Source organism: Gobio gobio (assembly GCF_949357685.1).
Source record: "Gobio gobio genome assembly, chromosome: 5".
Classification (NCBI taxonomy): Eukaryota; Metazoa; Chordata; class Actinopteri; order Cypriniformes; family Gobionidae; genus Gobio; species Gobio gobio.
This window is the reverse complement of record NC_137101.1, coordinates 53,023,453-53,083,603: the sequence shown is the minus strand read 5'-3', so window position 1 is coordinate 53,083,603 and position 60,151 is coordinate 53,023,453. Positions and strand designations below refer to the sequence as shown.

The window sequence follows — 60,151 nt, the reverse complement described above, 5'->3', positions numbered from 1 at the left end:
GGAATCGAGTTCTGACGAAAGCGACACAGGGCCTTTGCGAGAGATACAACCCCTTTTCAACGAGAGAGATCTACAGAGGCTGTCTCACGATACGCTACGCCGTGCGAATCGTAATTTTGAACTCATACTAGACCTGGTGGGGAGGCCTCTATCTTACCAAGAAGTTGAGGGGATTGTGCGTGATTCGCAAAGCGATATTATTGCTAATCTGCAATCTATAATCGCTATTCAACAGCAGCATACAATCGCTTTGCAACACGCGGCGGAGTTTTGGAGAAACAGCCACGAACAGATCATTTTGGAAAATCATCGATTGTACAACGAGTTGACCGCTGTCTCAGGCGCTCTACATGAAGTAAGAGATCAGCAGCAACTTTCAGTAATTACTCTGTCCTTATTTAGCGAAAGAATGAATATTATTCAAAGAGTGTTGACTGATTTGTATGATGTTATAATGAGTGAGAGAAGAAGAAGGTGATTATTTTGTGTTACCCTGACTAATTTCATCAGCGGTTATCACGAATATGTTGTATTCATTTATTTTATTTTATCATTGTAATTGACCGGTATTCAATGATTTGTTATTGATTATTTTTACTGATATTTCTATGCTATGCGATTCAACATTCGCCCTTGCATCATCTGTTTTGTGACGACTTGTTATTTTTGTTGTGTGAAAAAACTTTGTGGAGCACCCGCTTGTTATAAGATACATTTGTCTTTTTTCAAACATAAATAAAAACTACAAAAAGCAAAACAATGGTATCTAAAAGATGTCACGGTGATTTACATAGTCAAACCGGGGGTGATGAAGATGAACCCGTACCGTCAAGATCTAGAAATCAGTTGGTTGATCTGATTAATCACCAGCTGCGCATGATAGCACCAAATTTCATTAACGGAACTGAGACGTTACAAAACCTCGTAAACGATCAACAACAATGGTTAGAAATGACTGCACAACCAGGTAATAACGATAATATAGCACATGATGATGATGGTAATGGTAATAATGAACAGATCGGTGGTGCGGCCCCACCAATTTATGATCCGTTAGCACCTAATATGGGTCTGACTGACGACGTAATTATTAATTTAAGACAAGGGGGGAGCATTGGACCATTTACAATAGTGGCACGTCCAAGATTCAACGGTCTAGAAATTCACAGAACTTTGGACTTCAGTGAAATAGCTACTTCAGACTTAGCAGTGTACAATATTCAGCTTAATTCCCTGTTAGACGAAATTGTCACATTCTCCAGATTGATAGCAGGTGATACAGGATATATCAATATCTCGCTAACAGGTGAAGATCTTCCCACGGCCATTAATGCAGTTTTAACTCCTGAAAATAACCACAACGCCGATTTATTCATAGATCAGATTGAGCGGACAATACAAAGTAATAAAGAGCTTTCAAATGATACTCAAATGAATCTGAGGGTGTCGGTCGCTATGGATAAGCAAGGTGGAGGACACAGGCGGCTGTTAACAGATCTAGCAATCAGTGAGACAATCAAAAGGAATAAAATGAATTTATTCTGCCCCGTAAATGTCGAAGACAATATGTGTTTCAGCTACTGTCTAGCCCATTTTATGAACCCTGATTTTAGCGATTATGATCTGAAGAAAACCGCTAGAGATATACACACCAGAGCCGGCTATGCACCACAAACCAGAATAGGCTTTAACGATCTCTGTGTTTTTGAGACACAACTCGGTCTGAAAATAGTGGTTTTTCATAGAGAGTGTTCAGGAAAATTGGAAGTATATAAAAATACCGATGAGATACATCCAAAAACAGTTCATCTTTTTATCCACGAGTCACACTACTATCTGATCAAAAACCTCAAAGCGTTTATTGGTACTAGCTACGTATGTGAGTTCTGCTACAAAGGTTTTAACGACCGTAGGATCCATAAATGCAAATACGCATGTAACGTCTGTCTAGACTCGGCATGTCACACACATCCAAAAAACAGCTTTCTATGCAATGATTGCAAGAGATTCTGCAGATCGCAGTATTGTTATGATAGCCATAAACAGTCAAGGATTCCAGGCGAAAGACCACAGTGCGATGTGATAAAATATTGTGACAAATGCAGTATGAATTACAGAATGACAGGGGTCGGGAATAAAAGCAGGACTCATAAGTGCCCAGCGGTGCGCTGCGTACACTGTTCAGTAGTTTTGATGGGTGAGGGGGAACACACCTGTTACATACAGCCAGACAGGCACAGCGAAACTGACGACAAATACATCTATTATGATTTTGAAACGATGTACGCGGGGGGCAAACATGTGGCTAATTATGTATGCGCTATAACACATAGCGGTTACGAATTCACAGCTGAAGGTACGGATTGTGTGGAGTGTCTGATCAAACACTTCAGACGCCCAAAATACGCTAATTACACATTTCTAGCCCACAACGCTTCAGGGTTTGACTCGTACATACTGCTGGAGTATTTCATAACTGAAGGTTTACCACCGAAAATCACAATGCAGGGCTGTAGAATAATTTATATGTATGACACAGCGTTTCAGCAGAGATACATAGACACGTTCAGTTATCTCCCCATGTCTCTCAGCAAAATCCCCACAGCGCTGAATTTATCGGTGTGCGGAAAAGGATTTTTTCCACATCACTTCAACAGACCGGAAAACATTGATTATGTAGGACCATACCCCTCTAAAGAGCTGTATGGTTATGCCAGGATGAGCACGGTAGAGAGATCCAAATTTGACAAATGGTTTCAAAGCGTGCAGGGGGGCGTATTCGACTTCAAAAAAGAAATAGCCTTTTATGGTCGCAATGACGTAATCATTCTGCGTCAGGCCTGTATGCGATTTCGCGAGGAGTTCATTGAGTGTGCAAAAATCGATCCGTTTAAATGCGTGACGTTGGCTGGCACATGCATGAAAGTATTCAAGACAAATTTTCTGACCCGAGACACTCTAGCATTAACTCATAATAATGCATACGTCAATCAGTTCAAGACATTCTCCAACGCATCAATACAATGGCTGGAGTATGTTAAAGGGTAACTAAACCCCTGCTCAGAGCTTAACTCCACCCACTGGCAATTTTCAAAAAATGCTGGAAAAGTGGGCAGAGCCCGGCGGACACAGAGGGGACGAACCGAGGGCGGGGCTGAGCGGAGGGTGTGCACCTGAGACCCGCAGGGACGGGTTGATTGACAGCTGTCAGACTCGCGAGTCGCAAAGATGGATAATGACTGGAGTGACGCCAGCTTTGCAACAGAGCGGTCATTTCTCCTACCTTCACCTGAAGTGGAGGAGGGTGGATTGTCTGTAGACATAAACCCGGAGCCTTATCAATGCGAGCCGCTGCTCAAACTGCGTTAACTCCCGATGCCGACGATGCTAGTGAAGCAGCCGCGCAAGAGAACCGACCTAATCTATCTGCGTCCGCGGCAACCACTTGCGTGTCAGGGTTTGAAAGCGCGTCTCATGTATGAAAATTATCTGTACACAAGCCTGACGTGTACTGACAACTTCATTATTTAACCGTATTTTCTTCAATACAATGTTAAAGCATGTGTCAAGTGAGTTTCATTCATAATGTTTCCACTTCATGTAATATGACAGTTCATACTGGAGTAAAGCCGTTCTCATCATGTGATTGGGGGAAACATTTCTGAGGGCGTGGTGAGCTCGTGCCAGGGGCGCGGATAGTGAGCCGTTGGAGGTACCATCCTACGTCACGATGTACCACAACGTCCAATAGGAAAATTCAACTGCAGTAGCCACCGTTCAACCTTAAGAGGGCAGCACTTTGGCGGTTTTACACCATATTTTATAGAATTAAAACACTTTATACTCAAATGTCAAAACATTTACTCGAATCAATTAACAGCATTAATAAAGCCCCAGTATTACAGATCATTAACTAAAAAAAGTTGGTTTAGGGTTTAGTTACCCTTTAAAGAACGTGAAAATGTAGATGTGCATCATGCCCTTAACTACGGGGAGGCTAAGTTCGGCCCTTACCATGTTGACGGATATTACGAGAATCCGAATGGCGAGAAAATAGCTTTAGAATACCTCGGTTGTGTCTTTCATGGTCACGATTGCCGTTATGATTCTAACGACATAAATCCTATCTCAAAACTGCCTTTTGGGGTTCTCAGGATACAGTCTGATAACAAGCTCGAGGCTCTGCGTGATGTTTATTCATTACGTGTGATCTCTATGTGGGAGTGTGAGTGGGAGCGTGCGAAAAAATGTGACCCTGACGTCATGACATTTATGACCACATACAAAACACCTGAGAGGCTGAAGCCTAGAGATGCCCTTTATGGAGGTCGCACGAATGCTATTAAACTTTATCACAAAACCGCAGACGGAGAACGCGTCGATTATTACGACTTCACTTCTCTGTATCCTTATGTGCAGTCACATAAAACATACCCAATCGGACACCCTAAGATTATATTCAGGGATTTTGAGCCGTTGGAGAATTATTTCGGCCTGATCAGTGCAAAAGTGCTTCCGCCGCGAAAGCTTTTTCACCCCGTGTTGCCCTACAGATGCTCGAAAAAATTAATGTTTCCACTCTGTCGAACATGTGCAGAGGGAGAGATTCAGGACACACAATGCCATCACACTGATGAGCAAAGAACTTTGAGCGGGTGCTGGGTTAGTGTCGAGTTGGCGCGGGCTATTAAGCATGGCTATGTGATTGTGAAAATAGACGAGGTCTGGCATTTCCCCGAGACGTCAGACAATTTATTCACTGGCTATGTAAAGACATTTCTTAAATCCAAGCAGGAAGCGTCAGGATTCCCCTCGCACGTAGTCACAGACGATGAAAAGCAAACGTACATCACGGATTATCTTGATAAAGAGGGGATTGAACTTGACATCAATAAAATAACTCACAATCCGGCAAAAAGAACGATAACAAAATTAATCTTAAATTCTTTGTGGGGTCGCTTCTCCTTAAGAGAAAATTTACCCTCAACAGTGTTCCTGACAGAACCCGAAGAGTTTGCTCGATACATTTTCGGACCCGGCCGTGTAATAAAGCACTTCTCGTTTGTTTCAGATTCTGTGGCGTTGATTCAGTGGTCATACCCTGAACAGGACGAGTGTCCGACGCGAGACGTTAACGTGTTCATCGGTGCATTCACGACCGCGTACGCTCGTTTGGAACTTTATGAACTGATGGATAAATTAGGCGAACGCGTCATTTACACAGATACGGATTCTGTCGTCTTTATATCCAAAAATGGCGACTGGGTTCCTGAAACCGGACCGTATCTGGGTCAGCTCACGAGTGAATTAGACCCTCATGACTCAATCGTTGAGTTCTGTTCAAGCGGGCCAAAATCGTACGGATATCGAACTGCAAAAGGTAATGTCTGCCTCAAAGCTAAAGGCATCACCCTCAATGCAGAGAACGCTCAAATTGTCACTCTGCATAGTCTGATAACACTAGTCCGGGGGTATGTGAAATCACGTGACACCTCACACCTGCTAGTACATACGGAGGCCATAGTGAGGAATAAGAGAAATCTCACACTTCACAATAGAACACTTGTGAAAAGCTTCAGAGTCGTGTACAATAAGCGGGTGCTCCTCTCTGATTATTCCACAATTCCTTATGGCTTCTAACAATATTTTGAATCATTGTGACATGTGTGAAACAGATGATTTTGACTTTAGATTGGTCCATCCTTTTTCAGCGGTCGTCTCGGGCCCCAGTAACAGTGGGAAAACATATTTTGTAAAAACTTTGATGTATAATTCAGAAAAAATGTGTTCTGTAAAATTTGACAATTTTGTCTTCATCTACAGCTGCTGGCAGCCGCTTTATGATGAATTGATGCAAGTGTTTGACATTAAATTTATTGAAGGTATACCCAAATCCCTGAATGATGAGTTTTTATTTCCTCGTCATAAGAATTTGCTATTACTCCTTGACGACGTAATGGATCACGCCTCTTCTAACACAGAGGTTCAACGAGCTTTTACGCAGTACACCCATCACAATGCGATAAGTACAATATTAATAATTCAAAACCTCTTCTTCCAGGGGAAATCTACCAGGACTATCAGCCTCAATACAAATTATTTAATTATTTTTAAAAACCCTAGAGATAAGCAGCAAATTTGTGTTTTGGGGAGGCAAATGTTCCCCGGGGAGACGAGATTCTTCATAGAAGCGTACCAGGATGCGACCAGTCGTCCTTACGGTTACCTGCTGGTAGATTATAAAGCAAACACACCAGAAAGATTACGGCTCAGAACAGATCTGCTCTCAGATCATCCAGTGGTGTATATGCAGAAAAGGAGGTAGGGACCATGAGTTTGAGACTGTCCAGAAATGTACCTCTTTTAAAGTTATTATACAAAGGCACGCCGAAGCAAAGGCGTCTTATTTTACAGTCCGCCTCTGACGAGTTCATACTGGCTCTATGTGAATTATCTCTTAATGTCCTTCATGGCATAATTCCACTAACTGCGAATCAGCACAGAAGATTAAAAAAGAGAAAGACTGAGATCAAATACGTGGCTAATAAAAAGATTAACGTTAAGAGAAAGAGACGCATGATTAATCAAAGAGGTGGATTTCTCCTACCCCTCTTAAGCGTAGCTATACCATTTATTACCAGCCTGATAACGTCTAGACAGTAACAAGTATGGAGTATGCAGAAAAAATTTATCTCGTACCGAAACATCAATTGGATAGATTGAGAACGACACACCCCCGTGAAAATATTCATAAAGTTGTTGAGGATAACCTGGATGCAACAATAAGGGATATATTACAGAGGAATGATCTTGACTCGCACGGAAAAGCTAAGCTTTACACTAACGCATTGCAAAGGTTTCTAGCCGTGGTGAAGCAAGGCGATGCAGAGAGCAACACCTTAACCCTTACATTGCCTCAACACGATCCACGCTATGGGGATGCATCTACCACTGGGTCAGATGTCACTAATAGGGTCAGTGATAATGACGGGTCCGAGAAGGAGGATGAAATCGTAAACGAGGTGTTAAACAATGTCCCTCAGAGGAGTTTAAAAAATATCAAATACATTCTGGATAAGATGTCTAAAGCTAAACAGGTGTCTTCATGGACAGACTCTGGAGAATTTGTTTTTAAAGGTAGGCCCATTGAGGGATCACACATGCTTGATCTGCTGAAAAGCATAACGAGACCTCAGATGGTGCGTGACGATCGTAGGCCCGTAGGATGGTCAGAGTTTCTGGAGGCCTTTGCCGGCTTAAACATTCCTTTCTCGACTATAAGTAATCAACATGTCAGACGTATGATCGAATCTTTTAAAAGAAAGCCATCTATGGATAGCAACGCTGCTGTTTCATCTGCACAGGCGAAAAAACACAAGTCTCAAAAGCAGACGTACACCCCTACACCCCCAGCATCGCGGTCTGACATTTCAGATGACAATGTATTTAATTCACCTATGTTGGACACGAGTCAGTGGTTAACTTTTTAAGTTTGGATGTATGTTCATCTATATTTGTGTTTATTACTTCTTTGTTTTTAAATGATGTATACCATGATTACTGTCTTAAATGTGTATCATATTTTTCTGTCAATAAAAAACAAACAAACAAAAAAGTCGTATCTGTTTATGTATTCTTTATTCGTTACACACACACACACATACACATGAATTAACATCACACGCTAGATTACATTTACCTAAACACTTTATTTATTTATCCGCGTACACATAAATTGACATGTCTGAAACATTTTGCCAGTCTGTACACACTGAACACACTTAAATGTTTTACCGCTGCATGGATTAGGCTTAATTTTTTTCACAAAAAGAGATACCATGAAGTCATTTTTAATTAGGTCATCATGATACATTTTCACAACATCTTCATAATTACAACCTCTCGATATGTGGTACAGAAAAAACACACAATGCTGTCCACAAGTATCCGATGAATAATCTTGGACCTGCTTGTTAGAGTACTGAACACTGTGAGAGTTGGTTAGTAGAAAGTCTTGAAAAGATGCTGGAAAAGGAGCCGCATCTGGTTTGTTGCCGAAACTATCAAAAAAGCAGCTGACGCCGTTTTCGCGTATGTATATGCAAACCCAGTGCTCACCCGGACTGTTCGCAGGGTCCGTGTTAGCTATACAATAGCATGGTAAGTCCTTTAACGGGGCTTTGGGTAGATGATCGCATGGCAGCACGCCTAAAAAATTAATGCTACATGAAATTTTATCCATGACATCTGTCAACTGTATTGTATTCATTTCACGTCACTCAGTAGTCCGCAAGCACCTGTCGTCTGTTAGAAATTTCGAGAACAGAGTCAAAAATCGCGTATATTAAAATACTGACGGTGTGCGCGAGAGGCTCCCTGAAGCGTGCTTCTAATCTGATGTTTCCTGTCCTGATTAGGGACACATGTTGAGAACACTCGTCATCCGGCGAGAGGTTAAATGCGTACATGGAGTATCCGTTAAGGAAATCTTCACGATCAATAATCAGTGACTGGTTTTTCAGATGTTTACCGGTAGCTAATACTAGCTGGTAAAATTCTCTCACGGCAGAGCCGTTATTATAGTCAGGCTGCAGCGGACGAGAGGGTATCATAAGACCATTGTCAATTAATGTTAAATATTCGAGATTAAAGTGTTTAAAGGCAAAAGGATTTTTGTCATAAGCCCCTGTAAATGCAGAGTTATCTGTGAATGCTAAAATGATGGACTTTGGCAGAACCCCAAGAAAAAGATTATCCTGATTAGATACGCGCGCGCCTGCAGGGATTGAGAAATTCTTCACACACACGCGCTCTATAGGATACTTAGCCGTAGCTGATAAGAGGGCCTGTGCGTGGCCCAGTCGAACTGCTGGTGAGACCACCACTTTTTTCACAAAAAGAGAAGCTGTTAAAAGTTTGAGTTTATAAGCCACAGCATCAGACCTCATCAAACAAAATTCATCCTTTGCTCTGGTCATACGGATTTTTATATCAACACCGTTTAACATTAATTTCTCCTGAAAGAAAATATCACTATGAATAGGAGCCAGTAATTCTACGACGGCTCCAGCATTGGTGAACGCTGCTCTCTTTGTTAATCCAGCGTTTGAGCCCCCCGGATCTGTGCTGTCCATATGCCCCGCCGTATCTTTGTAAAAAAGACCTGCCGAAAAGTTACTCTCCAGAGTATCTTTTCCATAATTCGTGAGAGCCTCTATTATGCACCTGTAAGGGTATGTATTGGAGCTTTGCGAAACTAGACGATCTCCTAAAGTAATGTCAACCTGTGAAAATATACAGGCTCCAGGGTAATTAATGAGTCCGACAGGCGCCCCGTCAGCGATTGCCGACCCGTCAGGATTGGTAATCTTGAGTCGTATATATAATAATGTATTATTCAGATCTGTGTAATCTTCCCCAGTCCCCGCGATGAAAAACTCTATCGGGGAGCTATCAGTTATAGCCGATATAGAGGGTACTTCCACGTAGGTGCTTTTTTCAATAGCCGTCTGCGTCATGGGTACTGTGAAAATATCTAGCTCCGATTTGACACATTCTTCCGACATGCTGTGTAACAGAGCCATACTTTAGAAAATAGTATTTGTGCGTCTTTTAGTTCTTGTAGTTTTTTTCACACGTTTCGCAGGAGTTCTTCTCCGAGTGGGCTTTGCAACTGGACGCTTCTTAGCTGTGCGTCTAGTTTTCTTTACAGGATGACCACTCCCCCTCCTCATCCTAATCCCTGGAGGTTTAAAGCTTTTACGGCGCATGACCATAAGCCCGTTACCGTCCTGAGTGTTATTATTACCGTTATAAGATTTTGTTAGGGCTGTGGTAACAACGTCGCTGAATATATTTTTCGCAGCCGTTTTTAGATGGGGCTTGGCCATATTGAATCCCCTTCTTAAGAACGGTAAGGCCGCGCGAAAGAGTCCCTTAAAAATTCCGCCAATCCCTCGGCCATACATAACATTGGATCCGACAAAACCGGGCAAACCGTTCCCGGCCTGGTTTTGATAATATTCCACGTATCGTGCGGGGTCAATTCTGTACGGGGCTAAATGCGCCATTTAAAACAAATGCTGTTTCACAGGTCTGAAGTGAAGCTTGGCAGTGACTTTACCGTAAGTGAATCGCACGTCTTGGTTCTGATCGTCTTTCACCTCGATGGTAATTTCTGTGATACTACCCTTATTAACACGCACGTAATGAGACTTGTCGTATCTAACACTGATAATTTCGTTAGATTCCCCTTCTATATGTACTGTGGTTAATAAGGGCACGTATACGTCACCAACTGATTGGTAATCGATTACGTCAGTGTACACGAATAACGTGTAAAATCCTTATCTCTTATATCCGATTGGAATGGTGCATACGTTGTGGTTCTGTGCTCCTGATCTTCATGGGTGTGATTTAAAGTTTCTATAGAAACACCCGGCCGTAACCCCAGGATGATGGCCAACTTCCCATAAAACGTTAATGACGTCCTCTGAGGAGCCTTTAGAAAAACCTTATTCTTTATATGATCGTAACCGAGGAGCACTCGTGGGGGGAGGGATGCGTTTATTTCCCTGAGGAGGAATGGCACGTCCTCATAATACCCCGGCTTTAATGTATTACGTAGCACCGGTATTGTCTGAGCCTTATTATCGATGTGTATATTAATAACACCCCCCACGTTATAATGCTCGTCAGCAGGTTGCAACAGATGTTGGTCGCAGTTGATAATAAAAGAGGCATCCTCTTCATTAAAAGCGTACCAAGAAATTGGATATTCAAATTCAACCAGCGCCACCTCCCAAGGACCCTTCAAATGTATAGTTTTCCCCAGCCTGGTTCTGTAATTAGATATACTGTTCTCGGGATAGACGGCCCTGGAGGCATTGCATGGCAACGTGATGTAGAAGCCTTCCTCGGTCATGATGACGATTTCAGAAATGACAAGCGCCTTACAAACTCGGAGCCTTTAAAGGTGACTGTAGATCCACCACCTGTTTTTCCGGGACCCAAGAATTAAATTTTGGACCCCACCCCCACCACTTAACGAGTGCGTACATAGTTTTCCCCCTACGACGTCTATCTAAAATCTTTTCTATTTTGAATGATTTATCATCACTCACAATAATTTTCTGCAGCTCTTCGCCATAAAAACATCCATCAATAATCTCCCCATCGTAGTCTTGTATCTTGTATACTGGGGGGTGACGTGGTATACACGCAGCTATAGTGAAGTATTCTTCTGTGTAGTTCTGCTCGTACCCCTTAGAGAATATACTCCGGACTTTAGACACTCTGACGACATCACCTATCTTATAAGTAAAGACGGGTGTCTCTTTACGTAGATCCCCGTACAGGTTGTTAAACACAATCGTCTCATTTTCTTTATGAACGTCAATCGGCCTCATTCGTATGGACTTGTGATGGCTACTGTTATAACCGTCTGTTAGATTTTGCAGAATAGGGTAGTAACACTTGGAATTGACGGCCGTTAAATACCTCCACATACGTCCTTTAAGAGTTCTGTTAAACCACTCAACTACACATGCTTTTAAATCACTGGCCGTGGTAAAATGATGTATGCTGTACTTTTCCATCAATTGTTGAAAATGTTTATTGAGAAATTCTTTGCCCTTATCAGTCTGCAGCTTCTGTGGGACGCGCCCCTCCTTCAAGATTGATTCAAACGCTTTGGTTACCTCCTGTCCTGTCTTATTCTTTAACACCCGTGTCCATGCATATTTACTAAATACATCTATACACGTTAGTAGGAATTTTATGTTATCATTCTCCTTTGAATAAGCAGACATATCGACCAGGTCCGCTTGAAACTGTACATCTTTCCCATACACTACTACTTTATTTCGCTTATATTTTATAGGAGCGGTTCGATGTAATGTATATGTATCTTGACTAGCTAACCAGTCGGTCACTTCGTTATCTCTCAGACGTACACCATATTCCTGTAACACTGCTTGTTTTAATCTGTTTTTACCACCCAAAGCCCCAGGGCTTGACGGATCATAATATATTTTTTTCATGAGCTCTGACATGTTGTCTCTACGCCTTTTCACAAAGTAATGACCAGTAGTAGTGACATACAGATTTTTTATTTCCAGAATATAAAAGCACACGTTTACAAACAGACAAATCATATATCGTCCAGATAACAAAGAAATTTGACACACATTACAAAATTTTTCTCCAGCATGTATTCAGACAATGTATCAATAATTTCACAAACATAAGTAGATTCATTTCTTGACAAAAGTGTTACACATACATCAGTTACATAAGTACAGAGGCATAATATGTTACCTATTTTTAAGGTTTCTCTACATTCAGGCATTATCTCAAGAACTTTCTTAATAGTTGTATATGGCGTATCGTTACAGACAATAGTTGTGTTTATCATATCTTTCCATTCGCTTGACAATCTCCTTACAGCATTCATTTGAATCTTTAGCTTCGCTATGCGTATACCGTCGGAGGTATCAGTGTCTATTACATCGTCAACAACAATCTTGTGCAACAAATTTGATATTTCACATCTGATCCTTTGTTTAAAGAAATATTTAGACAGACAGGTGAAGCAGAGGAGATTCCCCATGTTAGACGGCAGCAGAGTCGGTAGCAGCAGCAGTGAGCTTCCAGCTGTCAACAGCGTCGTAAACGACCTTTTCACAGCTTTCATCCGCAAGTTTCTGTCTGATAGAAGCCAGCTCTTCCACTATGTAAAGTTCATCTCTCAGGTCGCACAAGACAGTTTCAACAGTCCCCTGGATTCTCTGCAGATGTGGCGTTAGACCGAATTGTTTAAGAGCGTTTGCTAAAATGTTTTTTAGCCCAGGCTTGAGCACCTCCTGACTGATCTCATCGAAATATCCGTAAAAATAATAGGGACTAGGTTCAAACAGGCACGAGTGTCTCGTTTGTGACGGATGATCGACTGCGCAACCGTCACAATCCTTTTTCATCCTTTTATCAATCAGGTGTTGCAGGATGATGGTGACGACCGATTTAATGATCTTGTGACCCGTCACGCCAATACAGCCGTCCACATCATCACCGGCGCTGTCAGAAATCTTGGTGATGACTCCTGGAGATCCGTAGTTTGCGAGGAACTCGAGGTTATGATACCCCAGCTCTGTGCAGAACGTGGTCAGCCATGCATTGCATCTTTGGTAACACTCGACCGTTGGCTTTGATGATGATGATGATGATGATGATGATGATGGTGATGATGGTATAGTGTTGAGAGAGGTAGCTTCGCTTTCCTGAGACATGGTGCGTGAATGGTGTAAGTACTCTTCTGCGGTGGGTATTTAATGATTGTAGAATGTGGGTGGGGCTATATGAACACCACGCCTACTAGTGACACACCATTCAGGGTGAAAAAGTTTGACTTTGATGTGTTTGTATCGGTCACGCGCCTCACACCACTTAAACATCTTGTCTATTTTATAAAATATATCCTCCATAACCTGCAAATCACGCCACTTAAATATGAACTTTATGTCATAAAGCTTAAGATGATCCTCCTCAGAAATAGGCCATGAACGCTCTGGCTGCCCCTTTCCGAAATCGCTGCAGAGAATGTACACGTAATCTTCCGGATGTTTGTTAATGTGATCGGCTAACATTCTGTATCTTCCCGTCACTAACCCATTCCACTCTGCTATGAACAGCGGATCGTCTCCTCCGTCTTTCAAATCACGCCACACACGCGTGTAAAACAGACTCCATTCTTTTTCTGAGAAAACCAGATCTGGATCATCCGTTGTTTTCGTTGTAAATCTTTCGTCGTTGTCCACATTGACCAGTCTGACCTCTCTTGCTTCTTTGTCAAAATTGTATGCACACACTCGAGAGCCTGACAAGTGAAACTCATATCTGATATCCTCCAACGGCTCGTGGATGAATTTGGTCAGACAAGGCCCGTGCATCTTCCTAGGAGCTAGAGCCAGATTTTCCATTGCCGCCTCGACGGTTCTCTCAGGAGTTTTAGGTGAAGTCGCGGCCATCGTAGCAGATTAGCTTCTTTGCGTGTGTGTGTGTTAAATCACAAGTTGCGTTCTGCTGTTTTTTTCTCCCTTTTAACAGTTTACCGCAAAGGCCTGTGAGTGCAGGTGTGTTTTCCGCACAGAGTATGGGTGTTAGGGGCGGAGCTGAGGGAGGGGGCTTCGCGCGAGCCTCCGGGTACATTCTTGTTTCTGTCGTCAACCTGAAAGGACGTGTTCGCACTGATGTCCGTAAGAGAGAATTATTTTAACTAAAACTAAAGAAAAACTTGATATGTTTAATGCCTATACTTGTTTGAAAACAGTGTTTACTCTATCTTTACAAACCGTAAGTCAAAGATATTCTCTAACTTGTTTTTATATTTATGAAAAAACATTTTAACGGCTCAAAGTTCAAATGTATGTGAAATACTATCTTTGTTTAATAAATACTATTCCCTGATCTTGTCACTGTTATCCAAACACAATGTCTGACATTTTAAAACGTTTCAAGCACATTCGTTTTTAAACATTCTTTGATCGTTTTCTAACTTTTTAGAAAAACACACAAAGTTACAAACAGTCGTAAATACCTTTGAATGGGGAGGAGTAGCAGGGGGGAGGATAATAAAACAGGGGGTCAAAACAGATGGCCAAAACAGGTGTCCAGAACAGGTGTCCAGAACAGGTGTCCAGAACAGGTGTCCAGAACAGGTGTCCAGTCCGGTGGGAGGGAGGGGGGTGGAATATTAATTAGGGGGGCCATAAATCAATCAAAAGTGACACAATGTGCCCTTTATAACTCAACCTGGCTTGACTAGACATAAGGACACAGAGAGAGTATTACAATTAATATGTTGAGTTATTAAAAGTACACTTAGTAAGGATCCATTTTGGTTGTATAGTCTTGTATTCTTGAGTAGGATTTTTAGATGGACAATGTGCTCCATGTTATAAAAGCTAGTTAACCCTTAGAAACCAATAGAATGTGAATGTAGTATACAGATAATTCTAAAAATATTTTTTTCCCCAACAAACTACAATTTACAATTACAAATATACTTTGTTTTAACGAGCACAAACCCCTCTTTAAGTGTCAAACATTTACCTCTCATTGTTCAGATACTCCCCATCAAAAAATAAAACACAAACTATACTACCAATTACTCACAGAAAAATGGCCTATTAATATGATATTCATATTATTCACTTGCCATAAACAACCAAGTGTTCATACCAGATTAATAGGGTACAAAAACATAACTTTTTATGAGGCCTGTCTTTTAAATCTAGATAGATTCATCATGACATAGGCAAAAATAAACACATCAGTAATAATATAACATTATAATACATTTTTAAAAAATCAAATGGCATCATTTATGGTTTTTCTAGTTAATGAGAAGGGCCGTCGATGCCACGGCTGTTTTGGGCTAATTCTAAAGGGTTAACATTAGAAGTTGCAACACAAGTGAACTGAGCGCTACAAAAACAGTGCAAAATAGCTTATGCTGTGCTATTTGACTTTAGCTGACTGAGTGACCAGTGCATTAGGTGACAGTCTGACTTTATAATAACGACGACGACGATTATGTTGTCTTATAATATTAATTTTAGGCAATTCATCATCATCATCATCATCATCATCATCATCATCATCATCATCATCATCATCATCATCATCATCGTCGTCATCATATGGCCCACCACCACACACACTATCCTCCTGCATCCGCCCTGTGAGTCCCTATCTGTAAATCATGTAGCTACCCTGCTTACCGCTTCAACTACATCCTCCTGCTCACTCTGTCCCTCCTTGGCTTCACTGTGAGACACTTGCTCATCTGCCTGACCGGTACCATGGCCAGTCACCTCTCCTCCATGTTCTATGTTTACCCGTTTTTGCATGTCGTCAGGTAACGTTAACTGAAGCTACAGCACTAAACATGTCTGTTATTTTTGCACATGTTGAGGCATCAGCCTCTAGATTTTTTTATTTTTTTGCCCGCAACTTGCACTTGCGCTTTTGTTTCTCCATCCTCCTAATCCAGGGGTCGGCAACCCAAAATGTTCAAAGAGCCATATTGGACCAAAAAAACAAAAAACAAATCTGTCTGGAGCCGCAAAAAATTAAAAGCCTTATATGAAGGCAACACAGGCTGTAAGTGTATATTAGCTATATTAGCCTACTATCAAAATGACTAAGTAGGCTACAAATACATAATGAGCATTCATGATTAAATGTTTATTTTCCCTGCAGCGCATCAATGACGCACCACGTGACTACTCTGCTGTGCGATATTTGGTGCTTTAAGTTTAACTTCCATTACAATATTAATTATGTTTTTTTGTATTGATGAAATTATAGAAATGCAATAAAGAAATCAGATTTTTGGTGTTATTTTTATTTTGAGGATTCGAAAAAAACGGAATGTGGAACGGAAAAATGGAATGTGCATAGACCTCCTGTAATTTCCCCCATGGAAATAAAATGCAGTCCTCTTCAAACCTCATTAACAATAACAATCCTCTTCTCTTTCCCTCCTTATCTGGGCAACAGAGTGCAATACAACGCAGTTAAAACGCAGCCTGCAATTATAAAAAATAAAACAGCAGCCTTTTGAAAAGGTAGGCTATATAAAACGAAAATAAGCCAGTTTAATTTCGATTTCAGTGCATTTCTGTGCATTATCCTCCTCTCTTTAGTTTTCTGCACATGCCAAGTAAGTCAGTGTAAGGGTAAAACGCAGCAGCATCCTCTTCTCTTTTCCCCCTCTTATCTCAGCAACACGCAATATACAACGCAGCAATCCTCGGACCTGAGCAATAAAACACAATAATATCCCTATAAGTGTCATTCCAAATATATTCTGACAAAAATCAGAAATCACTTAATAAAAACAGCCACTTTGTTACTAAATATGCGCCTGACAGGATTGTGTTCTCACCCGTTTAATGTGACTTCTGTTTTTGGACATCACTGGACAGCTTCTCAACATCGGGCATGTAAGATGAAACTTTAATCTTCACGCAGGACTGCAAGTTCTCATCTGTGAGGCGGGTGCGGTATTTGGATTTGATGTACTTCATGTTTGAGAATATCTGCTCGCACAGGTATGTTGATCCAAAGATGGATAATACTCCAAATGCATATTTCTTCATGTTCCTATAACTGTCAGGAAGAGCATTCCATGTTTCAAACACAAGTTTCTCAGGTGTTGGGAGGCTTTCAATTTCGCTCCATTTGTGGCTTTGGGCAGCATAGGCTTTCTGACGAGTGACGTCTTCAAGCTTGGCTGTCAGACTTTTGAACTTGGACACCCACAAATCTTTGTCAGCTATATCGGCCATTTCCATTTCAAGGTCAGCTTGATTTACTCCTGGGAATGTGTTCAATAAGGACGGGTCAATCTCCAGGGGTGTGACAGGGAAAGATAGTGTCATTTTTTCCTTTCGGAACTCGCTAAATCTGCTCCCAAATGCAGCTTGCATATTAACGATCGCACCTTGTAAATAATCACCGTTGAGAGTGTGATCGAGATGGGCAGCTTTGAACTCTCTCAGGGAGGGGAAGTGAGAGAGCACGCCTCGCTGTACATCTCTGGCTAATACAGTCAGCTTGCGCTCGAATGACAAAACAGCTTCCAGCATTTGCAGTGCAGTGTTTCCCCGCCCCTGGAGACTTTTATTGAGCATGTTTAGGTGACTTGTCATATCCACCATAAAGTGCAGTTTTTCCAGCCACTCGGTGTCTTCCAGTTGTGGGTAGTTCAGTTCTTTGCTTTTCAGGAATGTTTTCACGTGTTCTAAACAAGCAACAAAGCGACGCAAAACCTCACCCCTGGATAGCCAGCGGACTTTGTTGTGTAGCAGGAGATCAGAATATTCACTGTCAACTTCATCTAGCAATTCACGGAACTGACGGTGGTTTAATGGTTTTGCAATTATCTTGTTCACCATCTGGATGACAAGGTTCATCACCTCCATACACTCCGGTGGGAATGTTTGTGCACACAGTGCTTCTTGGTGCAAGATGCAGTGAAATGCAAGCAGATTTCGATCCAACGCTTTCTGTAGTAAAGTCACAAACCCCTTTTGCGACCCTCTCATACTGGGTGCCCCATCTGTAGCCACTGAAATCAGGTGGTTGGTGTTTATTCCTTTGTCATTTAAACACTTCAGCACAGCCTCACATATGTCCTCCCCCCGTGTTTGGCCTTTCAGTGGTATTAATTTGATAATTTTTTCTTGCGGCCCATCAGAGTTCACATACCTGCATAACAACGCTGTCTGTTCGATATCGATCACATCACACGACTCATCACAGGCAATTGAGTATGCTGGAGCTGAATTAATGTCCTTGATTTGCCGATTGGTGATGTTGCCTGCCATTTTAATGGCCCTTTCCTTCACTGTCTTTGCGGAGAGAGGCATGTCTTTAATTTTCTGTATTATCTCCGTTTTGTTTTTAAAGTCTGAAAATAGGTGCTCTGATATTTTGATGAATGAATCCTTCATGTAATCACCATCTGTGAACGGTTTTCCACGCTTTATTATCTCCCGGGCTGCAACAAAACTAGCAGCAGTAGTGGAGTTTGGAGATGCAATCCACTTCTTAAATCTATCTTTGCGATCCTCTAATTTCCCCAGAAGTGCTGCAATCGCACTTTTTCTCTCACTCCCAACTGGGTGGTCGGATGCAAATTTAGCATGTCTTCCCTGGAAATGTCTTTCCAAATTACTCTTTTTGTTATTTGACAACTTCTCATTACAAAGCAATCATACAGGCAACCCTTTCGCATTGGCAATGAAAGCAAATGATTCGGTCCATTCTTCGTTGAATATCTCCCATGACATACCATACCATGATATACCCCCCCCTCCCCCCCCCATCTTTTTCCATTTTCATACATTTTTGAAAAAGCTCCAGGGAGCCACTAGGGGGGCGCTAAAGAGCCGCATGCGGCTCTAGAGCCGCGGGTTGCCGACCTCCGTCCTAATCAAATCCACAGATTTTTGGCTCTGAGCCACTGCATGATCTGACACAAGAAACAGAAGGGGAGGAGTGGAGCCTGTTAAGAGATCTGATTGGGCCAGCTTAGTGTCAGTATGGAAAATGAACCAATGGGCCGCTGTCTGCCTCTGCTTTATGGGCCGGTCGTTGGCCAATTTTACGTTTATTAAAAAAATCATATCGCAGTGACGCGGCGGCGGCACCAAGTGCGTCGGCCCACCGGGCATTTGCCCGGTATGCCAGATTACCAGTCCAGGCCTGCTGATGAGACAAAAATACTCAAAACTAACACAAAAAATTAATAAAAGAATGCAAATTATACAAATCCTTAATATACTCAGCATTGTAGCTATTTAATGATTTGTAGCTATTGAATGATTTATTTAACTTGTTCTCCCGTCTTGATTCAAATAATGACTTTATGTTCGTTATAGCAGATTTCATAATGAAATCGAGATAGAGATAGAAATAGAGCGCTTCGAGTCACTGAATCATTTGTTGTGAATCAATCGGTTCAATTGACTCGGAGAGTCTAAAGCTCCGGTTCTCTCTCCAGAGACTGAACTCATGTTTGAACTGATTCACGATAAAGAGCGAAATGAGCCGCTCCTTCTGTTACTCATGAGTTTATTCTGTTACTTTACTCACACAACGCTGATACGTGTAGATAAAACAATATTATATAATAATATATCACTCATTCTGTTTTGCTTTAAACACTTTAAAAGCTTAAAACACAAACCTTTCTTCAGCAGAATCACAACAGATGCAGCAGAGCGGCGCGACCTTATGACGTCACCCGTAGATACCAAAATAAAAGTCCCGTTTACTGTCTAAAAGCACAGAAGTGCATAAAAAAATTCAGAGTTGAATGTATCATTGAAATATATTTAATAGCACAATGGTAATTTACATTTCTGTAACATTGTAAGGACACATGGTAACTTGATAAAAAACATAAATATGTTTCTACAATGTGAAAAAAACTCATACACTTAAACAAACATGTTTGTTTTTATCACATTTGTTTTCATTTTAATATATGGGGATAATCTGGTGAAAATAGTAGACAGACATTTATCTTGGTGTGGTGATGTGACGTCATAAAGAAATCATTACTTAGTAATGAGGAATATGACAAACAAAATCAACTTTTTGCACCGGACTGGATTATATTCAATTTCAATTAAATTCAAATTTATTTGTATAGCGCTTTTCACAATACACATTGTTTCAAAGCAGCTTTACAGAAAGTGCATTTCATAAATGTACATTAAAAAATGTTAGAAAGACAATGTTAAAGAAAAATGTTCGAAAAAGTTAATCAATCGTGTATTAATTTAGGCCATAACAACGCTGGCGTTGAGTCGTCTCTTCACAGGCGTTGAGTCGTCTCATCACAGGTGTCGGGGCATCCGAAGTCTCCATGAGAGGCTGGATACAAACTGGAGCTGACGAACTATTTACCTCGGGACTAGTGTCCCGAGATAACAACAGAAAAGCAGATGGGAAATGATTAGCGTAGCTGCTGTTCAGAATATTATATTAATGCTTTTGATCCGATTTAACTGTAGTATAAAAGGTAATGTGAATGCTTGGCTAAAGAGATGCGTCTTTAATCTAGTTTTAAACTGGGACAGCGAGTCTGAACCTCGAACAATATCAGGAAGACTATTCCAGAGTTTAGGAGCTAAATGTGAAAATGCCCTCCCTCCTTTAGTGGACTTAGACATCCTAGGAATGACCAGAAGCCTCGAGTTTAGTGATCTTAAAGAGCGCGATGGATTGTAGGGCGATAAAAGATCCGTTAGATACACTGGAGCTAAACCATTTAGGGCTTTATAGGTTAGTAGCAATACTTTGTAATTGATACGGAACTTGATAGGTAACCAGTGAAGAGATGATAAAATTGGTGTTATATGATCATATTTTACACGTCATCCAGTATTTAATATCTTCAACACACGCTGTCAGTTTAGATAATTTAGCGTTTTCATCCGGTCGTGATGAAATATATAATTGAGTGTCATCAGCATAACAGTGGAAATTAATTCCATGTTTTCTTATAATATTACCAAGTGGCAGCATATATATTGAGAATAGCAGAGGGCCTAGCACGGATCCTTGCGGCACCCCATAGTCTACTGACGTCATCTTTGATTTTTCCCCATTTAGACAGACAAAATGGTAGCGGTCTGATAAGTACGATCTAAACCAGTTTAATGCCTGTCCCTGGACACCAGTATAATTTTGAAGTCGATCTAAGAGTATTTTATGATCTATAGTATCAAACGCAGCACTAAGATCGAGTAGAACTAGTATTGAGATACAGCCTTGGTCATAAGCTAGCAGTAAATAATTTGTGATTTTAACGAGTGCAGTTTCTGTGCTATGATGCGGCCTGAATCCTGATTGAAATTTTTCATAGATATCATTTTCTTGCAAGAAAGAGCATAATTGAGCGGACACAACTTTTTCTAGTATTTTAGACATGAATGGAAGATTTGAAATTGGTCTGTAATTTGCTAGGGTATTATGATCTAATTGTGGCTTCTTAATGAGAGGTTTTATGACTGCCAACTTGAATATTCTTGGAACATGACCTAAAGATAAAGACGAGTTAATAATATTGAGAAGAGGCTCTTCCACTACAGGTAACAACTCTTTCAGTAGTTTAGTGGGTATTGGATCTAATAAACATGTTGTTGGTTTAGATGCAATGATAAGTTTATTTAGCTCTTCCTGTCCTATGGTTGTAAAGCGGTGTAGTAGTTCTTGAGGGGCGATAATTGCGGTTGAATCATAAGACATCATTAAAGATTGTACATTTACAATTTTGTTTCTGATGCTTTCTATTTTCTCAGTGAAGAAATTCATAAAATCATTACTACTAAACTGTAACGGAATATTTTGCTCAGGCGATGCTTGTTTATTTGTTAGTCTAGCCACGGTGTTAAATAAAAACCTTGGGTTATTTTGATTATTTTCTATTAGTTTGCGGAGATGCTCAGCCCTGGCTGCATTTAGGGCCTTTTTATAACGTGACATACTATCTTTCCACGCGATTCTAAAGACCTCTAAATTAGTTTGTTTCCATTTACGCTCTAAGTTACGAGTTTCTCTCTTGATAACATGTGTAGCACTGTTGTACCATGGTGCTTTAGTTTTCTCTCTAACCTTTTTTAATCTAATTGGTGCAACAATTTCTAATGTGCTAGGGAAAATGTTGCTCATACTGCTAGCCATTTCCTCCAGTTCATCTGTTTGTTTGGGTTCACTGAGCAGCAGAGACAGATCAGGTAAGCTTTTTGAGAATCTATCTATAGTGGTTGGAATGATTGTTCTGCCTGGTCGATAACGTGGCGCAACATGACAGATTTCAGCAGTACGCAGTATGCAAGTTACCATGTAATGGTCAGTGACATCATCACTTTGCGGTATAATATCTATGTCGGTTGGGTTGGTTCCATGTGATATAATTAAATCTAGTGTGTGATTAAGACGATGAGTGGGACCAGTGACGTTTTGCTTGACCCCAAAGGAGTTTAATAGATCTGTAAATGCAGCCCCTAATGCATCATTTGTGTTATCTACGTGTATGTTAAAATCTCCAACAATTAATGCTTTATCGACGTTGACCAATAGATCTGAGAGAAAGTCTGCAAACTCTTTTAAGAAATCAGCATAGGGCCCTGGAGGTCTATACACAGTAGCCAAGGCTAGAGATAATACGGATTTCTTTCTTACATATAAGAGCGTAACATTTTGCACTAGTACTTCAAACGAATTAAACCTGTGACCTGTTTTATGAGTAACATTAAGAATATCTCTATAGATTGTTGCAACACCCCCGCCACGACCAATCAGACGGGGCTCATGCTTATAACAATATCCTGGTGGAGTAGACTCATTAAGACCGAAATAATCATTTGGCTTAAGCCAGGTTTCAGTAAGGCAAAGTACATCGAAACTATTATCTGTGACCATTTCATTTACAATAACCGCCTTAGGTGTGAGCGATCTAATGTTTAGAAGACCTAGTTTTAGAAATTGTTTTTGTTCACTGATATTGAGATTTTCTGGTTTAATCACAATTAGATTTTTCCTAGATCCTACAGTAGATTTAATGTTTGACCTCACTAAACGAGGAATAGACACAGTTTCTATATAATGTTCTACATTGGTACTTATGTCAGTTAAGTTAGGACAGCAAAGAATGTGATCTGGACTTTGACTTACTAGTCATATGTTGGTGTGTAACGCCCTGGAGATGTTGTCCGACAGAAGAGCCGCTCCGATTCTGCTGGGGTGAAGGCCATCAGGACGGAAGAGCCTAGGTCGCTCCCAGAACAGATTCCAATTATTTACAAAGAGCAGCTTCTGTTCATTACACCATGACATTAACCATTAATTTAGAGCAAATAATCTACTGAATTTTTCATGTCCTAGTCGGTACGTGGGAAGAGGTCCAGACACGATGATCGATGCTTCAGGCGATGTTCTGCGCACCGTCTCGATCAGGCTCTTGTAGTCCTTCTTCAGAACCTCCGTCTGCCGCAGCCTGGTGTCGTTCGTTCCCGCGTGCAGCACGACAGCTCCGATGCGCTCGTCACCGTTCAGGATCTCGGGAACCTGCGCAGCGACATCGAGAACACGAGCACCAGGAAAGCAGTGAGTGATAACCTTGCCTTTACCTGAGGTAGCGTGGACATGCCGGACGATGGAAGTACCGATGACCACAGCGTCGCGTTCCGTCTCGCGAAGAGGGGAGAAGCGGTTCCGGGTGAAGATCTCGAAGACCAGGAGGGGCGGAGAGGTCCTAGCTCTGGTCCTGGCTCGCGTCTTCCGCTGTGGAAACACCCAGGGTCCATGGTGCTGTGTCGGTGCCGGAGTGAACGAAACCAGGGATGATGATCGCGTCCTGGGTGCTTGGGTCATGTGCAAAGAAACACACGGAGTAGACGAGGTCGGAGTGACTTGTGTGCATCGGCACGTGATGTTTCAAGCGCTGATCGTCGCTCTCTCAGCACGGCTTGTCTGTCTAGTAGGTCGCGAATCTGCTTCGCCAACGACTCCAACTGCACCGAATGCAGCTCGAACGTGTCCTCGCCTGCACTCAAAGGTAACATTAGACACACATCCGAGTTATTCGCCATTGTAGCAGATGTGCTACGATGGTGAAATATGCTACGATGCTACCGGTGTAAATAAGCTACCAAGCGTGCAATGCTAGCGGGCTACGGCTAGTAGCGGAAGTTCGGATATAAGTAGCGATATCAAAGCAATCCGATTGTTTTTTATAGAGAATCGTATCGGAGATATATTCACACTCTGTAAATAATAGAAAATATTCGTTTGTAAGCGAGTGTTAAGGAGAAAATCAAGGATTATGAATCAATTCGACGGAGCTTTAACACCAGCAACGCGATCACAACCTGCGCATGCGAACATGTGAATGTTCATTCACATGTAGTCTTAACTAAATGTATTTAGATTAGATTAGATTCAACTTTATTGTCATTACACAAGTACAAGGCAACGAAATGCAGTTTAGGTCTAACCAGAAGTGCAATAGCAGCAAGTGCAGGATATACAGTGGTTGCGTAAGTGCAGGACATGGATATGTACTGAATATATATAAATATGTTTAAATAGAGAGATGGTTATTACTATAAATAGAACTGAATTTACAGGTGAATATGTACAGTGAATAAATATACAGATGGCTATTACTATAAACAGAATTTACAGGTGAATATGTACTATGAATATAATATACAGATGGCTATTACTTTAAACAGAATTTTACAGATAGAGGTATACAATAATATGTTAGGCTAATATGAGGAATAGCAGTGGATTAGGGTAGTGCAATAAATTATGGACAGAGCTATCCGAAAAAAAGTGTAAAAGTGCAGTGGAAAGTGGTTGCATATTGCAGTTAGAAGTACGGTGCAAAATGCAAATGTAAACATTGGCACTATAAATACAATCAGCAGTGCAAATGAGCATAATTCAGTTAAGGTATGGTAGTGCAAAATGCAAATGTAAACAGTTGTTACTGTAATAAACAGTTTGTAGTGCAAATAACAAAGTGAGATGTGAGGGGGAGAGGAGAGTTGGCAGTATCTGAGGGAAGTGGATCAACGGGGGTTTGAGTTCAGTAAAGAGACAGCTCTGGGGAAAAAACTGTTCTTAAGTCTGCTGGTCCTGGTCTGGAGGATCCTGTAACGCCTGCCAGAGGGCAGGAGAGAAAACAGTCTGTGGGCTGGGTGAGAGGAGTCCTTGAGGATGCTGCGAGCTCGATGCAGACAGCGTTTCCTCTGGATGTGGTCGATGGCAGGCAGTGGAGTCCCTGTGATGCGCTGGGCAGTTTTCACCACCCGCTGCAGTGCCTTGCGCTCCGCAACAGAGCAGCCCCACACTGCCACACAGTTGGTCAGGATGCTTTCTATTGCGCAGCGATAGAAGTTCACCAGGATAGCCAAGGAGAGCTGATTCTTCCTCAGTGTCCTCAGGAAGAAGAGGCGCTGGTGAGTCTTCTTGACCAGGCTGGAGGTGTTGGTCATCCACGACATGTCCGCCGAGATGTGGATCCCCAGGAACTTGAAACTGGAGACACGCTCAACAGCCATTCCATTGATGTGGATGGTGTCGTGTGTGCCTCCATCCAGATTTGACTACACTGCAAAAAATGCTCTTCTTATTTAGTATTTTTTTCTTCTTTCCAGTCCAACTATCTAAACATTCTTAAATCAAGATTAATTTACTAGAAAAGTAAAATTTTCTGGAGGGAAAAAATCAAAATGAAGTGAGTTTTTGCCTAAAACAAGCTAAATTATCTGCCACAACAAGAAACAAGATTTCAATCAGGAATGTTGAATATCTAATATTGAACACTGCTCTCTGCTGTGCTTCAAATTGCACTGGTAAAATATCATTAGCAATATCATTCAGAAATACAAACAGGCAAAAATAAAGTGCCAGCAGTGTTGGAAAAATTAAAAAGTGCAAGAAACATTTTATTTAATGTTTCCACTTTTGACAACCGCATTAGAATCAGAGCACATGAGACACACAGGCCTCGTACAGGATGCAGGAAGAATAAATGCAATTTTCCATTCATCACGGAAAACTCGGTTTTCAGCGTCAACTTTCCTAATTTTCGAAAATGCCATTGTTTTTGCGCTCTGCTTTCTGCTCTGATGGTGCGTTCACACCGGACGCAAATGAAGATTTTCGCGCGAGTGATTTAAGACAATGGAAAGACATTCTGCGGCACGAATTAAGTGGCGTGCATGACACGTCATTCGCGTCCAGTGTGAACGCACCATTATGGCAGATGGGCCACCATTAGTCTCTTCTTCACTGCATGCGTGACCGCGCATCTGAACGAAGCAACAGTAACTGTTAACTGTAGTCGCAACCCGTGGCGACATAGGACCCAAACGGTTCTACTGAGCTGCCTGATATAAATTTTGTATGGCATGTGGCATATTTATTTCGTCAAAAGGCTTTGCGGTCCAGATGGACGCATCTCGCGGTCCGGATTCCTACCGGAGTCCGTTAGTTGGCGACCCCTGTTTTAAATGATCAAAAGATTTGACTACACTGCAAAAAATGCTCTTCTTATTTAGTATTTTTTTCTTCTTTCCAGTCCAAATATCTAAACATTCTTAAATCAAGATTAATTTACTAGAAAAGTAAAATTTTCTGGGGGAAAAAAATCAAAATGAAGTGAGTTTTTGCCTAAAACAAGCTAAATTATCTGCCACAACAAGAAACAAGATTTCAATCAGGAATGTTTTTGAAAGTAGTCTTGTGCTAAAAAAAAACACAAAAAAACAGTAATATTGTGACACTGAACCCAATTCAGTAAATACAAATAGGCCTGTCACGATAACAAATTTTGCTGGACGATAAATTGGCCAAGAAATTATTGCAATAAACGATAATATTGTCGTATAATAAATAAACGATAATGGCATAATAATGCAAGTACACCTTTTCAAAGATCAATAAACTTTTATTTCTAAAGACTATTTAACACTGAAAACGGAAAACATTTTAAATATCCACAATAAATTAACAAAACAAGCAAAAACAATAAAAGCAATGGACTCTCAGTCAGTTAACAAAAAATGAATTGAATAAATACCAAAAACAAGAAATAAAATGGATGTTTTAGGTGCATATTATGGGTTCGTATCATAGTTTTAGGGTCATGGTTTTCGGTTCTGTGCGGTTTTTGTTGTTGTTTTTTTTTCTTTTAATCGTTAACACTCCAGAAATTTACTTCAGTATATGATATTTAGCTTAATTATCCACAAATATTTAGGATACAGTATTTAAAAAATTGTTATATCATGCAGAAACTGAATTTAACTTGACTTTAAGCACATTATTGGGACCATCTCGGAGGAAAGCTAGGTGAGATTTTGATACAGCAAGAGAGAATACATTGATGACATGCTTTTCATGTATTTGGCAAAAAAAGGAGAATATGTAATGCTATCTCTACAGGAACTTATGTGCCTTTTTAGCACACAAAGATTGAACTTGAAGCACACAAAGATTAAGCTGAAGAATTAACTTGCATTTTTCAAACTGCCAACTTCAGTGTAGCTTTAAACCTTGTTTAAACTCGACGCGTTCGCACGAGCACGAGGGTGCGCGTTGCAAAAATTATCAACGCGGAGCGGGCAGTAGTGCGCGAGACCCCATTTTGCTATACACCCAGTCTACTCGTCGAGTATAAGCACCTCCCCAAACGGACGAGGTGCGTGCGCAGTCAGCGAGAGCGAGAGCGAGAGCGAGAGCGAGAGAGAGAGAGAGAGAGAGAGAGAGAGAGAGAGAGAGAGAGAGAGAAAGGGAGCAGGAAAACAAACAAGCATGCAAATGAAAATGATCACGACTGGAAAAATGATCAAGCTCATTTTTTTTATTGTGCGATTAATTTATTTATTGACTATCGCGACAGGCCTAAATACAAATACAAATAACTGAATAATTGGCAATGATGAATGTTATAAGTAAAATATTTGGGATTTAAAACAACATAATGCAATGCAATTATGATTTCAAAGAGTATTGGGTGAATTGCAAATCTCGCACGCCAATGCCCCATTGGCCTGTTCTCTATATCTCGATGCTGATAGGGGCTCCCTGAAGTGATCCCAATTCGGTGACATCTGACGTACGTCACCGTGGGTTACCATACGTAACAGACATTTCTTCACAAGTTTTTGCTGTCAACTGCCTCTGATGTGCAAGCGGCCATCAGACGCAAGTGTAAAATTGAGCAGCTCATCAGAAAATTGAATATAATGTGTCATTTATATTTGTGTATAGAGGGTCAGTGGAATTGGTCCAATAATATATGGGGTTTTTTAATCTTCCATTGTTCTTTTAATGAAAAACATAGTAAGATTTTGTTTTTGTTTTTCTGAAACCATGTGAAGTTTTTGGGCTTGTTAATGAAATGTCTCTTCACAGCTTTGGTAGCACATTTAAACTACTGTATTGTGTGACATTATGTAATTCAAAGTATATTGTACAATGTATGGCTAAGTAATAATACATTATATTGTTATTGACTACAAAGTGTATAATTTTTAGTATTTAGGGAAGGTAAAGTGAATAAATAAACCTGAAAAAATAAGATATTCATAGTATTGTAACGAGGACTCAGGCAGGTTGGGATCCATGTGCAGTTTATTTAGGTAAAACCAACTCAAAGTACAAAAAGGCTTGGGTCGAATCACCAGGGAGAACAGCAGTGTAAAAGCCAAGGCAGAGAGAATGGACATAACAGGCAGAAGATCAGGGCAGGCAGCAAGCAGGGTAGAGTCCAGTATCCAGACAGTTATCAAAAGGCAGGCAGAACAGGATCGTAAACGTAGAACAAAGCAAGGTCAGAACACAGGTACAGGTCACACTAGGGAGTAACGCTCAGAATTGTAGCATTTGTGACACGTATATTGCTTGTGTGTTCTGAAGACACTGGTAATTAATTTGTAATGAACTTAAAACACAAATAAAGTATACTTATAACACAAATAAAGTATACTTAACACAAATAAGATATACTTATAACACAAATAAGATATTATAACACATAAAATATACTTATAACACAAATAAGATGTACTCATAACACAAGTATACTTATAAAACAAATAAAGTATACTTATAACACAAATAAAGCACATTTAATATCACTAATCAAGCATGTAATTAGTCCCTATACTTAAAGCATACTAAGTATACTTAAAGTTGTTCCAATTTATCACATAAAAGTACACTAAATACACTTAAAGCTATATAATGTTGAATATTCAAAAGCTGAATAATGTGCCTGTGACGGGTGCGTAGCTCACCTCACATTTTGACCTTTATCTTTAGTTAGTTTTGAAGTTTAATTTAATGTTTGTTACTTTATTTAAATCCCTGTATCATAATAACAACACCGGACAAGAAAATGAGTTAAAGTTTATTAAGATCTTGAATATACAGAAGGGTGCACACTTCTTATATTTCTCTTTGCTGTTTAATTTTACCTGAGTCCTAGATTACTTGAGGTCCATGGAGTGACGGCCGCATTCCATGTGGCAGCAGACAAAGGAAGAGGCGGGGCTTCAGCCTCCAAACTTATGCTGTTCCAGAGGAAGTTGGACTGTACCATCATGTGTTGTTTTAGGAGGGATCTTTAGATTTATTTTGTTCAGTTATTCCTTTGTTTGATTGAGTATTTTCCTTTTCATATGTTTGGTTATGATTCTATTATGTTAGGCATGATACTGGATATTGGGTTGTAAATGTTATTTTGTTTGAGTTTATTTAGTAAAGGTATTATTTTGATATTTACCTTTATTTTTGTTTGGTAGAGGCTAAATGGGTATTTATAGCCTTGTGGGTAAGAGCCTGAGTTAGTCAGTCTTGCACAGCCACATTACCATCATGACCTGCTGACCTTAGTGGTTTGAGTTTGTTACTTTGTTTACAGGGGAGGTTTATTTTTAAGCTTATTTCATTTTTGTTTATTTCAGTTAATATACCTCAAGTTTTGTTTTGTTGTTTGAAATCTGCCCCTGAATATAATTTTTCCCTTCATTTTGTTGGAAGAAATAAACTTCTGTTTTTGTTTTCACTACCTGTCCTGCCTGTTCTTGGCCACGACCACCACAGTGCCGCACGTCAAAATAAATGCTTCTTTCAGTAGGAGGTGAAATGAGAATTTTGGGGTGGCACCCAGTGTGGCCCGTCAGATGCCCTGGACACCCCTCTGGCTCCACCACTGTTCAGTGTTGAAGGTCGGTCATGTGCCGGGCGGTTCATAAGCCATAACGTTGGGTGCATTTACATGAGATCTAAATGACAATGCAATAAATATGCCTTGCTATATTATTTTTATTATGGGAGAATTTTACTTCGCTACTTTGAAAAGCATAGTATCTAGCTTTTTACTTCACTACATTTCTGAAAAAACACCGTCCTTGTTATTTTAAAGTGCAGAAATCGAGACCTGCCCCAAGACTCAATAGCAATGTCTGATTTTCATGAATAAATCATTATCATGAGTCGATTCTTTTAATGAACCATATTTAAATGCGTGTGTGTGTGTGTGTGTGTGTGTGTGTGCGTGCGCGTGCGCGTGCGTGTGCGTGAGCCAAAAAAAGTTATAAATAACCGACAAGTTACTCAAATTTTATGATTTATCTATTTATTTATTTAATGATAATTATAAAAGTGATTATAAAAGTCAATTTCGCCAAAACTCCCATATATCGCAAAAAAGTTTTTATGCTCACATGAGGTGGTTTTTCAGGCAATTCGAAAAAGGCAATTTTCGGAAAACCGCAATGGAAACAGTTTTTTTGCATTTACAGGTCACCTGCTACGGTGGCACATTGCTGCCATATAAGGCCTACATATTTTTTTTCCACTCAATTATGTCATATTACTGAGATGTCAGTAATATAGTTGAATATTTAGTGTCCCCAACTGAGCAAGCCAAAGGCGACAGTGGCAAGGAACCAAAACTCCATCAATGACAGAATGGAGAAAAAACCTTGGGAGAAACCAGGCTCAGTCAGGGTGCCAGTTCTCCTCTGGCCAATTAACTAAGAGTGTATGATTATTATTCTGGCAACTTTACAGGTCAGAGATTAGATCAGAATATTTGTCCAGTTTGATTGAAAATCGGAGTCATCACGCCGGAGACGGGTTTGTTGAGGATATTGTGTCAATGTGGCGTCACAGAGAGTCTTTGTCTCATATTTATATCATGATATAGTTAATCAATATCACGTGATTGACGAGCGCAATATCCGTGTTTGAGCGGGATAAGACCTTTTTCGACCTGCTGTGTGACTAAAGGTTGCAGTGATGCCACCACCACATTGCTCAAATAATAAGCACTGCTATTTCTGTTGCACAAAATGGACGTGAAATGAAACAACGCTACTTGTTTTAGCTGCGCAGCGCAGACCATTTATCAGCTCGGACAATAATAGGCAGCGGAGCGCGACCTCAGAACAGGTTTAAACGCGGACTGGTCTCGATCACAGCGCTGGGATATCCAGTGAGAAGCTTTCAAATTCAGTGCATAATTCTCCGTTATAAACCATCGATATAAACCAAGAACTAGCGGCAATGAAAGCTGACTATGCCATGTCGATTCAACATGCTCAATCGGCCAAAAAACACCACACGAGGTTCGATTAGTGCAGATGATGCGGATCATGCCGCAAATACATAGCTGACTAACGCTCAACGACGGACCAACTTTGGCCAACCGTCGGTTTGGTGTGCCAGGGCCCTTAAATTAAGCTGAAGGGTCCTGACTCTCTGCTGAATGATTTGAGCTGTTTTTCCTCACCAGACGATTTGAAGCATCTGAAGAAGGGATAAATGTGAGGAGAAGCTCATGACAGCACTGATTGGACTTTCACAAAAGTGATTTCTCTCATCGTCTGCCCTAACTCTCAAGTCATACTAACTGACTCCAGCGTTTCTCTCAAGACGAATCTGAACAAGTCTCCAGGATGAGGATATATTAAATATATGCATTATGTGCAACTTACCACATCGATATAGCGGTCTGAATACCGTCCTGTTTCACGCTTAGTGATTAATTTGATGGCGACCTGTAAAAGAAAAAGAAGTTATTAAGTGCACTTGATGAAAGCACTGATCTATACGGTTCAGTTGATGAACACAGCAAGAGTGATTGTACCTGCTGGCCATCAGATTTACAGATGCCTTTGCGCACAGTGCCAAAGTATCCACTTCATAAAGTTCGGAAAATGGAACTGCAAAAATGCAAACATGTTAATATATGAGATTCATAAACCTGGAGTCTAAATATGCAGGATAATCAGTTTCTTTACAATCATATTTCTTTAGACAGGGAATCAGGAAAATAATGGATTCATCAGCATGACACATTATATTGGGAATGCCGGATGAAGGATTAGACGTATGGCATGAGTTTAAATACACAGGCTTACTAAGAAAAACTAGACTAGAACTAGACAAGAGGTGAAATACTCACAGGTAGATGGTCCTGGGAAAGAGGCGGTTCTTGAGGTGGGACGGGCCTGGATGTGGATCAGCTGGATCTGTGTCAGACGGTGGCTGTAAAGGGACTTCTTCTTTCCCTCGACTTTTTATAGCCAGCCACGAGTTTCTGAAGAATGCAGAAAGGCGACTTGCTTTTCGATTGTATTTCTAAAATAATAATAAAAAAGGATTTCTAGTTACTATATTGACTTTAATTAAACATTTGACATTCAACATGAATGCCACAGCAAAAGTTACATCATAGAATGAACATCTAATTAAATTAAAAGATAAATGTGACCCATGCTGGAAAAATGAGCACATTTTCAAAAATGAGATATTCTTAATTTCACATTCTCTATTAAAGGGGTGGTAAACCACGATTTCACTATTCTAACTTTAGCTAACGTGTAATGTTGCTGCTTGAGCATAAACAACATCTGCAAAGTTAAAACGTTCAAAGTTTAAAGCAAAGGGAGATATTTGCTTTTAAAGAAATCAGTTTCTAAGGACTACAGCAAACGGCCGCTAGGGACTACTACACATTCACCCAGGTTTTGCTGACATCACCAGGCCCAATATTTACATAAACCCCTCCTCCGGGGAATATGAAATAAGGGGGGGTGAGGCCATTTTGTATCGCGGCGCTGTTGTGGTATAGTAGGCTGGAGTGTTGTTGCCGCGATGCCGAGGAAACGCTGTTGTTTTCATCCGGATTGCAGGTCTGGGGTACTTGCTCTGTTCAGCCTTCATAGGGACGGGGGTGCGTTGCAGAGCGTTTAAAATAAAACATGTTATATGCACGTGTGTTTGAGTCAGCGGGGAATCAGGCGCTGGGCTCTCTGCAGCACATCCACGGAGGAGAACATCCACCGTCTTCGCGATTTCAATGCCAGATTTGCACAACGTCAGCTGCGTGAAAAAAACACTGCCGGTGCGTGGATGCATGACGCGCGCGCTGCACATTTCACGGAGGACAACACAAACTTCCACAAACTTCGCGAGTTCAATACAGGATATGCACAACGGCTTGTCCTGAAAGCTGGATTTACAAACAGAAGCTGTTCACGGGCCACAACCTGTAAGTCTGATTTATTTTTCATCGATGTGTTTTCCTGTAATAGGTTGTAGCAAGGAAGTAAACAGATGACAGCGCTGTTCTGCAAACCAGTCTGTTAAATGCTCATTCATACTTAACGTTATCCGACGAACTCCTAACGTTACAAACACTAACGTTAAAATCTCAACAGCGAACCTGGCATTAGTGTAAATGATTCTTTGATTAGAGCTTTTATGTATTGTTTATCTACAGGCATGCTAAACATGGTTCTGTGTGTGATTTGGCTAACTTACTAGTTTAAGCCAGTGCTTAGTGTTTGTTTTGGGTTAGTTCTTGAGACAGATATTTGGCTATAATCGTTCTAAAAATACAAAAGTTAAAGTGCCATTCAGTAGCGATCACTATAGATCCGCAGTCTTTACTCTTGAGGACTGAACAGGTTCTGCTCGATCATCTTCACTCAAATGTTCTGGGTCTGATTCGGGCTCAGATTGGTATGGTTTTATTGACGCCGTTGTTTCTAACACTGACCAAAGCACAGCCTCCGATAAAGGTAAGGGGCGTGACGTTTCCGACATACGTGCACTAGGCGTTTAGCGAATCACAACACACTGGGCCAGCTAACCAATCTCAGCCCACTGCGTATTTTTGAGGGACTGGCTTCATACAACCCGGAAAGCATCAGACCGTTTTACAAGGAGGGACAGAGCAGTGTAGAATAAAGGTCAAATATATGAAAAATAAGGCAATTTTTTTTAAAACGAAGCATGAACACATGTTACAGTGCACCCCACAAACACAGTCAAGCCTTCAAAAGAATGTGTTTTACCACCCCTTTAAAAAATCTACTCCTCTCAGAAAAGGCACAAATAAAGACACTTTTAGATGTTGAATTGCTATTTGGAGCATTGGGATATCTAGACGAGAGCTTAATGAACTCATTTTTTTTTAAACCGCAAAATCAAATCAAAATTGATCAATCTTTCAATAAATCAATATTTTTCACTTAGCCTTAAAATGAGTGCACATCCCGACTCATTTTGCCAGCACGGGTCACAAACAATATTTCATTTGTAATTATAAACATATACACACATACAGTAGTGGCCAAAATTGATGCTGTGCTTGGAGAGTGTAAATTGTTTTGTTTTAACGCAAAGAAACGGCTAATGAATTATTAACTGCTTATTCTGTAGTTAATGTATATTTAATTTCCTGTCAGCTTTTTTGCATAGTGAAATACAACCCCAAATCAGAAAAAGTTGGGACAGTATGGAAAACGCAAAAAAAAAAAAAAAAGAAGTGATTTCTAAATTTACTTTGACTTGTATTTCATTGCAGACAATATGAACACAAAATATTTCATGTTTTGTCTGGTCAACTTCATGTCATTTGTAAGTATGCATCCTTTCCTGTCATTCAGACCTGCAACACATTTAAAAAAAAAGTTGGGACAGTAAAGCATTTACCACTTTGTAATGTTGCCATTCCTTTTCACAACACTTAAGAGACGTTTAGGGACTGAAGACACCAAGTGATGAAGTGTTTCAGGTGTAATTTTGTCCCATTCTTCCTGCAAACAAGTCTTAAGGTGGGCAACAGTACGGGGTCTTCCACACATTCTCTATTGGAGACAGGTCGGGACTGCAGGCAGGCCAGTCAAGTACCCGTACCCTCTTCCTCCACAGCCAGGACTTTGTAATGTGTGCAGAATGTGGTTTTGCATTGTCTTGTTGAAATATGCATGGACGTCCCTGGAAAAGATGTCTTCTTGAAGGCAGCATATTATGCTCCAAAATCTCTATGTACTTTTCAGCATTAATGGTGCCTTCACAGAAGTGCAAGTTACCTTTGCCAAGGGCACTGACACAACCCCATACCATGACAGACCCTGGCTTTTGGACTTGTTGCTGGTAACAGTCTGGATGATCCTTTTCTTCTTTGGTCCGGAGCACACGGCGTCCATTCCTCCCAAAAAATACCTGAAATACTGATTCATCTGACCACAGTACACGTTTCCACTGTGTGATGGTCCATCCCAGATGCCTCCGAGCCCAGAGAAGTCGACGGCGCTTCTGGACACTGTTAACATAGTGCTTCCTTTTGGCACAGTACAGTTTTAACTGGCATTTGTGGATGTAACTACGTATTGTGGTACTTGACAAAGGTTTGCCAAAGTAGTCCTGAGCCCATGTGGTGATACCGCTTATAGATGAATGACGATTCTTGATGCAGTGCCGCCTGAGGGATCGGAGATCACGGTTGTTCAGCTTAGGCTTGCGCCCTTGTCCTTTACGCACTGAAATTCCTCCAGATTCCTTGAATCTTTTAATTATGTTATGCACTGTTGAATGTGAAATATCCAAATCTCTTCCTATCTTTCTTTGAGGAACATTGTTTTTAAACATTTCAATAATTTTCTCACGTATTTGTTGGCAAACTGGCGATCCTCGGCCCATTTTTGCTCCTAAAGGATTAGACCTTTCTTGGATGCTGCTTTTGTACCAAATCATAATTACAATCACCTGTTGACATCACCTGTTTCAAATCACATCATTATTTAACCATTTTACCTCATTACTATCCCTAAATTGCTCCTGTCCCAACTTTTTTTTAAATGTGTTGCAGGTCTGAATGACAAGAAAGGATGCATATTTACAAATGACATGAAGTTGACCAAAAAAAACATGAAATATTGTGTTCATATTGTCTGCAATGAAATACAAGTCAAAGTAAATTTAGAAATCACTTCTTTTGTTTTTTATTTGCGTTTTCCATACTGTCCCAACTTTTTCTGATTTGGGGTTGTAAAACCTATATACTAAGCTGTAGTTTGTCAGCTTTTCAATTAAATACTTTGACCAAGTTTGGTGTTTTCCTCTTCCCAATGTAACATGATCCTCATATGACTATATATTTCTTGTGTTTAAAAACCTTATGTGTGAAAATATGACTCTGAGATATATTCACCTGTTGAGCTGTTCTCCATAGCTGCTCCAGTAGGAGACAGTGCTCTAGTGTTCATGGTAAAAGCAGATGTCCAGTGTTTGGCTGCTGATCGAGTGAAAGTCTTCGCTGCTGCTGACTTTTTTTTTTTATTCTCTGTTATGTATAGTATTTCCATAGCAGCATAGTCCATCCATAAATTTGGCCTTATACTGACCAACACATGTGAAATTGATCTACAATACACACAAGCTATACAATGATCTCTGAGCCCGTTTCTCTGAGAGCAGCCTGTGGGGAGATGGAGACAGATGAAGCAGCCATACAGTCCTGGTGCCACAGATGTTCTGCAAGGGCATTTAGGAGAGGCGCTACTTCACCAAGCCCCGCACTCACATCACCTCCCACTCGGAAGACCGGAAGACCCCACACCTCTTGAAAATGTGTTATGTCACTCTCTGTCACGTCTGTGTGCATAAATAAGTCAAATTTGGTGCCAACCACCAATTTAACCACTGGATCTGAAGATTCTGTGATCCGTGATTTCTGATTCGAAAGATCATCAAAGGAGCCTCGATCAGTGAAGGAGAACAGGAAAAGGATGGCATCCACCTGTTCCTTACATGACGGTAACATGTGGTCAAATCTTCGCATGGCACTTTCCCCACAGTCCCAAAGCTCAAAGCGGAAAAACAGCACACGGCCACTGTCCTTTAGTCTCGCAGGCCAGAAGACCACTGTTGTCTCTATGCCTGTGGTCTCATAATGCATTTTGGGGAGATCGAGGCCAGCGAGACGGGCAGCAAGAGCACTCTTCCCGACTCCAGTTTTACCCGAGATAAGAACCTTGTAGCGAACGATGTCCACATTCATATGAGGAGGCATCATCGGCGCCTCCAAGAGCCCAAACTTTCGCCGTGTCTTCTTGTGCAGTATTTTGCTGAAGAACTCTCTGCTGTCTGCACAGCGGTGCCAATCCGCCACCAATATGGATCCAAGTGGGATAGCCATTTTAATTTAGCTAAATTAGGTAAATGAAGAGGCTTGTGCTTTATATTATGATATCAAGTAACTTATTCTGGGCGAACGTTGCTGCTGCTGACTTTTATACTGGCGCAGCTCGGAATGTTCACTGGAATGTAGCTCGGAATGTAGCACTGTGACATCATGAGCCCTGTGATGTCACGCCGCGCAGTGGAGCCTCGATCGCTGCTTTCACAGATGATAAACTTTACAGCTTCATACAACATATCGTTTTGTTCATTTCACGGGTGTTGTGTGTCGATTTAAAGTATCGTGTGTGTGATATGCTTTATTATATTTCGCTGTTATAATGTGCATTAGTTTTTTTATGGCCATTGAAAGGAGATTATCGTGTCTTTAGACATGCAGCGCTGTATACATTAGCTTGTTTATGATTAGCTGCTTATGTTGATGTCCTTTATGTATATTTAATTTGTATTTCTGTCTTTATTTGTCAAATCGCTTGTTTTGAGGTATTCTGAAGTTGTAAATAACTCAATACTCATGCGCCTGGAACATGTCCATTCAGAGTAACACATCTCAACCCTAACAAAAATTAACCATGATTTTACTACAAATAAAACAAACAAAAAACACATGGTTATTATAGTAACCAAAAACTTTTTGCTACACTTCCATGTTTTTTAACCAGTTTAACCATGGAATAACTGTGGTTATTCAAATGGTAATCAATACACACAACAAAAAAAAACATGGTTTATTTTCATACTGTTTCACTTAATATGACATGCCCATTTTGTTTCTTATTATTAATCTTTTAAAATAGTTTGCTGGATATTCAACATGTGTTTAATGACTTTGGTAAACAATATCTTTGTTTTCATTGGGACTTTGTATTCAATATCTCTCCAATGGCGCATGTGGAGATGAAGATTTATATCAGTAAAGTATTCTTACCTGTCAGTCTACTACAAGCCATTTCTTCCCTGAAATATTTGTTTTTCAGATGTGGATAAAATCATTGTTTCCTATAGACTTGGTCTTGGTCCCGAACCCTAACACCTAACCATAACCTACCAGTTTACTGACAGTCAACTAATACTCTAATGACAGTTAGTTGACATGTAGTTGCAAAGTTACTTATAGTTAGTAGAATGTTTAAAGTGGACTATCGAAATAAAGTGTAACCAATATGTGTTTTTATAGACTTTTATAGTCCTATAGACTTGGTCTGCATTCCTGGGAACGCTTACAAAAACGTCATATCCATTTATGCCATGGAATTACACAAAGTGAGCGACGCGTTTGCCGCAAGTGTGTGATTTTCCCCTCAATTGCACCTCCTGCACAAGTTGAACAAATATTTGTGACTTCCACAACAGAGTAGCAATAGTAGTTATCCCCAACATGTTTGATGATGGAAATAAGTGTTTTGTAAGTCACTTCACTTTTGGTGTGCACACACCATTAGGCGCTTGATAATTACTTTTTGTAATGATTATGATTGATTTATTAATTGATTGATCAAGTATACACTTCTCCTCTGTCTAATTTGGCTTTCTTTTTTGTTTTCCTTATCCATTTCTATTGTATCCATTGTTTTAAAACTCCTTGGGTTAATGTGTACAGTAGCGTGTCTATGGCAACAATAGAATTTTATTCATTATTTTATAAATCACATTTAAGGATATCGTTTTTTTTTTTTTTATGGATTAGGGAAATAGGGTATCTTTGTCAAAATATAGCTTCAAAATTAGCCCCCATTAATTGCAAATGCATAAGACACCTTTATGATTCTTAGAAATTAATATTTTTACCATGAAAGATATATTTAATGTTTTAGATAATAATGTGTACACTCATGAATTCAGTGTATAAGTAAAACATGTTATATCTTTACACCTTACACTGTTATTACTATGATTTAAAAGAGAATTTAAATAAATGTAAAATGTATTTTTATAGATGTAGGTATTAAAGCTTATTATTTAAATGTAAAGAAACTCTGGAGGAATGCGCTGTCAAAGAGCCCTCGCCGTTGTGGGGAATCCGTGGTCCCAGCGAGCAGCTGAGCAGAGTCTGCCGCCATGGACACTCGAGCCGGTGGGTTGGAGTGACTTGCCAGGGGGGTGGACGAACTCGCTGCCGGCCGCCTGAGTTGTAGAGGGGCGGCTGTCGTCCATGGGGGAGCGGAGAAGCTTGAGGCCGGAGCCTGCCGCCATCCGCCATGACCCCTCCTCATCCGTTTCTTTTGCATCTTGCGTCTTTAACACACTAGACAGAAAGAATCATCAATGGAGCACCGGTGGAGAGAGTCAGCAGCTTCAAGTTCCTCGGTGTCCACATCACAGAGGAACTCTCATGGTCCGTCCACACCGAGGCCGTTGTGAAGAAGGCTCAACCACGCCTTTTCTTCCTACGACGACTGAGGAGGTTTGGAATGAACCGCCACATCCTCACACGCTTCTACACCAGCACCATAGAGAGCCTGCTGACTGGCTGCATCACCACCTGGTACGGCAACAGTACCGCCCGCAGCCGCAAAGCCCTGCAAAGGGTAGTGCGCACGGCCAGCTGCATCATCGGAGGTGAGCTTCCCTCCCTCCAGGACATCTATGCCATGCGATGTGTGAAGAGAGCTCAGAGGATCATCAGAGACTCTAGCCACCCGAGCCATGGGCCGCTCTCACTGCTGCCATCAGGCAGACGCTACCGCAGCATCAGAACACGCACCAGCCGACTCCAGAACAGCTTCTTCCCACAAGCAATTAGACTCCTTAACTCTTGACCCATCAGGATCATAACACACACTGGACAAATATCACTAAGCACAACCCACTGTGGATACACACACATTATATACACATTTATTTATCATATAGCATCTATTGTACATTGGATCTCTACTGTGAATAATATTGTATACTGTACATTGTATATTATTATTATTATTATAGCTTAATGTATATTGTTTAATGTATGTTTAGTGTATATTGTTTAAAGTATATGTATATTGTAAGTATGTGTATATTGTTTAAAGCTGTGAGAACTACACTCACATTGTGTAAATTATTTATTGTTTATTGTAGAGTGTACTGTGCTGTGAGTAATTGTGGGCGCATTAGATGTGTAATCTGATGTTGCTTTAAATGTTGTACATGTCATGTCATGACTGCTATGTTGCTCGGAACTGCACCTAAGAATTTCACCAACTGTTGCACTTGTGTATATGGTTGAGTGACAATAAAAGTGATTTGATTTGATTTGATTTGAATCTTGTCCCTGTACTGGCATTTTGCTGCTCTGATGGTTTTCTGGAGGGCATAACTTGCTTGTTTATGCTCCTCCGCATTACCGGAGTTAAAAGTGAAGGTCCGCGCATTGAGTGCCGCGCGAACATCCCCATTTAACCACGGCTTCTGGTTAGGGTACAGCCGAATTGTTTTGGTCGGAACAACGTCTTCTACGCACTTCCTGATGAAACACGTTACGCTATCAGCGTAGACCTCGATGTCGTCATCAGAGGCCGACCGGAACATCTCCCAGTCCGCGTGATCAAAACAGTCTTGTAGCATAGAGTCTAATTGGTCCGACCAGCACTGGATGGTTCTGAGGGCGGGTGCTTCCTGTTGCAGTCTCTGCCTGTAAGCGGGCAGAAGGAGAACGGAAGAGTGGTCCGATTTGGCAAATGGTGGGCGCGGGAGGGACTTGTAGCTATCCCGGAAGGGAGAGTAACAGTGATCCAAAACACGGTTCCCTCGCGTGTTGAAGCTAACATGTTGGTGGTATTTAGGTGCAATGCGTTTGAAGTTGGCTTTGTTAAAGTCCCCGGTCATAATAAACGCAGCCTCAGGATGCGCGGTTTCCTGCTCACTCACTGTCCTATACAGTTCCTTTAGTGCCCGGTCTGTGTCGGCTTGTGGGGGAATATACACAGCTGTGATGATGACCGCTGTGAATTCCCTCGGTAGCCAGAATGGTCGACACAGAACCATGAGAAGTTCCAGATCAGGAGAACAGAAAGACTTGATAGAATGTACGTTCCTCTGATCACACCAGGATCTGTTGATCATAAAACATACACCCCCGCCTTTGCTTTTCCCTGAGAGATCTTTTTCTCTGTCCATTCGATGCACGGAGAACCCTGTGGTTTCAATGGCCGAATCTGGAATCTCAGCAGACATCCAAGTTTCTGTAAGGCAGATAATGCAGGCATAAGGCATACTGATAATGCAGCAGTCCCTCGTGTCTTGTTGGAAAGAGATCCGTGCTCTCAGCTCGCAGAGTTTGTTGTCCAGAGACTGAACATTTGCCAGTAAAATACTGGGAAGTAGGGGTCGGTTTGCGCGGCGTCTTACTCTGATGAGCACGCCGGCTCTTCTTCCCCTTCTCCGGCTGTGTTTCCGTGGTCGGACTGCCCAGACAAAGGGCTCCGCTGCCATGTTTGTAAACAGCGGGTCGTCACTGAAGAATTTAAAGTCCGGTTTTCGGTGTGCGATTGTCGAACCAATATCCAAAAGTGTCTGTCTATCGTACGCAGTAAGGCAGACAACATCCAAGACAAAAAACACAAAAACTATAAACAGAACAAACAAAAACTGCAATGTAGTAATGGAGCTCGCGACGCAGCAGCCATCCTCTGCGCCATCTTGAGTGTGTAAAGTCTAGTATTCTGATTGATTTAAGTAACTGGTTAAATTTAAGTATTTGACAAATGACAACAAAGGTAATAATTCAAGATTGCTCTTATAAATAAATAAAATGCTCTTGGAAATCATGTTAATGATTAATGATTGATGGTTTTCCAATGAGATGAATGGTAAATACTAGGAGGCAAAGCTGTTTTAAAATATTCTTAGTTACCCAATTTTGTATTTTGTAATTTTGTATTCCAAAAGTTTGTCTCTGGCACTGCCACCTTGTAAAGTTACAGTCAGGGTCACTGGACACTTTTATTTACTTATTTATCATTGTTGCCTCCCATTGATGTGTGTTAATCCATTGCTAGGGTCAGACAGTATTTTATCTAAACGTTTTACTGGTGTGTCAGCATTTATTTTTGTATGAAACCATATAGATTTATGTTAATTCGTTAAGATTTAAGGCTGTGATTTGACATTTGAACATGGATTTTTCTTGTTACATGTATACACAGACCTTCATGGAATATTCTGAATATTTTCTTAAAAGTCATGGAAAAGCCATGGAAATTTATTGTTAGAAATGTGTATGAACCCTGCTTTTCGCCTTCTGTTACGGCCAGCTCGTTTCAATCCGCAACATAAAATAGAGATCAAACACACACGTTTATAAATTGATTTATTTTCTTTAACAAATATCACAATAACCACAAATAACAAAAAGAAATCAGAATCAGAAAGAGCTTTATCAGACATCCCAAGTCTCCCGGAAGCTCCGGGAGATACCTTCGGGATACCTCCCTGAAATGACTTTTTTCAGGTTGGGATGTCTGCTTTATTATAAGTGTGCGTGCACACACCATGAATTTTTCTTAGTGCTGAAGCTTCCAGGTCACATATACAATACAAACACAACAAGAACATAGTAATCCAAATTCTAAGTCACAGTTACGTTTAGTCAGAATAAACATTTACAGATTATGAACATATTTACAGTATGTGAGTAGTATAAATAAATATAAATAATCACCTGAGTTTAGAAGATATTGCACTAAACAGTGGGAGTATTGCCAGGGGCGGTTCTAGACATTTTTACCTGGGTGGGTCGGCTGGGGCACAGACTCAGAGAGGGGTGGCACATTTAAATACATGTAAACAGTGAACCAGTATAAATAGCCCTACACTGGAGGTAATAATACTGTATATTATTGATAACAAACCTATTATTCTGCGTGAAAATGAATTAAAAATTAGCAACTTCAAATGTGATATGAAATAACAAATAACTCAACAGTAGTAGAAGCACATGGGCTGTGGTAAATGCAATGCAAGCAAGATTTTTTCCATCATAGTTGTATATAGTTTTAAACAAGATGGACCAACATAATTGACAACAGTAGAAAGGCATTTGAGCTCAACAAGAAGCTGTAGCAGTGTTTATTCATATTTATATTAAGTTATAAATATATTATTTTTGTTTCCCACAGAATTTTGTGAGACTGTGCTGGGTAGTCTAGGGGGTCACGGGGCGTGCTCCCCAAAATAAAATTTTGTTCATTTTAAATTTAAATGCATAAATCTGGTGCATTTTGAGAGCAAAATTAAGTGACTAAATCCATGAAGAAATTTGTTTTTTTTGTAAACAATTTTGTACTTTAGTAGTAATTTATTTATTGGTTGCATAGATATGAATGGTGATGGTATAGGGCACATAGATGATAGTTCATAAATGTTAAAACATGTAGGAGTATGCATTCGAAACATCAAAATATACAGCAAAAGAGATTACCTTCGTTATCTTATTTCTAGAATAATTAGTGGGGCCCTGTAATACAACATATTTATGTAATACAACATATTTATGGGTCAGTCTGTATGTGCTCTATTCAGGGACAAAAGAACTACTGTCAATTAAAAATAAAGAAAATAAAAACAAATAATCTGACTATGCAACAGCACAAATAAATACAATCAGAGCAAAGATACTCATAAAATAAACAGTGCTTTTCAGGTTTATCTGGTAGGTCTAACATTAGTTCTCAGGTACAGACATTGGATATCAGCAATCAAATGTAAAATAGCATTGCATATTTGACTGTATAAATGAAAGATTGTTATTAAAGTTACAAAACCTAGAGCAGTGAGTGATGTCCTTGTCTTTTGTTGTTTGATTAACATTAAAAACACAGACAGCAGGAATATTAGTTTGCTAGAATACTCAAGACGGTCATGTTGACAATTTTTGTGTGAATTTGTCTGTTTAAGCGCAAGACTTGAAAGAGAACTCAATATGTGCGCATCTGAGATGCGGGTTGCACACTTCGGATGAGCGCACACACACAATCTTCTCACAGCACGCGCGACTTCTCATTCGCGTCTTCCGGCTCCTGAATTGGCTTAGTTTTAGTTTATTTTTGTGCGCAAATGATTTTTTATAGGCTTTAAAGCAGAGAAACCAACCACCGCACTTCGCCGTCCGTTTGCGCCCACTATTTACTCCGATAACAACACGTCACGGTAGAGTGGTTCCTCCCCAGTGTGGAGGCGCTCCACAACCACAGCAACAACATGGGGATGAGTGCAGTGGCCAATTGCATGCCTAAAATTAAATATAAATAAATCAATGCACTGTAAAATATTAGTTTTAGTTAAGAAACTTGAGGTGGCCAATTACATTTTGGGGGTGGCCACCCCAGGCCCCCCCTCTGGCCCCGCCCCTGAGTATTACACTTACAGGCATATGCCTTTGGGGATATTTAACTGTTCAAGAGAGAAATGGCCTGTGGGAAGAAACTGTTCCTGTGCCTAGATGTTCTAGTGGCCAGTGATCGGACTCGCCGTCCTGACGGTAACAGTTCAAACAGGAGGTGTCCAGGGTGAGCGGAGTCTGTGATGATTTTCCCTGCTCTCTTCCTCTGGAAGAGTACAGGTCCTGGAGGGTTGGCAGGGGAGCACCAATAATCCTTTCTGCAGTCCGTATTGTGCGTTGTAGTCTCCTGATGTCAGATTTGGTAGCTGAACCAAACCAGACAGTGATGGAAGAGCATAAGACAGACTCAATGACAGCCGAGTAGAACTGAATCAGCAGCTCCTGTGGGAGGTTGAACTTCCTCAGCTGACGAAGGAAGTACAGTCTCTGCTGGGCCTTTTTCACAATGGAGTCAATGTGATTGTCCCACTTCAGGTCCTGAGAGATGGTAGTGCCCAGGAACCTGAATGACTCCACTGCTTCCACAGTGCTGTTCATGATGGTGAGTGGGGGGAGAGCTGGGCTGTTCCTCCTGAAGTCCACTATCATCTCCACTAGGGCTGCACGATTAATCGAAATCGAACCACAATCGCGATTTGGCTTATGTGCGATTATGAAAGAGCAAAGGCTGCGATTTTAATTAAATAAATAAATGCCCAGTGTGTCAGTGAAGAGCAGCTCTGTGATCAGGAGTAAACGCTGCTCCGTCTGAAAGCACTGCGAGTTTGAGCAACATGTGTCAAACATCTACACAAACTAGTAATGCGAAGCATTCATAAACCTGTTGTCCAACAACGTTTAATAACATGTTTTAACTCACTTCATATTGTCAGTCAAGCTGATGTGGCTTCTTATCACAGATTGTCAATCAGCACTGCATACTTTTATTATTATGAAAATACCCGAGAAGGCTTGAAGAACTCAAATACACCATATCTTGTCGCAGAAGTATTATCTTCATGTTTAATCAGTCAAAGCATTTCTATCTTCGTTTTATTCAGCATACAGCATGAGCGTCACATTAGGGATTTCCTGAAAACTGGCAAATGTGACGTTTCTGCTCGAGGGCGCCCTCTGTTCTCCAGTATGAATGAAACTTATTGGGGGTGGGGGTGCTTATTGTACCCCCAAGTTGTAAGTCGCTTTGGATAAAAGCGTCTGCTAAATGCATAAATGTAAATGTAAAATGTAAATGAAACTTTTGGGCAGAAAATAGGAAAAATAAAACTTCTCTCTAAATAAATTTATATGACAATCCATATGTTTTTCTTCAATGTACAGGAGTTTTAATCCCCACAGTGGATGCATAAGAGGCTCATATTTCATATTAAAGACATAGACTTGATATCACAGATAAAAAGCACAGATTTGTATAATAATAATTGTTTTTTATAATAAATCCTTAGACCTTTCCAATGATTTTAGTCATAGGCTGTCTGCATACTAACAGGTAACACATAATTTTTTAGTTTTCTGTCAAATAAAAACATTATTATTATTATTATACTGTTATATTTATTCTTAAATGCTCTATTTAAATTTAATAATGAATGTTATTGTAATAGTAATATTTATTATTTTTATGTAATAATTTCACTTTTGGGCCCAAACAAGGGACGCCAATTATATAGTGATTTTACCTTCGTCCATCCAAGGACGATAAGTAAGGTAGTGATTGGTACTCACGTCACCACTGACATTGTGATTTTTGGATCACACGTCACTTAAGGTGTGGTTATGAGTACATCAGATGACCACCTTCCCCCTCTCTTAGTTTGGGACACTAGTCAAGGTCTTTTACCTGGGCTCTATGAGAACACTCCACACAGGAGGTTGTTCAATCATTTTAGATTGAATGTAAAGTGGGGAGAGTTGGTCAGCTGATTTATCTGAAAGATTGGTGAGATTTCTAACTTGTAGAGCCTCTTCTGTATTATCAGCACAAGTAAGACACAATTGTAATAAAACAGATTTTATTAACAAAAGATAAACAAGAATAACTAACACAACTACTAAATGAATACATTGAATGATAAAGGAATAAAGTGCATAAGATACATAAAATACATGTGATTAAGTTGAGTGTGGCTATGGAAGAGTTGCATTATAAAGATAAACTGTTGTTTCTCTGAAACTAAGGTGAAGAACCTTATTATGCATCAAACAAATACATTAAAGATTATTTGTTATTAAAGGGGTGGTAAACCACGATTTCACTATTCTAACTTTAGCTAACGTGTAATGTTGCTGCTTGAGCATAAACAACATCTGCAAAGTTACAACGTTCAAAGTTTAAAGCAAAGGGAGATATTTGCTTTTAAAGAAATCAGTTTCTAAGGACTACAGCAAACGGCCGCTAGGGACTACTACACATTCACCCAGGTTTTGCTGACATCACCAGGCCCAATATTTACATAAACCCCTCCTCCGGGGAATATGAAATAAGGGGGGGTGAGGCCATTTTGTATCGCGGCGCTGTTGTGGTATAGTAGGCTGGAGTGTTGTTGCCGCGATGCCAAGGAAACGCTGTTATTTTCATCCGGATTGCAGGTCTGGGGTACTTGCTCTGTTCAGCCTTCATAGGGACGGGGGTGCGTTGCAGAGCGTTTAAAATAAAACATGTTATAGGCACGTGTGTTTGAGTCAGCGGGGAATCAGGCTCCCTGCAGCACATCCACGGAGGAGAACATCCACCGTCTTCGCGATTTCAATGCCAGATTTGCACAACGTCAGCTGCGTGAAAAAAACACTGCCGGTGCGTGGATGCATGACGCGCGCTGCACATTTCACGGAGGACAACACAAACTTCCACAAACTTCGCGAGTTCAATACAGGATATGCACAACGGCTTGTCCTGAAAGCTGGATTTACAAACAGAAGCTGTTCACGGGCCACAACCTGTAAGTCTGATTTATTTTTCATCGATGTGTTTTCCTGTAATAGGTTGTAGCAAGGAAGTAAACAGATGACAACGCTGTTCTGCAAACCAGTCTGTTAAATGCTCATTCATACTTAACGTTATCCGACGAACACCTATCGTTACAAACACTAACGTTAAAATCTCAACAGCGAACCTGGCATTAGTGTAAATGATTCTTTGATTAGAGCTTTTATGTATTGTTTATCTACAGGCATGCTAAACATGGTTCTGTGTGTGATTTGGCTAACTTACTAGTTTAAGCCAGTGCTTAGTGTTTGTTTTGGGTTAGTTCTTGTGACAGATATTTGGCTATAATCGTTCTAAAAATACAAAAGTTAAAGTGCCATTCAGTAGCGATCATTATAGATCCGCAGTCTTTACTCTTGAGGACTGAACAGGTTCTGCTCGATCATCTTCACTCAAATGTTCTGGGTCTGATTCGGGCTCAGATTGGTATGGTTTTATTGACGCCGTTGTTTCTAACACTGACCAAAGCACAGCCTCCAGGTATGGGGCGTGACGTTTCCGACATACGTGCACTAGGCGTTTAGCGAATCACAACACACTGGGCCAGCTAACCAATCTGAGCCCATCGCGTATTTTTGAGGGACTGGCTTCATACAACCCGGAAAGCATCAGACCGTTTTACAAGGAGGGACAGAGCAGTGTAGAATAAGGGTCAAATATATGAAAAATAAGGCAATTTTTTTTTAAACGAAGCATGAACACATGTTACAGTGCACCCCACAAACACAGTCAAGCCTTCAAAAGAATGTGTTTTACCACCCCTTTAACTAGCATCAGTTAAATTACCTCTAATGTAAATTAGAAAATCATATACTAATATACAACAATGGCATGGTTTCTGGAAAGAGGTTTGGTTAAGTGATATTTACGTTCCACTTGGTTGAGTAAGCAGTCCCTTGGCGGTGACTTCTTCCACTGGTTGTGCTGGGTGACAATGCAGTAGGAAAGGAGCTGGAATCCGTTTCAACAGTCTTGAACACGAAGATCTGTGGGAGGCTGATCTCCTGGAGCACCAAAGGGTCCTAAAATCTGGAACACGCAGATGAGGCCCTGAAGTAGGTGCAGAAGGTCCTTAATCTGGAACACGCAGACGAAGGAACCTTAGCTTAACCTTGTTGCAAATGTCTCTGTGGGCCAGACACTCAGGACTTGGTCAATCCGCTTTTGTCTCTCTGGCATGGAGACTTGGGACGTGCTGTAGTCGTCTCACTGGACTAGATCTCTGAACGTAGTGGTTGTTAATGTCTCTTTCCTCACAGGCTGGAGGCTCAGAACGTGATCGTATCTGTTGTTGTCTCTCTGGATGAACTAGAGGCTCAGAACTTGGTTGCTCTGTCACAGTCTCATCCTTGCAGGAGAAACTCAGAACTTGTTGCTCTGTCACAATCTCATCCTCGCAGGGAGACTCAGAACTTGGTGAATTGTTTGTCTCTCTCCAGGAGAAACTCAGAACTTGGTGAACTGTTTGTCTCTCTCCAGGAGAAACTCAGAACAAGGTGTGTCAGTTGAAAGGGTACCTTTATCCTTTTCCGAATAGGAGGAGATTGCAATTTGGTGCTTCTCCATTCCAGTGTTGCGATTGGCTGCTGGCATCAGAGGGGGCTCACCGTGTGGCCCACCCTCCTTTCTCCAGTGGAACTCATTTGCATACTGTACATAGTTAGAAGTCTTTAAAGTGTCTTTAAAGCTTACCAATGCATTTCTCACTTTCCAAACCACCATCAGAATACCCTTGGCAATATTCTAAACAAATGGAAACCAAACATGATGGAAAAAGATTGAAATGTCATGCATTCATTGACTCCTCCATGAACTGCCACCTTAACGTGGTGGAGGGGTTTGAGTACCCGAATGACCCTAGGAGCTACGTTGTCCGGGGCTATATGCCCCTGGTAGGGTCTCCCAAGGCAAACAGGTCCTAGGTGACGAGTCAGACTAAGAGCAGTTCAAAAACCCTTATGATGCCAAAAAAAAGGAGGACCGTGACGTCGCCCGGTATGGCGCAGCCGGGGCCCCACCCTGGAGCCAGGCCTGGGGTTGGGGCTCGTATGCGAGCGCCTGGTGGCCGGGCCTTCCCCCACGGGGTCCGGCCGGGCTCAGCCCAAAGGAGCGACGTGGGGACACCTTCCCGTGGGCCCACCACTCACGGGAGGGACCGTAAGGGGCCGGTGCAAAGCGAATCGGGCAGCAGTCGAAGGCGGGGGCCTAGACGACCCGATCCCTGGACACGGAAACTAGCTCTTGGGACATGGAATGTCACCTCGCTGGTGGGGAAAGAGCCTGAGCTTGTGCGTGAGGTTGAGAGGTTCCGACTAGAGATAGTCGGAATCACCTCTACGCACGGCTTGGGCTCTGGAACCACACTTCTCGAGAGGGGATGGACTCTTCACCACTCTGGAGTTGCCCATGGTGAGAGGCGGCGGGCTGGTGTGGGCTTGCTTATAGCCCCCCAGCTCTGCCGCCATGTGTTGGAGTTTACCCCGGTGAACGAGAGGGTCGTTTCCCTGCGGCTTCGGCTCGGGGATAGGTCTCTCACTGTTGTGTGTGCCTACGGTCCAAACAGCAGTGCAGAGTACCCGACCATCTTGGTGTCCCTGGGAGGGGTGCTGGAGCGTGCTCCAACTGGGGACTCCGTCGTTCTACTGGGGGACTTCAACGCCCACGTGGGCAATGACAGTGAAACCTGGAGGGGCGTGATTGGGAGGAACAGCCCCCTGATCTGAACCCGAGTGGTGTTCACCCAGTCAACACGTGAGATCATGCGATGATCACAGTGACATCACACAATCCTCATACTGTGATCCTCAGCATGTGTGTAAAGCGTGAGCTCAAGGTGAGTTCATCTGATCCTCATACTGTGATCCTCAGCATGTGTGTAAAGCGTGAGCTCAAGGTGAGTTCATCTGATCCTCATACTGTGATCCTCAGCATGTGTGTAAAGCGTGAGCTCAAGGTGAGTTCATCTGATCCTCATACTGTGATCCTCAGCATGTGTGTAAAGCGTGAGCTCATTGTGAGTTCATCTGATCCTCATACTGTGATCCTCAGCATGTGTGTAAAGCGTGAGCTCAAGGTGAGTTCATCTGATCCTCATACTGTGATCCTCAGCATGTGTGTAAAGCGTGAGCTCATTGTGAGTTCATCTGATCCTCATACTGTGATCCTCAGCATGTGTGTAAAGCGTGAGCTCAAGGTGAGTTCATCTGATCCTCATACTGTGATCCTCAGCATGTGTGTAAAGCGTGAGCTCAAGGTGAGTTCATCTGATCCTCATACTGTGATCCTCAGCATGTGTGTAAAGCGTGAGCTCAAGGTGAGTTCATCTGATCCTCATACTGTGATCCTCAGCATGTGTGTAAAGCGTGAGCTCATTGTGAGTTCATCTGATCCTCATACTGTGATCCTCAGCATGTGTGTAAAGCGTGAGCTCATTGTGAGTTCATCTGATCCTCATACTGTGATCCTCAGCATGTGTGTAAAGCGTGAGCTCATTGTGAGTTCATCTGATCCTCATACTGTGATCCTCAGCATGTGTGTAAAGCGTGAGCTCAAGGTGAGTTCATCTGATCCTCATACTGTGATTCTCAGCATGTGTGTAAAGCGTGAGCTCAAGGTGAGTTCATCTGATCCTCATACTGTGATCCTCAGCATGTGTGTAAAGCGTGAGCTCAACATGAGTTCATCTGATCCTCATACTGTGATCCTCAGCATGTGTGTAAAGCGTGAGCTCATTGTGAGTTCATCTGATTCTCATACTGTGATCCTCAGCATGTGTGTAAAGCGTGAGCTCATTGTGAATGCTTCACACTCCGGTCCAGTTGGCGGTGGTAAATGCACCATCTAAGCTGGTCTTCCAACCACCATAAAACATGTAAAGAAGAAGAAAAAGTTGTGCATGGTATTGTTACACCGCAGAAATGGTGAGTGGCCTATTTACAAACTTTTAGATGTGCAATGTGGTCTGGTCTTTTTTTTTTTTTTTTTAGCAGAGTACTGCTCACACATGCTACATGTGCACCAGCCCTTTTACCTTCAGTAATCACACCAAAATTGCTAGCTGCAGCTAGTTTGCATATCAGTATTTGTGAATTGTTAGGCCTGTTAAGTCAGATCATTACAACATTACTAACTTTATATTTCAATATATAATTTTTTTTTATTTATACTTATATTTCAATAATTAACAAGCGCTGTAAAACAACAGTAAGCAAGAATGCTGCACTGGTTGCTCATTCAAACTATCATTGCTCTTTGGATAAAAAGATGAAGTACGCCTACTCTTAGATACTCATATTAAAGATAAAAAGCCTTATTTCACCACGCTATATGACTAGTTTTTTAACAACAACTTCTATCTGCAGAACTGTAGCTGTTTTATGTTAAAAGCTTCAACGTCACTTCCCATTTACCAAAACTCAAAGTGACTGACATTCATCCTCTTATTAACATAACAAGCAACTTTACCCAGACATCAGATGCAACACTACATCATTAAGAATGTAAAGTGTAGATCTACAAAAGTGTAGTTTAAAGTACTTTATGATACACACTTTCTTTAGGATGCACAACAATTGTCCAAAGAAGACTTCTTAAACAATTATCAAATACAGTAATCAGTGAGAGTGGCTAAGGTTGTCCTCTCAAACTAAAAAAATGTGTAAAAGATTTATGTGTTTCATATAATGTTTTACTAATACAGAAGTTCTTTTTGGCCTGTTAGGATTTGGAAACAAAAATTAAGGTGTGTGTGTGTGTGTGTGTGTGTGTGTGTGTGTGTGTGTGTGTGTGTGTGTGTGTGTGTGTGTGTGTGTGTGTGTGTGTGTGTGTGTGTGTGTGTGTGTGTGTGTGTGTGTGTGTGTGTGTGTGTGTGTGTGCGTCTTTCAGTATCGAATTTGTTTATTCGGTGATGGACAGACATCTGTTGTACCAATCAGTTGGATTTTTGATGACAATGGAACATTGAAGTGTCGATGGACATCATCACTCTCAAACATTAAAAACAATTCTCCACCAAACCCTAACTGGAAGGTTTATGACATTGTGAAGATCGTTGGACCATCAATTGGTAAGAAGTTGCAATAATGGTGCATTTGAATTGAAAATGAATGTGATGCTGAAATGTGGGTATAAGAACACAAATTCAAGTTGTTGTGCTTAATATAAGACAATCACAATTTTAGTTTTACATAAGTATTTAACATTTCTGGAAGATTTTTTTCTCAATATTATGATAGGTGGTCTTATACATTTACTAATCATAATATATTTATGTATTCAATGATGAATAAATAGTTGACTGAATTTCCATTATACACATAGTATACATAAATTTACCACTTACAGGAGACTATGATCAAGCAAATCAATACATCTCAGATTACACAACGGGGGTCTCAGCAGCAGAGGACTCAATTACTTATTCAATGACAGACCCTGCAGTTGTGGAATTACGTGAGAAGAGAAAAAGGAAAAATAAGCTCTGTAATGAAAGTGACATCAATTCAGAGACATCTTCCTGTGAAGGTCTGTATATATTGAAATGATTGGTATGCAGAAAACAATTTAGCCATAACTCTGTGATCATTCTTTATTTTTATGTACTAAACAGATGATATGAACTTGAAGCAGTCAGGAAATGAAGTGAAGCAATCTGGTCTGAAGTCAAGAAATGTCCCACTGCCCAAACCTCCTATATACCATGGTTAGCCTGTTTTAACTTTGATGTAGAACTTTGAACTTGCTAAAGCGCTTTTATGTTTTTTCAATCCATTTTTTATTAGTTTGTTTTTTTCTTCTTTTGAACATTAGTCAATATTCAGCTCATTCAGAAAGTTCAGTGTGACAGTGTTTTAACTTTTTAACTAAACTTTTATTTAATATAAAATATTTTTCTTCTGCATGATCTATCTTTAAAGATACTCTTCAGAGAAGTGGGAAAAAAGATGAGGATGATCCCAAGCCCACAAGCTCTGATGTCTCAGGTGATTTAAACATATACACACATATTCAAAAGATAAATTCATGTATTAATGGTGTGTATAATGTGTTACTATGCAGAGGTTTTTACACTTTATATTGCCAAAACCCACCATATATGATGAACCTTTAGCTAAGGAGTAATGTTGGACATGTAAACCTGAAGATAAACATTTTTAGTTCAAATTTATTAGTTTTATAGAAGCTTTACAAAGAATTCTGTTTTACAAAGAAATACAAATCCCATACTACAGATAAAAAACCCCAAATATAAACACTTAAATGTCTCTATCAAGAACTTAAAAATGTGACTGTAACAATGTTTGAATATATTAATATTTATGTTTTTTATGAATTTTATGAAGACCCTTACAATGTTTTGGGTCCCCTGACCCCGGTTAGAAAACCCATGCATTCATGTATTGATGTACATTAAGCCACTTACTTCTATATCTTCCTCTCAGACTTTCATGATCTTCAACAACATCACATGACTTGACATGTGTATACAAGGTTTGTTATGGCAAAAGATTAGGTGATCATACTAATTTTAATGTGATAAACAGATGATGTGCATTTAAAGAAGTCAAGAAATGCAATGAAGCGAGTTGGACTGAAGACAAAGAATGTTCAGCTGGCCAAAACTCCCAGATACCATGGTAAGCTTGTGTTTTAACTTATCTAAGGAACTTAGCAGAATCAGCTTTATAATTTTATTTGCAGATTTTGAATGTCTTATGTCTTTTCTTGAAAGTAGTCAAGAGTCCACTTATTCAGAAAGCTCTGTGTGTCAAAACATCGGGTGAGTATGAAACACTTTTTCTCTTAAATTGAATCTGGTTAAGCTAATTTGATCATTCTAATTCACATTGTTCAGGTGACTGTCTGGATGATAACAATGGAAGCCCTGATGACAGTTATTTAAACTCAAGCCAGCCCAACCCAGTATTCTTAGGTGAGACAATAGATATTCCCTTTAACACATGCAAACACATCACAAGGTACCTTATAAGAGAATGTTGTGTCATGACTCTCACAGATACTCTTCAGGGAAATGTGGCAATGCATGAGGATGATCATCCCAAAAGCTCTGCTTCTTTAGGTGAGTTATAATTTAATATAATTTATTGTGTGCGTGTGCGTGTGCGTGTGCGTGTGTGTGCGTGCGTGTGCGTGCGTGTGTGCGCGTGTGTGCGTGCGCGTGTTTTTTTTACATTGTACCAAATGTCCCCACAATTAAAGTGAACCACCTACATGTGCATTGTGGATAAAACGATCAGGGAAAAAACGGTTTAATTGATGTAGAAAAATAAATATAGAAACAATATAACTGATTTAGATAAATACAATTTCACTGACCTTATGTATGTAATTTTGATAACAGGGAAGGAAACAAAATGCAAAGTCACCATGGAGAAATTGTTTGGTATGTGATATATCAATTAGACATTATTTATATATACAGACAACAATCCTTTGCTATATAACAATCTAACTTTACAATTTTTCAGATCTGAATACTAAGATACTCCAACAAATTCAAATGCTGGAACAGAGACAAGCTGTCATCATGAATGACTTGGCAAAAGTTAAGTCTGTTCTCATGAAGCGGGCAGAAGAAGATGCCCATGAGGAACTTTTTAAACAACAACAGTGCTCCAGCTTTGAAACGTTTGAAGCCTTCTGTCAGAGGCTTGAAGAAGACAAAAATTATCGAGAGCTTTATGTTAGTACTACTATATAAATTTAGCGTTTATTTTTTACAACAAAGCCACAGTTTTATTTTTTTATTTTTTTGCAGCAGATACCATGTAAAAGAAATGTTGAAGCCTGGTATATTTTAATCATGACAATATTATGTATGTTTTTGTCAGGTACACCATCTCATCCATACTCACGGCAGCTCCAATATAGGTGAGATGGTGAGACAGGCTTTAAAAAGCATAGCGTCAGACAATGTTCTCTGTCTGTATAACAGAACGGGGAAAGATGGGAAGAAGGTGTTGCCACCTGTGCTCCTGACATGTTTGAAAAGTAAGTGTTTAAGTTTTGGTTTGTGCATCTGGATGCTGCTATAGAAATTGTAATGTTAACACCTTGCTCTTTGTGTTTTTAGAATGTGTCAGGTGTTTTCACAAACAAAATGAAATAGAGGTGAAGAAGCTAAAAGTAACCACCAGAACAACACCAGACGCGGAATGTATTCGCCAAGTAGAAATTTTTTTGTCCAACGCCAACACCAGGCTGAAAAGGAAACCAAATAAAGGAAAAAGCTGACTTTTTGTTTGATTGTTTTTATTTATGGAAATAAAGAATGTGGGTGTAAAAGTTTGAGTTAACTGAATCATTTTAGATAACAGTGAACTAACACCATTATTGCATAGTGGTGTTATATGGTGATCTCACAGTATGAGCACACAGTGAGTGCGCAGTGACATCACAGTGACCACAGAATGAGCACACAGTGACCAGAGTATGAGCACACAGTGAGTGCGCAGTGACATCACAGTGACCACAGTATGAGCACACAGTGATCACAGTATGAGCACACAGTGAGTGCGCAGTGACATCACAGTGATCACAGTATGAGCACACAGTGATCACAGTATGAGCACACAGTGAGTGCGCAGTGACATCACAGTGATCACAGTATGAGCACACAGTGATCACAGTATGAGCACACAGTGATCACAGTATGAGCACACAGTGATCACAGTATGAGCACACAGTGATCACAGTATGAGCACACAGTGATCACAGTATGAGCACACAGTGATCACAGTATGAGCACACAGTGAGTGCGCAGTGACATCACAGTGACCACAGTATGAGCACACAGTGAGTGCGCAGTGACATCACAGTGATCACAGTATGAGCACACAGTGACCACAGTATGAGCACACAGTGATCACAGTATGAGCACACAGTGATCACAGTATGAGCACACAGTGATCACAGTATGAGCACACAGTGATCACAGTATGAGCACACAGTGATCACAGTATGAGCACACAGTGATCACAGTATGAGCACACAGTGAGTGCGCAGTGACATCACAGTGACCACAGTATGAGCACACAGTGATCACAGTATGAGCACACAGTGAGTGCGCAGTGACATCACAGTGATCACAGTATGAGCACACAGTGATCACAGTATGAGCACACAGTGAGTGCGCAGTGACATCACAGTGATCACAGTATGAGCACACAGTGATCACAGTATGAGCACACAGTGATCACAGTATGAGCACACAGTGATCACAGTATGAGCACACAGTGATCACAGTATGAGCACACAGTGATCACAGTATGAGCACACAGTGATCACAGTATGAGCACACAGTGAGTGCGCAGTGACATCACAGTGACCACAGTATGAGCACACAGTGAGTGCGCAGTGACATCACAGTGATCACAGTATGAGCACACAGTGACCACAGTATGAGCACACAGTGATCACAGTATGAGCACACAGTGATCACAGTATGAGCACACAGTGATCACAGTATGAGCACACAGTGATCACAGTATGAGCACACAGTGATCACAGTATGAGCACACAGTGATCACAGTATGAGCACACAGTGAGTGCGCAGTGACATCACAGTGACCACAGTATGAGCACACAGTGATCACAGTATGACCACACAGTGAGTGCGCAGTGACATCACAGTGACCACAGTATGAGCACACAGTGAGTGCACAGTGACCACAGTATGAGCACACAGTGATCACAGTATGAGCACACAGTGACCACAGTATGAGCACACACAGTGACCACAGTATGAGCACACAGTGAGTGTGATGTGACCTCATATTTCCACCACAGTATGAGTGCACTGTGATTGTGCAGTGACCTCATGTTGTGAACAAAGTATGAGCACACAGTGAGAGCTCTGTGTGGTTACACTTTTAGTTCACTGTGACACTCACATTATGACCGCACCATGAGAATATTCTGAGCTCATAGTGACATCATTGTGAGATCAAATTGTTGACTGGGCAGTTATTGGACTTCTGTGCTAGTTACAGTTTGTCCATAACGAACACCATGTTCAAGCATAAGGGTGTCCATCAGTGCACATGGCACTAGGACACCCTAGGTCGTAGGTCAATGATCGACTTCGTGGTCGTTTCATCTGACCTTAGACTGCTGCCCCCGCGACCCGGCCCCGGATAAGCGGAAGAAGATGGATGGATGGATGGATGCATTCATTGATTTGTTTCATTAACAGCTGAATCTGTGTAAGATTACAAATAGCTGTCAATAGCTGAGAATACTTATTTCTCTGAATAAGTATGAAATGGATGTGTGTAGTTTACATCAGTATTAAGTTTTCCAAACATCACTGCATGAAAAGTGGGATTTTCGTCAGTATGTGACACTGTAGATTGCCGTGAAACTTCAGGTTTACGACTGTGCACGGCAATTTGCAGGCAACACCGAAAACTGCCGTAAATTGTGGTAAATTGACGTGGGCCTTGCTTGGCAGTTTTCCCCCCATGACCCCCCCTCCCCTTAATTCTAGGGGAGGCTTTATCATGTAAATGAACATGCTGTGAGCTACACAAATGCAAATCAGAGTAGCAGCAGGGGGAGTTTTATCTAGGTTCTGAATTTTTTTGTTAAAACAAGTTTAAAGTTTAAGTTAAAATGTTAACTTAAATTTAAGTTAAATGTACTCGTTTTAGTTCACATTACTAAATTTTTAGGGTAACCAGTTTGCTCCAATTTTTTAAGTAGATTCAACTTGTCCGGGCTCACAGTGTAGATTAATTACTCTTTATGTCATTAGCAATAACCAATGTTATGTAAAAAAAATAAAAAAAATACAGGACAGCAGTTCATGTCTTCAACCTTTAGAGAGGTTATGTGATGCAACAAGACAATGAACCAAAGCACACAAATAAATCAAGTAAAGCATACAGTTTACATACCAACATTAATTTTTCCACCCTGCACTGTGAATGATTTTTTAAATGGCTATTAATCATAAATGTGAAAAGTACAAGTTTGTGTGTTTATAGTTAAGTCAGATTGTGTTTTTCTGTAATTGTCATTTAAATTGAGCTCACACCACATTTTATGAATTATCAATGCAGATTTTCAAGAGGTGGTTTCCTGGACAGGGTTTAAATTATGCCAAGAGTAGGCCTTAATCTATTTAATCGTGAGTTAAAAAATTGTTGCCTGGAACAAAGATTAAGCACAGATTACTAACACCTGGACTATGAGTCCTGAACTAAAATAAACTGGATTCATTTACAGTTTTATCTAATTGCTTACACACAATTTCTGAAAATATGGCTCCATTTCTTGTAACTCTACACACAAAACATCAGATATCTCTTGCAAAAGCAACACTTTGTGCAAAACTATTTTAACTATTTCCAAAAATGTTGTTTTTGCATATATCTAACTACACAATGCACAACTGAGGAATTTACAGTTGAACTGAAATCAACTGAACTGAATCAACACTGAAGTCACTTGAGCTGAATATTGACACTATATTGGCTTGTTAGAGCCGGTTTGCAGCAGAATTTGTTTTGAACTTGTTACTGAAGCTGCTATGAAACAATATATTTTGTTGAATGCATATTCTTTCTTTCTCAAACCTTAGTTTTGATTTCTAAGTGATCAATTTATGTATGCGTTTTCACACATGATCATTGGCTGTATGGGTCCTCAGTAAATGAATGTGGCATTTAAATGGCAAAAGTTATTCTTGTCTCTATAACTTATGGCTTCCTAAAGACACATTTTTGGGTAAATAAAATATTAATAATATAAATAAAATGAATATCAAAACATATTTTAAATATAATGAAGTCATTTTATTATAGCACTCATCAGATGTTCCTGGAAACAAAACAGAGACAGAACAGTATAAACAAACTATACAACAAACTAAACACCAAATTACAAAAACATTATTATGTGAAAGTGAATAAAGTGGTGTGTGTTTTCAGTTATAAATATGTGCTGTGTAAATTAGCCTATACTTTTAGAAATTATATATAGCCTAACTTTAAAAAACAAACAATAACCCATATAGATAAATTATAATAATTGTATAATATTAAGCATTTACTTAATATACATTGTAACATTAGGCTACTTTACTCTAGCACAGTAGTCAGTTAAGCAATTAATTAATATCTTATATTAATATACATAGCCTAGGCTACATCTAAAGGTAAGTCTGCTTTAAAAAAAAAAATATTACACTTCGACATGTACAGAATGTGCGCGTTAAGAAACACGTT

General features: G+C 40.5%; 3 protein-coding genes across 3 annotated transcripts; 1 reads left to right on the top strand and 2 right to left on the bottom strand.

Annotated features, from left to right (window-relative positions):
* Positions 1–16,952: 16,952 nt before the first annotated feature.
* LOC307126327 (general transcription factor II-I repeat domain-containing protein 2A-like) lies at positions 16,953–18,434 on the bottom strand (the record flags this gene model as incomplete). Its single annotated transcript, XM_079816791.1, has 1 exon — positions 16,953–18,434. The coding sequence occupies one exon, from the start codon at positions 18,432–18,434 to the stop codon at positions 16,953–16,955; it is 1,482 nt and encodes a 493-aa protein (XP_079672917.1).
* An 18,401-nt stretch (positions 18,435–36,835) lies between these two features.
* LOC307126648 (ciliogenesis and planar polarity effector 2-like) lies at positions 36,836–37,594 on the bottom strand (the record flags this gene model as incomplete). The annotated part of the gene is made up of 1 exon (XM_079817277.1): positions 36,836–37,594. One exon carries the CDS (start codon positions 37,592–37,594, stop codon positions 36,836–36,838), a length of 759 nt encoding a protein of 252 aa, XP_079673403.1.
* Positions 37,595–51,767: 14,173 nt separating this feature from the next.
* On the top strand, positions 51,768–56,156 carry LOC307126326 (uncharacterized protein; the record flags this gene model as incomplete). The annotated part of the gene is made up of 13 exons (XM_079816790.1): positions 51,768–51,823; positions 52,788–52,968; positions 53,247–53,426; positions 53,512–53,604; positions 53,819–53,884; positions 54,446–54,538; positions 54,634–54,681; positions 54,757–54,834; positions 54,919–54,981; positions 55,264–55,305; positions 55,391–55,605; positions 55,754–55,913; positions 55,996–56,156. The coding sequence occupies exons 1-13, from the start codon at positions 51,821–51,823 to the stop codon at positions 56,154–56,156; spliced, it is 1,383 nt and encodes a 460-aa protein (XP_079672916.1). The 5' UTR covers positions 51,768–51,820.
* Between the last annotated feature and the right edge of the window lie 3,995 nt (positions 56,157–60,151).